The 72,089-nt window shown below is 37.0% G+C and overlaps 2 protein-coding genes and 1 pseudogene across 2 annotated transcripts; 2 read left to right on the forward strand and 1 right to left on the reverse strand.

The window, feature by feature from the left end:
- Positions 1-28,764: 28,764 nt before the first annotated feature.
- Positions 28,765-29,800, reverse strand: LOC148197298 (uncharacterized; annotated as a pseudogene).
- A 22,840-nt stretch (positions 29,801-52,640) lies between these two features.
- Positions 52,641-55,171, forward strand: LOC124820788 (V-type proton ATPase subunit G-like). The gene is made up of 4 exons (XM_047292550.2): positions 52,641-52,797; positions 53,785-53,873; positions 54,628-54,728; positions 54,816-55,171. Exons 2-4 carry the CDS (start codon positions 53,786-53,788, stop codon positions 54,957-54,959), a joined length of 333 nt encoding a protein of 110 aa, XP_047148506.1. The 5' UTR covers positions 52,641-52,797; position 53,785; the 3' UTR covers positions 54,960-55,171.
- A 1,885-nt stretch (positions 55,172-57,056) lies between these two features.
- On the forward strand, positions 57,057-58,994 carry LOC148197299 (uncharacterized). Its single transcript, XM_088093658.1, has 2 exons — positions 57,057-57,404; positions 57,915-58,994. The coding sequence occupies exons 1-2, from the start codon at positions 57,057-57,059 to the stop codon at positions 58,992-58,994; spliced, it is 1,428 nt and encodes a 475-aa protein (XP_087949784.1).
- Positions 58,995-72,089: the final 13,095 nt, after the last annotated feature.

Here is a 72,089-nt window from a genome sequence, read left to right on the forward strand (position 1 = left end):
CAGAAGTCTCCTGTCCTGAACCACCCTAAAGTGCTTCTCATGTTTCCTAGAGAGGAACCTGCTAGAGTGGGGTTGCTCTGGTTCCTTTTCCTTTCTCTTGGTTGCCATGGTTTTCAATCTCTTTCCTGAAGAGGATGTCATTCCTGCATTCAAACACAAATACAAAACCACAGAACATGATGTTAATCATTAGTAAAACATAGAACGCAACTCCTTGAGAAGCTAAACCACCGCTGAGGGCCAGAATTTCCCCTCAGCGCCACCATTGCCATAGTCCAAAACGCAAAAATTCAAGAAAACTCAGGTCTGGCAGAGTGCCGCTCAGCGGCAGTTTACCCCTGAGCGGTAACTCTGCAGAGTTTTGAAAAATCTCTCTTAAAGCTGTCCTAACTCCACCCAAATGCAATTTTCAGTTTTCCAGTTCATAATCATGTAGTTTAATCGGTTCAAACATCAAATATATCATCAAATCATGCATAGAAAGCAAAACCCCTAAATAATCATGCTTTGAGAATCACATTCAAAATCAAAAACCCTAGAATGAACAAAATGCATTTTACTTACTTGGGTGGAGATACTAGATGCAATGAGAATGTTTCCAATCTAAGATACTCTCTTCCAACCCCAAACTTGAATGGAACATTAGTGAGCAAGTGAGTGGAAGAGAAATTTTCAAGAGGAAAGAATGAAAAGATGTGGAAAACCTTGGAAAAGGTATGTGGGAGTGTTTGTGCAGAGAAGAGCCTGGAAAGAAAACCTAAAACGCAGCTTGGGGTATAAAAATACCCTAATGGGCTCGGGTTCCGCTGAGGGGAACTAAAGCCCATTCTGCGAGAGTACCGCTCAGCGGTAAGTTACCGCTCAGCGGCACTTTCGTGAAGTGCTCTTCTCCTTCTTTTCTTAACCTACGTGCCTCCTAGACATACCCCTCACTGGTTCCCTGCAATTCAATGTTCAGATTACTTATGCAAACCCTATTATGCAACTAAAACGAAACAAACAGAAATATTCAATCAACTGGGTTGCCTCCCAGGTAGCGCTTGTTTAATGTCACGAGCCTGACCCAAAATCCACCAACACCCTTCAGTAGATGTTACAAACTTACCAGCTCCCATCAGTAGGTGCAAAATTTTCTCACCAACACCCATCAGTAGGTGCTACAATTTAGCATCCTTCAGTAGATGCTACATCCAACTAGCATCCTTCAGTAGATGCTATGTTCCGCAAAATATTTACACAATAATGTTCAACAGATTTAAAAATTACAAACCAAAGTAAAATTTAAAAGTTCTAAAATCAACTGGGTTGCCTCCCAGCAAGCGCTCTTTTAACGTCATTAGCTTGACCCAGTAAAGCTCAAGTTCTTTCTTCATAGTTGATGTTGTTATCCCACCAACTCCTCAGCTGTTTCCTGTGAACTGTTTTGATTCTTCTAAGACGTGGAGATTCTATCTCTATCATCTCCTTCTCTTTAAAGCCCTTCACAACCCACAACTTGTTCTTGATTCTTACAGGTGCACCAAGTTGGGGTCTTCTTTTCTCCCAGTCACCAGGAATTTCTCCTCCTCTTCCAATCTTTTCTTCCTTGTGTACCTGAAACAACAAACAATGGTTACCTGCAACCTTGAGATTTTCATCTTTTACGGCTAGTCATGGGTGCATCTTGAAATGCAGCTTTATAACTAGCTTCTTCCTCCTATGTTTGTGTCTCATCTTGAAAGACGTCTACAACCACTCTCTCCTCCCTGTCCTGGAGCACCACTATACCTTCATTTACATCAATGATAGCTCTGGCCGTTTTCATAAACGGTCTTCCAAGTATGATAGGTATCTTTTCTATCTCCATCTTCATCACCACAAAGTCTGCCAAGAACTGAAGTTTGCCAACACAAACTATAATGTCCTCTGCAATCCCACATGGCTCCTTTGAAGATCCATCGGCCATTACTAGATTAACCTTTACAGGTTTCACATTAACATTGCCGATTTGCTCCAGTAAAGAGTAAGGTATCAAGTTAACACTTGAACCTAAATCAAGGAGAGCTTTCTTCACCTTTTTCTTCCCTATGGTACAAGGGATAGAAAAACTGCCTGGATCTGTTGCTTTAGGAGGGAATGACTCTTTTTTAACAGTTATACACTCCTTTGCCTCATCATCTCTACGTCTTTTCTTTGTAGAGATTTCTTCATTAGATTTAGTGTAAATAGTAATCTGTTGTAGAATTTGTTCCCAAGGTGCATCATTATCCACCATTTTGAATAATTCTGTGAAGTCTAGTTGTTTCCCTTGATGGATTGGAAAAGGAAAAGTACTTTTGCTCTCTATTTCTCTTCTCTCTTCTGTATCTAACTCAACTTTCTCATCATCAACACTCTCTACCACCTTGCACTCTTCTTTGGGGTTAATCTCAGTATTAGCCCCAAAATTTCTATTTGGCCTTTCTTCCACCTGTTTGGTGATCTGCCCCATCTGAATCTCCAAATTTTTGATAGCAGCTTCAGTGCTCTTTTGGGTAGACTCAGTTTTCTGTATGAAATTGTTGAGAGTTTCCTCCATCCTCATGGACCTTTCATTAAGCATAGATAATATTTGCCATAAGGTGGGTTGCTGCTGCTGCTTATTATATTGACCAGCTTGCCCAGTTTGCCCTTGACCAATACTTGGGTGTGGTTTCCACCCCTGATTGTAGCTTCCTTGACGATACTGATTGGTCATGTAGTTTACATCCTCTACGGCTTCAACTGGAAATGCACATTGACCATTGATATGGTCGCCTCCACACAATTCGCACAACTGGGTTTGTACCTGTTCAGTAGTTTTCAACTCTTTGGGTAATTGTGCAAGAGTTTTGGTCAGAGTCTCCAGCTGTTGAGTTAGAATTTTGTTTTGAGCTAGCAGGGCATCATGTGTCTGCAATTGGAGGACTCCTTTTTGCATAGGAGCTCCTCTCTCATTGTGTAGCTCATTATCACTAGTAGCCATGTTTTCTATAATCTCTGTTGCTTCCTCTGGAGTTTTCCATTTAATATTGCCTCCTGCTGAGGCATCCAACATCATCTTGGTTTGTGAACCAAGCCCTCCAAGGAAAGTTAAGACTACTTCCTGATCTTCAAAGCCATGCGTGGGTGTTTTTCTTAGCAAGCTTTTGTATCTGTCCCATGCATGCCCCAGTGATTCTTCCATACCCTGCTTAAATGAAGAAATCTCTTGCTTGCCTTTTGTCACCTTTGATTGTGGAAAGTACTTGTTTAAAAACTTTGTTACCACTGCTTCCCACTCTGTGAAACTTTCTTCTAGGAAGGAATTCAACCAAAGCATAACATTGCCTCCCAATGAGAAAGGAAACAAGCTAAGTTTGATAGCTTTGTCTGGCACCCCATTAATTTTGACTGTGTTGCAAATCTCATTAAAGGTAGTGAGGTGCTCATATGGGCTTTCATGAGATAACCCATTAAATTGGTTGCTTTTCACCAGTTGAATCAGTGCTGGTTTGACCTCCATATTAGCTGCATTGACTCTAGGTCTAGCTATATTGTTAAAGTGCTGAGGTCCAGCTATATTGGTGTAGTCAGCAAGAGTTCTTCTAACATTGTTGTTCTCCATATTTTCTGTGCTATGAACAGAACCTTGTGGTGATGATTGTAGTAGAGTTTCCGGAGGAGGGAAAAGTTCTCTAGATGTTCGGATTCTTCTCCTCCGTCTACTCTCGTCTAGACCTTCAAGCAGAGGTTATGTTCTTTTCTTTTTCTTTTTTTCTTTGCATATTCTTACTTTTTAGCTCTTAGCTCAATGCTTTTCCTTTTTCATGTTTTCCCAACAACCCCAAACTTGAACATTTAACAATACCACACAAGATCTTCTACTTAACTCAAGGTAAAGATTTCCAATCAAGGGTTTCAGTGTATGTTCAAGGTAAGGGTTCAAAGGATAGAACACAAAGTTTTCTCTTTTAGTGGGTGATAACAGTTGAAAAACTGTTATTTTCATGCTTAAAATTGACACAAAAAGCAACCTTTACACTTAGAAACTAGCTTGAAATCATGCTTTTATCCATATTTTAAGAAATAAGAGAGCTGGACAGGTTTATGCTTGATTTTAGTGTTTTTGTGCAGGTTTTAAGGTGAATTTAGTGAAAGAAGTGAAGAAGGAGAGAGATGGAATAAGAAAAGACATCAAAAAGTGCAAAAGGAGAAGCCGAAGTCACCGTTCAGCGGCAATTTACCGCTGAGCGGCACTCAGGAAGTCACGGGAGGTCCGCTGAGGGGCAAAATGGCCGCTGAGGGGAAGAAACGACTCACGCACTTACTGCTGAGCGGTACTTTACCGCTGAGCGGCACTTTTATGGGCTTGGACCTAATTTTCTGTAATTTACGAATAATATATAAGCTTTAGGGTTTCCTAGGGTTAGGTATCCTTGGCAGAAACGAAGCAAACACTCTCTCTTCCACCCCTTTGAAGGAGGATCTTGGATGCTCATGCTTCCTCTTCACCTTTCTAGGGTTTTATCTTTCATTCTTTCATTGTTATTCATCTAGGTTCACCATGAATATGGTGAACTAAACTTTGTATGTTTGTTGGGGAATCAATGTAATCTTTTGAAGCTCTCATATATGGAATTTGTTTTTACATCTTTTATTTAAGACCTATGCTTTCTTTCATCATTAGTTAGGGTTTTTCCTCTTTGCTTAATGCTTGCGTTGTTTAACTCATTCGATGCATGATTATTGGTTTTGTCGATACGGGCACGTACGGGGAAGTCTAGATCCGGGGAATCTCTCCCAATATTATATTGGTTGTCGTTAAGCTCCTGCACTTGATGAACTAATTATTAGGAATGCTAGGAATTGTATGAACTCGTAATTAGGGAGAAGCCTTCTTGAAAGGTACTTTAGAGAGTGGCATTAACAATGATGATTTGAATGTTGAATTCTTAAAATATATGAGAGTGGATAAGATGAAATTGACCCCCAACAACATATTCATACATATATTTCATTGAAAGTGTTTATCTTTTGCTTTTGCCATTGATCAAAACCTCATGCATACATGTTTATTTTCGTCTTTTGCATATAAAAATCCAAATATTTCGTCCTTAAGTCTTAGCTAATCAACAAACCACACAACTAAACTAGGCCGTGAGTCCTTTGGGAAGAACGATACTTGGTCTTACCAAGTTTATTACTTGAACGATTCGGTCATACTTGCCGATTGTAAAACAAGTTTGTGACATCATATTTTGGTGATCATAAATTTGTCCATCAAGTTTTTGGCGCCGTTGCCGGGGACTCGTGGTTTAACTAGTTAATTTGTGTGATTATTGATTATCTTTGACTTGAATTTTGAATTTCTGTTTTTATTTTCTGTTTTTATTTTTTTTGGTTATTATTTTATTTTATTGTATTTTATTTTTCTGTTTTTATTTTTCTGTTTTTATTTCCTATCTTCTTATCTTTTCAATTATATCCTTTGATTTCTTTTCTCTATCTTTTTGTGCTAACAATTGTTTTTAGGGTTTTGTGCCTAATGCTTGCAGGATGCAATTCGGTCAAGAATTTGACTATATGGGCACTCAATTCTTCCAAGGTCAACAAAGGAAAACAAGATATCTCATCTTTCAGGCAAGGAATAGAGGAATCACTAGGTCATGCATGGGACAGATACAAAAGCCTATTAAGAAAGACACCCACACATGGCTTTGATGATGTGCAAGTAGTCCTAACCTTCCTTGGAGGTCTTGGTCCACAAACCAAGATGATGCTTGACGCCTCAGCAGGAGGAAACATCAAATGGAAAACTCCAGAGGAAGCCACAGAAATAATTGAAAACATGACTACTAATAACAATAAGTGGAACAGTGAAAGAGGAGCTCCTATTCAACAAAAAGGAGTTCTCCAATTACAGACACATGATGCCTTGCTAGCTCAAAACAAAATTCTAACTCAACAGCTGGAGACTCTGACCAAAACTCTTGCACAATTACCCAAAGAGTTGAAAATTGCTGCACAGGTACAAACCCAGTTGTGCGAATTGTGTGGAGGCGACCATATCAATGGTCAATGTGCATTTCCAGTTGAAGCCGTAGAGGATGTAAACTACATGACCAATCAGTACCGTCAAGGGAGCTACAATCAAGGGTGGAAACCACACCCAAGTATTGGTCAAGGACAAAGTGGGCAAGCTGGACAATCAGGGCCATTTCACAAGCAACAACAGCAACAACCAACCTTATGGCAACAAATGTCTACACTTAATGAAAGATCAACAAGGTTGGAAGAAACTCTTCAGCAATTCATACAGAAAACTGAATCTTCTCAAAAGAGCACTGAAGCTGCTATTAAGAACTTGGAGATTCAAATGGGTCAGATTACCAAGCAATTGGAAGAAAGGCCTAAAAAAAATTTTGGGGCTAATACTGAGGTTAACCTCAGGGAAGAATGTGAAGTGCTAGTGAGTGTAAATGTTGAAAAAGTTGAGTTGGAAAAAGAAGAGAGAGAAGAGAGAGAAGAGAAAGAAGAAGAGAAAATTTGTGTGAAAATAAAGAAGTTGAGAAGAAAAAGAAAAGGGAAGAAAAAAATAAAAGAAAAGAAAAAGAGAAAATTTAGGGAGAGAAAAAGGAAGAAAAAGAAGATGAGAGGAAAGAAGAAGAAATCATATGAAAAATCACATCCTCATCTAAAGAAGAATCATAGGAAGGAAAAGAAATTCAAGTGCTTTATGGAAATCTTCAAGAAATTGGAGATTAAAGTTCCTATGATTGAGACATTGCAACAGGTTCCTGGTTTGATCAAATTTCTGAAGAAGTTCAGTAGAAAGAAGAAAAAGAAGAAGGAACTTGAGCTTGGGTCAAGCTAACGACGTTAAAAGAGCGCTTGCTGGGAGGCACCCCAGTGATTTAAGAACTTTTGATTTTATTTTGGCTTTGTAATTTTTAATTTGTGGACTTTATTTTTGTAACTATTTGGTTGGAGATAGCATCTACTGAAGGATGCTAGGTGGTTAAGTATCTACTGAAGGATACTATGTTTGTAACACCTACTGATGGGTGTTGGTAAGAAAATTTTGCACCTACTGATGGGTGAAGGTGAAATTTTAAACACCTACTGATGGGTGTTGGTGGATTTTGGGTCAGGCTCGTGACGTTAAACAAGCGCTACCTGGGAGGCAACCCAGTTGATTGATTGTTTTTGTTTATTTTAGTTAGGGTTTGCATAAGCGTTTTAAACATTGAATTGCAGGGAACAAATGAGGGGCATGTATGGGAGGCACGTAGGTTAAGAAAAGAAGGAGAAGAGCACATCACGAAAGTGCCGCTGAGCGGTACTCTCGCAGATGGGCTTTAGTTCCCCTTAGCGGGACCCAAGCCCATTAGGGTATTTTTAAACCCTAAGCTGCGCAATTTCTCATACTTTCAGGCTCTTCTCTGCACAAACACTCCCACATACCTTTTCTAAGGTTTTCCACATCTTTTCACTCTTTCCTCTTGAAAATTTCTCTTCCACTCACTTGCTCACTAGTGTTCCATTCAAGTTTGGGGTTGCAAGAGAGTATCTTAGATTGGAAACATTCTCATTGCATCTAGTATCTCCACCCAAGTAAGTAAAATGCATTTTGTTCATTCTAGGGTTCTTGAATTTGAATTTGATTGTCAAAGCATGAATATTTAGGGGTTTTGATTTCTATGCATGATTTGATGATATATTTGATGTTTGAACCGATTAAACTACATGATTATGAACTGGAAAACTGAAAATTGCATTTGGGTGGAGTTAGGACAGCTTTAAGAGAGATTTTTCAAAACTCTGCAGAGTTACCGCTCAGGGGTAAACTGCCGCTGAGCGGCACTCTGCCAGACCTGAGTTTTCTTGAATTTTTGCGTTTTGGACTATGGCAATGGTGGCGCTGAGGGGAAATTCTGGCCCTCAGCGGTGGTTTAGATTCTCAAGGAGTTGCGTTCTATGTTTTACTAATGATTAACATCATATTCTGTGATTTTGTATTTGTGTTTGAATGCAGGAATGACATCCTCTTCAGGAAAGAGATTGAAAACCATGGCAACCAAGAGAAAGGAAAAGGAACCAGAGCAACCCCACTCTAGCAGGTTCCTCTCTAGGAAACATGAGAAGCACTTTAGGGTGGTTCAGGACAGGAGACTTCTGATGGAAAGAAAAGTTGGAATGATACCTAACTTTGCTCCTCAATTTGGAGAGCAAGTGTTAGGGAATGACTGCACCTGCCAACATAGCTGTGGTAAAGGAATTTTACACCAATGCAAAGAAGATTTGTGATTATCCAGCTGAGAATTATTTGGGCTATGTCAGAGGCCATGCTATCAGGTATGATCCTGATTCTATCAATAACTTCCTGGACACTGTGTGGGCTGGTGAACAATGCCAGTTTTCTCTTTGCATGGAGGAAGGTGCTGATTATGAGGATGTGGAGAGAGTACTGTGTATACCTGGAGGACACTTCCAAAGGAATCGATCTGGCTCAGTGGTTAACATTAGGAGGACGGATTTGACTCCTCTTGCAAAGTATTGGATGGCGTTTTCTCATGCCAACATTCAGCCATGTTCACATGTGTCAGATATTACTCTCAGCAGGGCACTATTCATTTACTGTGCTATCAGAAACTTGAATGTTAATATTGGGCAGGTGATAGCTGATGAGATTAGTGTGTGCGCCAATACCTCAAACAACAAAGCACCACTAGGACATCCCTCTTTGATCACTCACCTTTGCAAGATAGCTGGGGTGGACACTTCTGCTCCACCATTTGAGAGGCCAAGAAAAGCTATTGATGAGGCTTATTACAGACAGTATTGTGGAGGTGAGGAAACAGCTCAGCCAGTTCCACCACGCCGTGCTCGTAGAGAGAGAGGGCCAGCACAGAGCCAGACATCTGCTGAGACACATGAAGCAGACCCATTCCAGATGAGGGACATGTATATGTCTCTTATAGGTGCTCAGTTGCAGTCCATTCACAGAGGGCAGGTGGCAACTGCTGAGATGATTGTGGGGATGTATGATACACCTCCAGCCCACAGGTGGACTATGGATGAATTCCATAATGTGGTAGCTTGGCCAGAGGAACCAGTGCATGGAGGAGGAGCTGGAGCAGCTGAACCTTCAGTTAGAGAGATGGAAGAAGATGAAGCTGATGATGATGATGCATTTGAAGATGATGAAGATGAGGAAGAAGAGGAAGATACAAAGGACAGCTCAGACTAATGAGGAGCTGAGATAGCATTTACTGATAAATGCTATCATATGATTATGCTTTTGTGGTTTAAGTTTTCTGAACTTATTTGTTTTTGTTTTTAGATTAGGGTTTGATGTACTCTATTGAACACCTGGTTTGTTATGACGGTTTGCTATTAACTGTGATTGTGTGATAAGTAATGCTGAATGATGTTGAGATGATGTGCACATTAAAATGCTTATACAAGAGATTCACAAGCTTTGTGAACAAATGCATGATATTATGATTGTGATTGTGAGATTAAGCAGGATGTGTATGTCAAATGTGGATGAGCTTATATGTGAGGTTTTGAGCTCCAGAGTTGTTATTGTTAAATGCTATTGCTTTGAAAGCATGAATGACTTTGCCCAGGTTTTCTATGATTGAATCAATTGCTTGTTTTGCATCATATGATCAAGGCCGTTTGTTGGAACCCTTTTTATTGGCCAAATTCATAAAGTTAGCCCTCTAAAAGAGAACACTTTGTGTTCTATCCTTTGAACCCTTAGCCTTGAACATACACTGAAACCCTTGATTGAAAATCTTTACTTGAGTTAAGTAGAATATCTTGTGTGGTATTGTTAAATGTTCAAGTTTGGGGTTGTTAGGAAAACATGAAAAAGGAAAAGCATTGAGCTAAGAGCTAAAAAGTAAGAATATGCAAAGAAAAAAGAAAAGAAAAGAAAAAGAAGCAAAGCTCAATGCAAATGCAAAGGCAAGTTGGAATGAATAAGAATAATTGTGTTGTTATGATTTTCTTAACTCAAGGATTTTGTGATCCAGAAAAACCAATTTTCTTGTTAGCCCAGCCACAGTATAAGCCATTGAAAAGTCCTTGTGATGATGCATGTTTGTGAATGATTTTGATTATGGTGAAATGAAAGGCAAAGTTGATTCATGTGACATTGTGATAGTAGAGTGAATGAGTGATTACCTTTTATACACTTGTGTGTTGAGTGAAACACTTTACCTAGTGAGGAAATATTCCATTAGCACATGAACATCCATGCTTAATTGATTGGTCATTCATGAAAAAGAGCATTTGTTAGGTATTAACTGACTTTGTGAAACACTAAAGCATGTGCACATCTTGATTGAACTCTTGGTCATAAGTTTGATTGAAGTTTTTACTTATCTAAAAAGAGGATTTTTGAATGAGTGAACCATCATATGAATTGGTTGAAGATTGAGTTATATCTTGTTTGCTTGAGGACAAGCAAAGTTCTAAGTTTGGGGTTGTGATAACAGTTGAAAAACTGTTATTTTCATGCTTAAAATTGACACAAAAAGCAACCTTTACATTAGAAACTAGCTTGAAATCATGCTTTTATCCATATTTTCAGAAATAAGAGAGCTGGACAGGTTTATGCTTGATTTCAGTGTTTTTATGCAGGTTTTAAGGTGAATTTAGTGAAAGAAGTGAAGAAGGAGACAGATGGAATCAAAAAAGACATCAAAAAGTGCGAAAGGAGAAGCCGAAGTCACCGCTCAGCGGCAGTTTACCGTTGAGCGGCACTCAGGAAGTCACGGGAGGTCCGCTGAGGGGCAAAATGGCCGCTGAGGGGAAGAAACGACTCACGCACTTACCGCTGAGCGGCACTTTTATGGGCTTGGACCTAATTTTCTGTAATTTACGAATAATATATAAGCTTTAGGGTTTCCTAGGGTTAGGTATCCTTGGCAGAAACGAAGCAAACACTCTCTCTTCCACCCCTTTGAAGGAGGATCTTGGATGCTCAGGCTTCCTCTTCACTTTTCTAGGGTTTTATCTTTCATTCTTTCATTGTTATTCATCTAGGTTCACCATGAATATGGTGAACTAAACTTTGTATGTTTGTTGGGGAATCAATGTAATCTTTTGAAGCTCTCATATATGAAATTTGTGTTTACATCTTATATTTAAGACCTATGCTTTCTTTCATCATTAGTTAGGGTTTTTCCTCTTTGCTCAATGCTTGCTTTGTTTAACTCATTCAATGCATGATTATTGATTTTGTCGATACGGGAACGTACGGGGAAGTCTAGATCCGGGAAATTTCTCCCAATAGTATATTGGTTGCCTTAAACTCCTGTGCTAAAAAAACTAATTATTAGGAATGCTAGGAATCGTATGAACTCGTAATTAGGGAGAAGCCTTCTTGAAAGGTAATTTAGAGAGTGGCATTAACAATGATGAAAAGAATGTTGAATTCCTAAAGTATATGAGAGTGAATAAGATGAATTTGATAAACCCCAACAACATACTCATTCATATATTCCATTGAAAGTGTTTGTATTTTTCTTTAGCCATTGATCAACCTCATGCATACATGTTTACTTTCGTCTTTTGCATAGTAAAATCCAATTATTTCGTGCTTAAGTCTTAGCTAATCAACGAATCACATAACTAAACTAGGCCGTGAGTCCTTTGGGAAAACGATACTTGGTCTTACCGAGTTTATTACTTGAAACGATTCGGTCACACTTGCCGATTGTTCAACAAGTTTGTGGCGCCGTATTTCGGTGTTCATAAATTTGTCATCATGCTTCCCAGCTTCCAACACGTTGAATCGCACCTTCTCGTCTCCTATCTCCATTGTCAATGGTCTTGCATGCACATCTATCTTGGTTCGTGCTATCATCATGAAAGGTCTTCCCAAGATAATAATTGTTGGACTGATTCCTTCATCATCCTTCATGTCCAAGATATAGAAATCTGTAGGAAAAATTAACTTGTCTACTCGGACAAGGACGTCCTCAAGAACACCTGCAAGGTTAACTGTGCTACGGTTGGCCAGTTAAAGGACCACACCAGTAGTCTTAAGAGGTCCCAAGGATAGAGAAGTAAACACTGATAAAGGCATTACATTTATGGAAGCCCCTAAATCTAGCATGGCATTGTTAAACTTTGAATTTCCAATAACACATGGAACAAAAAACATACCTGGATCCCTGCATTTTCGCGATATTTCAATATGCTTCTTAATCAAGCTTGACATATTTCTTCCCAAATTCACAACCTCATTATCCCTAAAATGCCTTCTATTTGAGCAAATTTCTTTCAAAAACTTGGCGTATTTAGGGATTTTCTGAACAACATCTAGCAAAGGAATGTTGATCTCCACCTTCTTGAAAGTATTTAAAATCTCTTGGTCTAATTCCTCCATTTTTTTTTCTCGGCTTCAATATATTTGGATATGGAGGAGGTGGAGAATAAGATGAAGAAGAATTTTTAGAAGAAGAGTTAGAGGATACTAACCTGGATTTATTAGCGGTAGTCTCAGGTGATGGTTCACTTGGTCCTCCATTGTCATCAATTTGTGCTCCTTCTTTCTCCTTATCTTCATCCTCTTGGGCTCCTTCAAGGCCTTCTACTTGCTTACCCGTTCTCAAAGTAATAACACTTACATTTTGCAAGTTGATCACTGTTAAACTGTTTTTTGTCACACAAAAACAGAACAAACTAAGTTTCCCCACTAATGAAGTATAGGGACAACCTAGGTATCAATCCAAAGACTCGGCTAAAATTAAGCCTAAAGTGTAGAATTAAATCTTGTATTTATTTACTATTTACTAACTACTAAAGCAAGGTGGGGAAAAGAAATATGAACAATGAAATTAAAGAGAAAAGAATGAAGGAATCAAATCTGTATAAAAGAAAAAAAATGAAGAAAGAAAATGTAATTTGAAATAAAAGAAAAGCAATGAGAATAGAACTCTAAACTACCTAAACAGAAACAGAAATGAAACTACTCTAAGAACTTAAATGCAACTAAGATGATCCTAAACTAATGAGCATTATTACTGTCTAATAACAAAATCTAAATATTATCACTGCAATAGGTAAATGATGCAAGAAAATAAGAAAATAAACCTAACTAAGAATGCTAAGAACAGTGGAACATATAACAAAACTTAAATGGAAGGAAAATAAAATCATAATCAAAACTAAGACTATTCTAACATCAAGTCAACAGAAATACTGAAAATGAAGAAGCAAACTAAATATATTGGATAGAAAGCAAACAACAGAGGCAAATGTGCAATAAATTGAATGAGAGAGTATCAATTCCTCTTCAGAAAGACATTCCGAGAAATTTAAGCCCTCCGTGGGTGCTTTTTAGTTCATATTTCAGAACTTAAAATGGAAATTCTCACTCAATTATTCAATCAATGCATACTTTCACAAGAACAGGAATACAACACTGAAATTGAAATCACACATACTGGAAAATAGAAAGAAACATAATAGAAACAGAAAACCGAATGAATCTTTATGCATTGGATTCAACTCTAACTCGAGAAGACTTCTCGGAAAAAAAATGCTCAATACAGAGTCATTTAATTCCAAAAGGAATTATAGAATGCAGAGATACAGAATCCAATTCATTTTCTCAGAACATAACAATGGCAGAAATCAAAATCACAGAACAAAATCAACACAAACGAGAATACGAATTTGAACTTTATTAATATGAAAAATGAAAATTACAAACACTTTGCCAAAAATCAAAGAATGAGGAACTCACGGATTGTCACGGTTCCATGAATCTCATCAGCGAAATCCAGAATCAAGAACAGTATCTTATTCTAAGAAAAGCGAATAAAACCCTAAACTCTAGAACGAAGAACTGTAAACTGAAAAGGTAAAAAGTGTGTGAAGAAGTGTTCTCTCTATTTACATGGAAAAGCCCTTTTTATAGGGTCAGAAAAATAAAGAAAACAAACAGAGAAAAGAAAGAGGAAAAGTAAAGAAAGAAACTTGATTTTGACGCTTCCCGCTTCTAATCGGACGGCCACTGTTCATCATTTTGTTTAAGCCCTCCGATCAACCTCTTCATTGATTCGAGCTTCCCCTTTCGGTCACGTGCCAGTTAGCTCTGGTCATCTCCCTTTTCTCGCTGGTCAGCTCCCTTTTCTCGCTGGTCAGCTCGTCCATCTTCACTGTCCAGCACATGCCCTAACTCTTTCTCCAGAGCGAATGTGCACGTAAGAGTGTGTTTCTCCAAATGAGTTACTACTCAAATGACCCCCAAACAGCTGCATCCACCAAAACTCACCGTTTCACTTAAGCCCACATTCATTTTCATTAAACCAGCGGCGGCCCAGTTCCAGCATGCGTTGGCCAAAAGCTTGTGCAGCAGCTTCCAAATTAAATTCCAATCAGCCCAATCAGCTTCAATAGCCCATTTGTCAACTAAGCCCAATTTCCATTTCAGCAGCTTATTTCTATTCAGCACCTCTCAATCAACTTCTATTATGGCCCAAATGTTAGCCCAATCTGAAAAAAAAATCAAACAACAATTAAGAAAAAGAAGAGAAATTATGCAATTAAAACAAAACATTTTTATTGATAGAATTTCAGAAGAATACTAATTTCCTAATTATTAACAAAAGCAAAAAATTATACCTAAAAACATCTTTTTAACTAAAATTTTATAAAACTAAAGAATTAAGAGAAAAACATAAAACTAATCTAATTCTAAGAAATTAAAAACTAAAGAAATCTAAGAAATGATTTTTAACAAAGAAAAATATGTAAATCTAGAGTGTTATCAATCACTGTTTGTGCAGGTAGTTTATTTGACTCCTTAGCCTCTAATTTTTCCACCCTCTGAGTCAAATCTACAATTGATTTCTGAATTTTGCTCAAGTATTGTTTTCATGAAATCTTGTAGTGACATTTCAGGTTGAGGTTGCTGCCTTTGTTGAGGTGGAACATAAGGTTGTTTATTCTGTTGATACCGAGTCATGATAATTCTGGTATGGTCTATTTCCTCCAATCATGTTTGCAGCAAAAACTTGAGATGGATTTTCCATAGTGGTTTCCACCAAGCTAGGACATTCATCAATATAATGGTTAGTTGAAAGGCAAATTCCACACTTCTTAGCAATTTGTGGAGTTGAGGTTTTAAACAAACTTGCAATCTCGTCAAGTTTACTTTCCAGCTTATTCAATCTTTCATCTATCCTTTTTCCATCAACTGCACCATTATCGATTTCATGCACTCCTTTCAACAAAGTCACTAAATTTTCTCTTGTGCCATACTATTAATTGTCTACTGCCTTCCATTCTATTAGATTTATACCATCTTTTGGTGACCTGTCTAAGAAAGATCCTCCGCTTGCAGCATCTGCCCATGACCTATCAGTAGGACTTAAGCCTTCATAAAAGCTTAGAATAAAATCTTCCATTTGGAGTTGAGGGATGAAGCACATAGTTTCTTGAATCTTTCCCAATACTCATTAAGATTTTCTCTATCTCTCTGTCTTATTTCTTGGATTTCTCTATGGATAGCAGATAATCTGGATGCAGGAAAATACTTTTCAAGAAAGAGTCTTTCAATAGTTTCCCAATTTGTAATCCTTGCAGAGAGATAATACCACCAATCTTGAGTTGCTCCTTGAAGAGTAAAAGGAAAAGCTCCCATTTTAAGGCTCTCTATTGTGATCCTGGGAGATCTAAAGTTTTCACACAACATGTGGAATTGTCTCAAGTGCTTGTGTGGATTCTCCCTTGATAACCCATTGAACTTTGGTAAGGCATTTAATAGGTCAGGTCTCAATTTCCACTCCTCATTAGGGTATTCAATGTTACTTCGGATAGCTGTATTGTGGGAGGTGGCTAACTGTCTGATGGTTCTTTGTGCCATATTGTTTGGGTTAGGATCAGGTAAAGGATTGGATGGTATATTTGAGACTGGAGATAATGAAGGTGGTATGGCTTCAAATGTAAGAAGTGTTCCCTTAGTAGAACACCCAAATTTCAAACTTTTTCGCAGCTTTCGCAAGTTCCTTTCAACTTCTGGGTTAACTTGATAAAATTCTCTCGGGTTAGCTCTGGTCATGCACTAGGCAGTTTGCTTGAAGTTGTTTCTATGTTCTTGACTTCTCTTTTTCTTTTATTCTTGCTTTAGAGAAAGATTTCAAATAAGATATAATAGAGAATTTGTTTAGGTCCACTCCCAGGAAAGAGAGGTGCGTTACAATGGACAACTTAAGTACCAAGTCTTTCCTAGCCAGAGTGTATTCAAACTAGCCTCAAGTATTTCTCAAGAGAAATTCTTAATTAAAAGAAGAACAAATATTTTTGCTAAAATAAGAATGACTAAAGACTACAAAATAACTCAAACTAAATTAAATGTATGTGCGTTAACTAAAAAAAACAAATAAAGATAAAAATAAAGGTAAAAATAAAAATAAAAAATAAGACTCAAAATATTCAAACTACTAACCGTATTCCTTGGCAACGGCGCTGATAGGCTGTCGTTGAAAGCTATCAAATTAATACTACTTTTCAAGGCAACTTCAGTATTGCCAAGTAGTATTTAAGAAAGTAGATAGGGTTAACGTAACCCTGAGTCGTCTCCCAACGAACACGGAATTGCTTTCGAATATCTGACTCTTATGAATGTTATGCAATGCTTATGAATAAAAGTAATGGTTTAAGAATGTTTAAAGAATGAATAAGAAACTTAAAAACAGTTATGATGAAATAGTCTAATTCCACTGCTTTTCCAAGATAGATTCATCATCGGTTATCCACAGATAATTGTTCAATTGATTATTATTCAAGTTTCAAATTAATTAAAGTACATTTTTAATTAATTTGAGGGCGATCATGCATTTAACCAAAGTAAATTCTCAATCAAATGCAAAACCTTTCTAGATTATTCACAATAAATTCAACCAAAGTACATTCTCAATCAAATTTTATTGTGTTTAATCATGTCTATTCTTAAATCACTAGAAGACCATGGTTGAGCGTCTTCAGATGGCCGCCCGGGACTGCTGAGCATCGTGTTTTATTTGGTCGAGTGGTTTGTTTACAAGTTCTGTCATCTACATTGAAGAAAAAATAACAACTCAATTTTGAAATGGTCAAAAAAATGTACGCAATATAAGGCCGGACGACCAACGCTTTTTTCTAAAATCCATATTAGGATGTGCCACGAGTTGTACGTGCTTTAGTGTCCTCCAACCTTAATTGAAGACATTATGCTGAAGGAAATATTTTCCTCTTTCAAACCTGCATTTTGAATCCATATATAATAATATATTATGGAATATAATATATGGTAATTTTTTTGATTATCTGATAAATCCAAAGTGGCCAAGTTTGCAGCTGTGACGTTTCTGCATGAGATATCCTCTAAAGAGTTTCCCTCCACTGATAGAAACTCCAACTCAAATAGTTGTCTTATGCTTCTCGGTATCTAGCCAATAATTTGTTTATAAGATAATGCCCGAAATATGTGGTTGCTTGTAATTTGTTATCCGAGACAAGATGAGACTGATGACAAATTTATGAATACCGAAAAACGGCGCCACAAACTTGTTTAACAACCGGCAAGTGTGACCGAATCGTATCAAGTAATAAACTCGGTAAGACCAAGTATCGTTCTCCCAAAGGACTCATGGCCTAGTTTAGCTATATGATTTGTTGATTATTTAAGACTTAAGAACAAATTGATTGTAGGTTTTAATGCAAGAGACAGTAATTAAATATGTATGCATGAATTTGATCAATGGAGAAAAACAGAATACAAACACTTCAATGAATTAAATGGATGAGTATGTTGTTGGGGTCATCAATTTCATCTTATCCACTCTCATATATTTTTAGGAACTCATCATTCTTTTCATCAATGCTAATGCCACTCTCTAAATCACCTTGCAAGAAGGCCTATCCTTAATTACGAGTTCATACAATTCCTAGCATTCCTAGTAATTAGTTCTAAAGTGCAGGAGCTTAAAGACAACCAATATGCTATTGGGAGAAATTCCCCGGATCTAGATTTCCCCGTACGTTCCCGTATCGACAAAATCAATAATCATGGCAATGAATGAGTTAAACAAAGCAAGCAATAAGCAAAGAGGAAAAACCTAACTAAAGATGAAAGAAAGCATATATCTTAATATAAGACGTTAAAACACAAATTCCATATATGAGAGTTTCACAAGACTACATTGATTCCCCAACAACAATACAAGGTTTAGTTCACCATATTCATGGTGAAACTAGATGAACAATAATGAAAGAATGAAAGATAGAACCCTAGAAAGAGGAGGAGGTAGCCTCAGCATCCAAGATCTTCCTTCAAGGGGTGGAAAAGAGAGTGTTTGCTTCGTCTCTGCCAAAGATCCAAACCCTAGGACGTCCTAAAGCTTATATACTATTCTAAAATATATAGAAAATTAGGCCCAAGCCCAAAATAGTGCCGCTTAGCGGTAATTGCTTGAGTTGTTTCCCTCCTCTCAGCGGCCTTTTCACCCCTCAGCGGAGCCAACGTGACTGCCTGAGTGCCGCTCAGCGGTAAACTGCCGCTGACCGGCAGTTGCGGCTTCTCCTTTTGCACTTTTTGATGTCTTTTCTGATTCCATCTCTATCCTTCTTCACTTCTTTCACCAAATTCACCTTAAAACCTGCATAAAACACTGAAATCAAGCATAAACCTGTCCAGCTCTCTTATTTCTAAAAATATACCCAAAAGCATGATTTCAAGCTAGTTTATAAGTGTTAAAGGTTGCTTTTAGTATCAATTTTAAGCATGAAAATAACAGTTTTGCAATTGTTATCAGATACTCTTGCAGTTTAAAGATGAGGAGTTCTTGCTTCTCTCTGTCTATGCATTTTGCTTCACCACTCATTTGAGTTGTTGAACGTCATAGTAATTCCTGAGGCAAGCAAAGAAAGCAGTAGAAGAACATAACATGTTTTTAGAAAATAAGCACTCATTTATATATTTTTTTTCTTTTCTTGAGATCAATCTGAGTAAATAAGAGTATTGGCCCAAATCGCGTCTCTCGATGCTGCCAGCAACAGTGTTATCCGAGCACGCGGCGGCGCTGCACTCGTCGGTCGACAAGACCAATGTCTGGGCGCGCGACCCCTTGAGGTCACTACCTACTGCTAGCAGCTGCGCCGCAAGCCACTTCTTCACCACCGCGAGCCCTTCTCCACCGCCGCGAGCTCTTGCACATCCGCCCGCATTCGATGCAGCTCGGCGCTCACTACGGCAACAACGAGCACCTCTGCGACCACCTTTAGCGATTTCTTGCGGATCTCGCACACTTTCTCGTCGCGCTCGACCCTGACCCTGGCAATCGTTACGGAGGGGTGATGAAACTCATCTTGCATGGTGGCGAGGATGGCACTAATGCCGACTCCAGTGATGATGTTGTAATAATCAGTGATTTGTGTGTGAGGATTGCTGGTTTGGGATCGAATGTGGTCCTCGAGGTGGACGAGGGTGGCGCCGGAAGCAATGGCGGTGGATGTGACATTGACGCCGACATGGTCTCCGTCAACGTCGATGGCGGTGGATCTGATACCGTGTGCTAACGAGCTCCTCATCAGTTTCCGAGAAAGAAGATTCGCAAAAATTCTGAACCAGGAGACTATGATAACGCTGGTCTAATGGTCATAGACCTTTATGTAATGGTCATGAAAATTTTCCCCAAACCGGATGAGCTGAGGGACGTGTTCTCGCCTCCACACTGCAAGCCTTCCCAGGTTTTTGAAACAATGTTGTGCGGTGAACCTCTTGAGTGTAAAAAGGAGAAGATAATTTTTTTATATTTTGTTTCTTTTTCGTCTCATATATCACCTGTGGGCTCCCGCATATATATTTTTTCCCTGCACTTTATCAAGAAAAGTTATTTAGAAGAGTGCACCCAAGGATGAATCTTGAATAACATATGCATGTTACGTGCTTCATCGGTCCTTGCACTTTGCTCCTGAATAAATCTTTTTTCTCAATAAACTTTGAATAATATGATATTGAATTAAATTATTCAATAATAATAAAATAAATTTAGGATGGTTATATATAAAACAATTATAAAAATATATCCATGTTTGAACATAGTTGAGTTCTCGCGAGTGACGATGGTGGTTGACGTTGGTGGTGAAATTCTTTGTCATCACCGATCGGGGCCAATAGAGAGGGCCTATCGTAATGATACTAAGACCAAGCGCTCGTCTGACTCCTAATGGCCAAAAAGGGGATGTCACTCGGCTCCACAGTGGGCGCCAAAATGTTTCGGTTGAATTTGTCCGAGGGTCGGTTGTCCTCCTTGCTCTGCTCTCTTTTGATCGTCCAATGCTCTCCGAAAACGTAATCCACTCTGATGGGTGGTTGACCTGCAGAAGACACTTTGACGCTCAAGTTAGATATGTTTCATGAAGAGGTCTATATTTTATTGTAATAGAGAAAGATATATGTACCTGGATACCAATTGTATATTTATAGGACTTGTGGCAGCCAAGTCCATTGATTAACCATTAGTGCAGTATTGTTTTGGGCAATATAACCTGCCAATTACTCATAAACACCGTATATTAGTCCTTAATATGACCATTAAACGTATTAATTAGCCATTAATGATAATTACTTTTCCTGATTAATGTGTCTGACAACAGGTCGGTTACTAGGTATAGTACACACATCATAAGAGATATATGAAAATCTAGTTAAAATTTAGCGATAAGATGGAGGGATTTCAAGACAAGGCTGACACGACTATATGTCTTTGGAGACAGGCAACATGAAAATCCCTATCAGCAATATACATTCACAGAGGAGGATTGGATGCAGTTTCGTGCATCTAGAGAGTTTGAGGAATGGAAGGTATGTTTCTGAACATCGTCTTTCATTGAGTTTTTATGATTTTACACTTATTTATATACATGGTTTCATAGGGTAAAAGGTTAGCCGCCCAAGAAAGACAAAGGCTAAACGATGTACCCCACTTGTTATCACGAGGTGGTTATGCAAAAGTGGAGAAGAAACTGAGAAAGTCTAGAGCGGATGCCTTGGGACTTGAGTCGCCGGACCTAGCACCTGCACCTGCTAGGTACGAGCTATGGAAGGCTGCTCGGACTAAATCTGATGGGAACATGACATCTTCCTCAGTTGCCTTGATCTCACAGAGAATTGTAAGATCAAATTATAAGCAGTTATGTGATTGTGTATCTATCACAGCATGTCTTCTAAGTAACTTTGTTTTTTTATGTGCATGAAGAGTTGGTTGAGCAGCAGACTCAGGGCACATTTGATGGCCAAGGTAGGGACGACATTCTAACAACGGCCATTGGAAGGCCCGAGCACCCAGGACGTGTACGTGGAGTTCCTGGGGCAATTGGTCTTCGTGACTACTTTGGCCCTACACAGAAAACCCCCTCATCAATGAGTTAGGAGACACTAAGGCAGATGGATCTTCAGTGGGAGGAAAGGCTCAATCAAAGCATGAGATCAATGGAGCAATGATTCATAGAGCAGCTACAAGAACAAAAAGAAATACAAAGAGCGCTTGAAGAAAAGCTGCATTCCATGACACAAGGCAATATGGGGGCCGCTGAAACTCCCACACCACCTCGTGTCAGCACTAGAGGATCATGCTCCGTTGTAGACCCTACTCAGTATAGCGGTCAATATGAGCTGTTGGTTGATGGGGATCCCCCACGCATTGTGGCTGTCAGACGAGTGCTTGAGGGAGGGCAAACTATTCATGGTGTTGCCATATTACCCCAGCACGTGCGTGTGACCATTGACGAGGTTCGGGATCCCCAGGCTCAGGTGCCTATACCCACTCCAGAAATTAACTTTGTGGGGGAGGCCATAGGATCATTTATTGCCTGGCCTAGAGCATTGATCATGTCACACATCACTACTCCACAGGTATAATGTCTTTTTCCTTAGTATTTCTATGTTTATTCTTCAAATAATTGTTGATAACTCTTTGACGTAAATTCTTATCTTCAGTTCACACGTCCTCAGAAGCAGCCAATTCATGATACAGTCATACATGAAGATGATGAGATGGCTGAAGAGGAGGATGATCCTCTATCAAAGCTAATGACAAAATTACCCAGATTGAAGAAAGCATCATTACAACTATACTGGGATTTGAGAGTATTTGGTCTTCCCCCACATGTGCCAGTTTATATCACATTCTCTGATACATTGGAGGTGATTAGGGGAGACAGGATGTTGAATATTTCCATCATTCAGCTGTGGTGCATGTAAGATAGTCAATTTGGTCTTTCATATTACTTTTATTTACATTGTTATAGTTTCTAACAACTTACATTTGTTGTTTTAGGTACATGGACACAATCGTTGTAGACCAAGGTCGGTCTTCCATGTACGAATTTGTTGAACCTCAGACCATTCAACCGTCTGGTAACACACTTCAAAATAGACAACAATATTTGCAAACATGGATGGATGAGTCAAAAAGAGACGTATACCTTGTGCCATACATTGAGGGGTAGGTGTTGTTATATGTGGTCAGTTCATTATTATAGTTGCCTTAATTAGTTGAATAACTATTTGTCCTCCGTGATAGGTCGCACTGGCAGCTGATGGTCATCATTCCCAAACAATGTAAAATTATATGGTTTTGTTCGTTGCATAGGAGGATGAAAAATGACTTGAGAACCATGCTTCAAGGGTAAGTGTTTCTCCAAAAATGACTTTGAATTTGATGTTCACCTTCAACTTTTATGATAAATATAGTCATATTAATTATACTTTGTGTTTTCAATCTGTACAGAGTTATTGGTAAATCTCGTGGTCAATTGGTTCAAATTTTGTATCCAAAGGTTGTAAGTCATTTATAGTTCTAATTCATTTTCTATGTTATTGAATTATCTAAATTCTTAACTATTTAGTTTGTCATTTTAGTGTAACCAGCAGCTAGATTCATGGGAATGTGGCTTCTATGTGATGTGTTGGATTAAGACCATCATTCAAGCTGTCATTACAGATGACTGGAATGAGGTAATGATGTATACCTTGAATACATTACAAATCAAATTCATCTTCAAACATATATATGAAACCATAATGAATCTTTCTTGAATTTTGCAGCGCTTCAAGAGCACATCTCCTATACCAGAGGACACAATTAGGCAGATAAGGCAGGAGTGGACCGCTTATCTTCTGCAAATATGGAGTTAGGAATAGTTTTATTTGTTGTTGAACATTGCATAGTTTTAGTTTAAGTTTTATCTTGATAGTTTTGGTAGTGGATTATATTTTACATTAAGTAGAACTATGTTTATATCAAACGCATATATATATTATTGCAAAATTGTTCTGGGACAAATATCTGCTTTTCAGGTGTGGTTTTATTGCAAAAATCAATTGTTTTTTTAAAAAAATACGCCCAGTAGACGTCGATTAATGCACTGTCGGACGTCTATAGACGTCATAGACGTTCGGCAGTGCACAAACGGACGTCCAACCCCAGCACAAACGGACGCACAAAAGAGTGTTACGAGTCTCAGGAAGACATCCTGTTAAGGTGAATCCCACCATGGGGTATTCTAGCTCATATTTCAGAACCTAATTTTGACTATTTTCACTCATTCATTCCACCAATATACAAAGCACCTCTGAACTAAATCAACCAGAAATCATGAAGCAGAATCAAAGAATGCTATTTCTACAAAAGTAAAATCATGTGCAATCAAAAGATTAACAAAAGTATAGACAGAATAAAAACACAAATTCAAATGAATCATGCATTGGACTCATCTCTGACTTGAGAAGACATCTCGAAAATGAATGCTCACTACGGAGTCATTTGATTCCAAAAAGAAATTTCAAAGATGCAGAGAATCAGAGTCCAATTCAATTTCTCAAACATAACAAGCACAGAAATCAAAAACAGTGAACAAAATCAAAACGCAAACGAGAATACGAATTTGAACTTTATTAATATGAAAAAGGAAAATTACAAACACTTTACCAGAAATCACCGTATGAGGAGCTCACGGATTGTCATGGTTCCATGAATCTCATCAGCGAAATCCAGAATCAAGAACAATATCCTATTCTAAGAAAAGCGAATAAAACCCTAACTCTAGAACGGAGAACTGCAAACTGAAAAGGTAAAAAGTGTGTGAAGAAGTGTTCTCTCTCTCCTATTTACATGCAGAAAAACCCCTTTATATAGGGTCAGAAAAACAAAGAAAACAAAAGAGGGAAAAGGGGACAACTTGCTCACTACTCTTCTTCTTGATCCAGCGGCCACTGTTCATCGTTTCGTTTAAGCCCTCCGATCAACCTCTTCATTGATTCAAGCTTCCCCTTTCGGTCACCTGCAAGTTAGCTCCGTTCAGCTCTCCTTCTATGGGCAGGATCGGACCAGGTATGGAGCTCTCTTCCTTTCTCTGCCCTAGCTCTCAAAGGGTTTGGTTTTCTCTTTCTCAAATGCTCGAGGGCTTCCTTTGTTTTTCCAAAATGACTCACAAATCTCAAACCCCCAATCAGCTGCAGCAACCAAAACTCACCGTTTCACTTAAGCCCACATCCATGCATTTTCATTAAACCAGCAGCGGCCCAATTCCAGTATAACAGCAGCACCCAATGTCCAGTGCTCTTATTCAAATCAACACTGTGTAGCCTATCAAAGGAAATTAGCCCAGTGCAGCGCTGAAGATGTGCACATAAGTTCCAATTCAATTTATTCAAGGCTGAGGCCCAATTCAGTGATCCAATTACTTTCTGCAATAAAAAAAATTCAACTAAGACTAAAAGGCTAAGCAACAAAACTAAGATATTTAAGCAATTACAAAAATTAAAAATCTAATTAAGCAAAAATAAAGAAAAGAATTTCTTTTGTCAAATGATTTTCTAAAACACTAATTTTCTAATTATTAACAAAAACTAAAAATTACCTTTAAAAACCTATTTTTAACTAGAATTTTATAAAACTAAAGAATTAAGAGAAAAACATAAAACTAGCCTAATTCTAAGAAATTAAAAACTAAAGAAATCTAAGAAATGATTTTTAACAAAGAAAAATATGTAAATCTAGAGTGTTATCACACCCCCACACTTAGACAACTGCCCTCTTGGGTAGGGACAAACTAAAAAGAAAAAGCAAAAGCAAAGACTCGATCTAAAAAGAAAAGACTAAAGACACACAACAAGGAACACTAGACTCTTATCACATTTAACTCAACTCTGCTAATTACACAACTACCAGCTATTTTTCTCTAATCAGAACTGCACAATCAGAATCAATAACTCCAAATCTAAATTTCAGTAACTCTAGCAAGCAATGAACAATTAAATTCAACCCAAAACAAGCAGAAAATTACAATTCAGAGAAGTAGCAGTCCAAGTTCAACCTCACAGGATAAAGTGTTTCCCTCAAATCACTCAAGTGTTTAGGTCAGCCTGTGTTTCACTCCACATAACATGATAGACCACAATTCATAACTTTGGAAAAATTCTAATTGACACACTGCTTCAATCAAGATAACTCTAAATCACTAGGACTTGCATGGCTTGTAATGTAATGGAGAATGGAAAAAACTAGATGGATGGGAAATAGAAGCTGGAATGGATTAGAGAATATGCAAGAAAGAAAGGAGAATCTTAAACTCACTGTAGGTATTTCCTTTTAGCTTGGCCATAATCCATTTTTTTTCTTTCTCTTTCTGATATTTTCTTTTTCCAGGTCTTTTTCTCAATCAATTTTCTCTTTTCCAAACTTCTTCTTCTCTTTTTCAGATCATATTTTTCTTTTCTTTTTTTTAGAGCTCTTCAATTTCACCTCTGGTCTTACTCTTTTATGCTTTCTGAGTTCTAAATTCTCCCTACTTCTCACAAGACTCTAAGGTTTTATGTGTATGATTGGGGAAAGGGTTTGTAATGGATGGAAAGCAAAGAAAAGGCTAAGGCTCAAATGAGGGTACAATGGAAAGAAATGTGAATGGGAAGAAGAAAGAAAGCCTAGATCATCTCTAAAGTTCTACCAAGATCAAGCACATCAAAGAGAATTAATACAAAATCAAAATTATGGCTATACATGCATGCAATCACACTAGAAAAAAAAAATTTTGGCCCAAAACTCTCCAGGGTTAAAGATTTGTCAAAAATGGACTTGCTACTCTCTACCATGCAAAACCTGCTTATTTAGACTGAACTAACTGCAAAAACTACTGCTAGAGCTACATCTACTTAAATCTAGAGCTAAAGACACTATTGGCAATCTATCTTAAAGAAATAAAGCTAAGAAGTTAAGTAAATCAGCAAAGAATTGAATGAAATGTGAAACAGAGTCAAGAAAGAACCTAAAAGTACCTAAACAATATTACCTAAGCTATAAACAATCTAAACAAAGCAACACAGAACAGAATGTAACCAAAAAGAATCTAAACTAAAGCTCTACAAAGTAAAACAACAAAAGAAGAAAGAAAAGACTATAAACCAAAGAAACAAAAGATACCTAAAACAATGAACTTAACAAAATCTAAACCAATTGAAACAGAGATGTAGAAAGAAGAAGAAACTTAAAACAATGCTTAAAATAAAAAGAACACAAAAAGCAATTCTAGCTAAAGACTAAAAACAGAACCTATGCAATGAAAAAAAATCTTAAAACAGCAAAACCTAATGAAATTTCTATTAATGAGCTGAAACAGAACCTAGAAAATGAAAAGAATCTAAAATAACTACTAAGAAAACAACAACAGAACAAGAAACTAAAAGAAGGAAGACAAAATAGAAATTAGGAAAAGAAAGGGACCTAGAAGAAGTTTTACAAACAGATTCAATAAAAGTAAAAGAACCTAAGCTAAAACAACTTGAACAAGAAAATGAATGAACTGTAAAAACCTAAAGAACTATTAACAACAGAGCTAAAAACTAAACTAAAACAGATCAGTAACAAAAATAGGTATTTACAGACTAAAACAAGAATGGGAAACTACTCTAAGTATTTAAAACTAAACCAATGCATACCTAAACTAAAGGAAAAACAGTTCAGAAGAAAAAAAAATTACCCCTATTTTATTACTAAAACTAATACTAAACAGGGTTATTTACATCATAACAAAAAAAAATTTAACCTATACCTTCCCACCCCCACACTTAAGAGGCACATTGCCCTCAATGTGTGAATGAGTAAGGCTTTCTAACAAACACCAACAAAAAAAAGTATGTACAGATCAAACAAAATCAGAATTATAAAAAAAAATTGAATTTAGAAAACACAAGTTTGAACAGGAAATGTACAGAACAAAAATGAAAAGATTAAAGCTAAAACTATAAGACTAAAAGAAAAAGAAAACATGTTCAAATAGGTCATAGATCAAAATTAATTTTTTTAATTTTTATGAAAAACAATATATTATCTATCGTACTATTTACTATGCTACTTAAAACTATGCACATTACTAACAAATACCTATAACTATTATTTAAGAGTAAGGAAAAGAAAATTCTTATGGGTTTTTCACCATGCTCTGCCCAGGTGTGCATTGCTTCCATGGCTGCATTGAAATCCTTTTTCTCAGTCATTTGTTGCAGCATTCTCAGCTCTCCATTCAGTGTTTGCAGCTGGTGGTTGCTTGGAATTGGTGTTGGGCGTGTAAGCTTGCCACTATTAGCAGCCCTCCTTCCTTGCACAGTCAGGACTGCATCTTTGCTATTAGTGTCTGCATCTTTATTTTGGAATTGGTGTTGGGCGTGTAAGCTTGCCACTATTAGCAGCCCTCCTTCCTTGCACAGTCAGGACTGCATCTTTGCTATTAGTGTCTGCATCTTTATTACAATCAATGTCTGCCATAGGTATATCATCTGCCACATCATAATCAGCACACATGAGTGAATCATCAAATAATACAGAGTTGTCAAAAGTGAAATCAGATCACCCAGCAAATCATCAACATTTAATGCATTAAAATCTGAACACCCATCAGTGGGTGTGTTTCTATGATTCACAACAAAATTCTCATCCACCAATTCAGAATTGCTAGGCATGACAGTAAGAATATCAGGTAAGAGTTTCTGAGACTCAACATGCACATGATCATTAATTTTAATTTGCATCTCACGCAAACAAATAGGAAGTTCAAGTTCAGAATAAACCTGTTCTAGCTCCTCAGCAACTGCCTTATTAAATCTATCATAGAAATTGATGTTAGTGCAAGGATCATGAACAGTCACAGGTATGTCAATGTGTTTTATTTCAAGTTCTGAATCACAAATGTGAGAATGTATAGGCATGACAGGGACACTATTCAATGCAGGTTCTATGAGTTCAACTTTAAACATATCAAAAACGTTAAAATCAGGTTGAACCTCGTCTATATCAATTGGAAGATTCAGTTTAAAGAAAACCTGAAGTCTTGATTCACCAGTTACCCTTTCAGGATCATTCCCATCCAGCTTGTAGATAATGAACTCTTCCTTGGCACCTGCAAAACAGTTAGAAGCAGAACATATAGCAGAACTAATTTCTTCACAAATTTCACAACCACCCCCAAGGCATGTACAACCAGTGAGTTTTTCATTGCCTAATTCCAAAGAAGTTAAGAACTCAACAAGCTCAAGTTCAAGTTCTAATCCTAAATTAGTACAAGCATTTTCAAAATAAGCCATATCAACTTTCACATCATAAAAAACTGCATATCTATTATCATGAGCATCTGATTCATCATCAAAAAGTGCATTTAAATAGGTGGAATCATCAAAAACACTAGATGCAGGTATATGAACTCTATCAATGGAAAATGCTGAATTTATGATATTAGAATGATCAAAGCAAGGAGTAAAATCAACAACTTCTACAGGTACATCATGCATATGATCAAGCACATTGAAATCAATTTCAAGCTCACACACATCAGCATCAAAATCCATTTCACAGTACTGAAGCACTAAAACATGGTCAGTAGCTTCCCTCATTTTTTTCAAATACTCTTTGGACTTTCTGAAATCAGTTTGTACTTCCAGCACAGTAGATTCAGCTTTTAAATCAGCAGTACAATCAATTTCATTGAAACAAGAATGAGGTTCAGTACTATCACCATCATAATACACATTTTCACTTAATTGAGCACTAGCAGTGGTAAAATCAGATATAGGAACATCAACAAAACTATTACAATCATGAATCACAGCCAACTCCCTAAAACCATCAACTAGCTTTTCAAAATCATCACCAGTGTAATTATGGTCATAAGGTTCACAAACACATTCAGAAAAATCATCACATGCATTCATACAATCATCACTCATCAGAGAATTGGAATTATCATCATCAAAATTTAAAGTAGAATGTAAATCAATGAAAGAAGGATTAGAGTATACAGTTACAGAGGTGGTTGGACACTTAATCTCTTGAAACTCTACGGCAGCAGCTACCATCAGTGGTGCTTCATTGGTTGATGCCTCTTTCTCTTCTTCAGCTCTCCCTGTCAACTTGTTGACAATAGCTACTAACTCAACCACTTGATTGGTTAGTCCTTGAAATTCAGCTGCTAGAGTTCCCTGCTGCCACTGATCACAGAATTGTGGCTGCCATGGTTGTTCTGAATGAATTTCCTCTTGTTTTGGTGCAACACACTGGTCCCAATATGAATGTGGCATCTCTTGTTGAACATGCCAGGGTGACTGCTCTCCATAAGGTTGAAAATAGGATGGTCGTTGTTGCTGGAAAGCTTGATTAATTGGTTGCATAAAAACCTCAGGAATAGGCTCATAAAACATGTCAAATCTTGGTGGTTGAGCATTATAAGGAAATGAGATATTACCATATGCAGAGGAGTGATCCATGCTTACCAATTGCTCACCAGAATAAAACCAATCAGACCAATAAAGCCTCTATCACAGAATTCAACAAAAGAATTGAAAGAAAAGAAAATCTATACAAGCTATATTCACAATTTCTACTTTGCAGAACAGATCTTAATATACAAAAATGAAAACAGAACAAACAGATCCTAAACTAAAAAGGAACAGATATGAACACAAAACAGAAATAAAATCAAAAAAACAAACCTAAACAAGACTAACCTAACACTCTAAGACTTAACTCGCCGAGTCCCCGGCAACGGCGCCATTTGTTAAACTCGCTTTCAGTTGCATCAAAGCCAACAAACTCAGTTTCCCCACTAATGTAGTAAAGGGATAACCAAGGATCAATCCAAGGACTCAACTATGATTAAGTTTCAGAGTGTAAAGTTAATTCTTGTAATTATTTACTATTTAACTATAAAAACAAGGTGGGGAAATAGAAAATGAAACAATGAAATAAAAAATAAGAAAATTTGTTTAAGGAAAGAAAGAATATGAACTAAAATGAAAAATAAAAGAAAATAGAAATCTAAACTACCTAAGACAGAAATAGAAATTAAACTAATATGAGAATTACATGCAACTAAAATGACTTAAAACTAAAACTGGAAACAAGCAACTCAAATTGGAAATTTAAAAGCTATATGAACGAAATTGAATTTGAACTATAGAATCTTAATGCTGAAACAAAACAATACCAAATCAGAAAATTTAACATGCACAATTCAACCAATTCAAAACCTAGGGAATCAACATAGAATCAAGTCGATTAATATCAAAACAATAAAAAATCTCAAAGCAGAATTTAATTCACAGGTAAATGCACATTAGAGTGAATAAAAGAGTGTTACGAGTCTCAGGAAGACATCCTGTTAAGGTGAATCCCACCATGGGGTATTCTAGCTCATATTTCAGAACCTAATTTTGACTATTTCCACTCATTCATTCCACCAATATACAAAGCACCTCTGAACTAAATCAACCAGAAATCATGAAGCAGAATCAAAGAATGCTATTTCTACAAAAGTAAAATCATGTGCAATCAAAAGATTAACAATAGTATAGACAGAATAAAAACACAAATTCAAATGAATCATGCATTGGACTCATCTCTGACTCGAGAAGACATCTCGAAAATGAATGCTCACTACGGAGTCAGAGTCCAATTCAATTTCTCAAACATAACAAGCACAGAAATCAAAAACAGTGAACAAAATCAAAACGCAAACGAGAATACGAATTTGAACTTTATTAATATGAAAAAGGAAAATTACAAACACTTTACCAGAAATCACCGTATGAGGAGCTCACGGATTGTCATGGTTCCATGAATCTCATCAGCGAAATCCAGAATCAAGAACAATATCCTATTCTAAGAAAAGCGAATAAAACCCTAACTCTAGAACGGAGAATTGTAAACTGAAAAGGTAAAAAGTGTGTGAAGAAGTGTTCTCTCTCTCCTATTTACATGCAGAAAAACCCCTTTATATAGGGTCAGAAAAACAAAGAAAACAAAAGAGGGAAAAGGGGACAACTTGCTCACTACTCTTTTTCTTGATCCAGCGGCCACTGTTCATCGTTTCGTTTAAGCCCTCCGATCAACCTCTTCATTGATTCAAGCTTCCCCTTTCGGTCACGTGCAAGTTAGCTCCGTTCAGCTCTCCTTCTATGGGCAGGATCGGACCAGCTATGGAGCTCTCCTTCCTTTCTCTGCCCTAGCTCTCAAAGGGTTTGGTTTTCTCTTTCTCAAATGCTCGAGGGCTTCCTTTGTTTTTCCAAAATGACTCACAAATCTCAGACCCCCAATCAGCTGCAGCAACAAAAACTCACCGTTTCACTTAAGCCCACATCCATGCATTTTCATTAAACCAGCAGCGGCCCAGTTCCAGTATAAAAGCAGCACCCAATGTCCAGTGCTCTTATTCAAATCAACATTGTGTAGCCTATCAAAGGAAATTAGCCCAGTGCAGCGCTGAAGATGTGCACATAAGTTCCAATTCAATTTATTCAAGGCTGAGGCCCAATTTAGTGGTCTAATTACTTTCTGCAATAAAAAAAATTCAATTAAGACTAAAAGGCTAAGCAACAAAACTAAGATATTTAAGCAATTACAAAAATTAAAAGTCTAATTAAGCAAAAATAAAGAAAAGAATTTCTTTTGTCAAATGATTTTCTAAAACACTAATTTTCTAATTATTAACAAAAACTAAAAATTACCTTTAAAAACCTATTTTTAACTAGAATTTTATAAAACTAAAGAATTAAGAGAAAAACATAAAACTAGCCTAATTCTAAGAAATTAAAAACTAAAGAAATCTAAGAAATGATTTTTAACAAAGAAAAATATGTAAATCTAGAGTGTTATCAGACAGCTCTCCTCTTCTCTTTCTCGGGTTTTTCTATCTCTTTTATTCTTTCATTTCATTATTCATCTAGTTCTGCCATGACGATGGAGGGCTAAACCTTATTGTTGTTGAGAAAGATGTAACCTTCTTAAATTCTCATGTATTGAATTTGTTCTTCAAGATCTTTTAAAGATACATGCTTTCTTTCATTAATTGTTAGATATATTCTTCTTTACTCAAATGCTTGTGATGTTTTATTCATGTTTGGCATAAATCTTATGATTTGTAAGTATTAGGAGATTTCGTACTCCTAGGGTTGGACGATTTGGGGATGTGACAGCTCTCCTCTTCTCTCCCTAGGATTGTTATTGAGAGATGTCTTACAAATCACGATCTGGGGAATTCTCCCAACAATATATTGCAAACCTAGATATAGGAGTATGATAGTTGGTTGCCTTTAAGCTTCTGTTCACTATAATGCATGATTAATTGCTAGGGAGACAAGACATTGTAAACTAGTGATTATGATTAGGCTTTCTTCACCGAGACATCGGGTTTAAGGTAATTTAGAGAGTGCCATTAACATTAATGAAAAGAAAGACAAATTCATAAATGCATGAGAGTAAATTAGGTGAAATCTAAACCCAACAACAATATCATCAACTTCATCCATTTTTTCTTGTGTTTAACCTCAATTGATCAAATTGCATTCATGTTTATTTTATTGCATTTACATTCAAAAACCCCAAAATATTTTCTTTAGAGTCTTAATTAGTTGAGTAATCACATAACTGTTTAGTGTCGTGAGTCTCTTGGGAAACGATTCGGTTACACTTGTCGAGGGTTAACAAGTTTTTGACTCCGTTTTCGGGGATTGAAAATTTGTTCATCAAGCTTTTGACGCCGTTGTCGGGGACTCGTGGTATAACTATTCTATTTGTGTGATTCTTAACCGATTAGACTTTATCTTTAATTTTTATCTTTTTATTTCTTTTCATCTTTATATCTTTTCATCTTTCTATCTTCTTATTTTTTTGATCTTTCTATGTGTGCAAGTGACGCTGAGGGGCCATGTTTTTCCCTCAACGATGATAAGCAGTGTCAATAGAAGAAGTTTTGTGTTCTACTAACGCTCAATGAGATTTCTTGTGGTTTTGTGAATTGTACTTTATGCAGGGACGACCTTCTCATCAGGAAAGAGGATCAAGACTGTGGGAAACAAGAGGAAGGAACCGGAGCTAGAGCAGCTGAAGCTCCAGCTGTGGAGGAAGATGATGAGGACGATGATTTTGAAGATGTTGAAGAAGGAGAGGAGAAGGACTCAGATGACAGCATGGGTTGATGAGGAGATGAGATAGCGTCTACTGATGGATGCTATTTGCACTAAAGCATGATTTTTCTATCTTTTGTTTCGTATTAATGAACTATATTTGCTTCTGTTGGTAGTATAGGGTTTAATGTACATGGTTGGAAACTTTATATCTCATGATGGTTTGATATTGATTTGCATGTGATGGGTATTACTTGATGATGCTTTGATTAATGATGTTGAGATTGTGCTATACATGCTTATATACAGGTGGTTGTTCACAAGCTATTTGTACAGATGCATGATTTTTTGATGTGATTATGATGCTAAGCAGGATGTATGTCTAGAATATTTGGAATATTGAGTAAGCCTATATGTGAGGGTTTGAGCTCTAGAGTATTTCTTGTGAATGATTTCTATCTACTTGAAAGCATGAATGATTTTGCCTAAATTTTTATGATTGAATGAATTGCATGTTTATGTCACATGATCAAGGCCATTTTTTATTAGCCCTTTCTTAGCCAATGCATAAATTTTTGCCCAAGACAAAAGAGCACAATGTGTCTACCCTTTTTGAACCTAAGCCTTAAACAAAAAATCCTTTTTGAAAATCTTTACCTTTAGTTAAGTTGAGAATTATTGCATGGTATTGATAAAGGTTCAAGTTTAGGGTTGTTGGGAAAGTTGAAAAGAAAAGCATTGAGCTAAAGTGTTGAGTAAACACTACAAGAAATGTAGTAATTACCGAAGGATAAATACCAAAGGCCTTTTGGTCGTCGATAATATCGATTTACCGAAGGCTTTATCGAAGGGCATGTGAGGTGGTAATTACCGAAGGACTGTGACCATCAATAATGGCTGAGTGATTTTACCGAAGGCTTACGACCGTCGGTATAAGCATCGACTTAATGAAATGCGAATTTAGGATTTCCCTCTCCCATTTGTTTTCATGCAAGTCTTCCTTTGTCCCTTTACCCAAACTTTCTTTCTTCAAACACTACTCCCTTTCTTCATTCCCCAATCCATTTGAGTCCGAAAAAATTGTTTCTCGTTTGCTCCTAATCAGCATTGGCTTCCTTCTTCGGTTGGTGGTGGTGAGGTAAGGCTTGGAGCTGGTTTGGTGTTGTCGCTACGAGAGGCTGGGTGGTGTGTTTCTCTCATCTTCATTAGGGTTTTCGTTGACGGCTATTCTATTGTAGAGGCTTACTTGCTGCCTTTTGTGCCCCTGTTGAGGAGGCTATGTTGGAGGGAGGGTGTGGACAATCCCTACGGTGGAGGTTTCGTGTTGCGTTACTTCCCCTACCGTCAAGGTAAGTAGGTTTCTTGTTGAACCTAAATGTGTTGTGCCCCTATTCTTCGTAAGAGGGTGTTTAATGATTAATATTTGTTGGTGTTACGTTTTGCTAATGTAATTTGTCCATTATTCTACAAGGTTTTAGGGTTTTGATAAGGGGCTGAGTCACAGAACGTGTGGAAGGTTCCAACACAGTGGGTTAAAGCTGGTTGCAAAAGGCCTGCACTCAAGTGTCCAACAGTTATCATATACAGGTAGGTAAAGTTCATCCTGTTGTGTTTGCCATGCTCATTGTGTTGTGTTAATTGCCTTATGAACTGAGAGCCAATTATAATTGAATTTGGATTGTAAAGTTTGCAATTTGAGCAATTTGAGCATGTATGAATTGTCTATTTTGATGATAGCCTTGATGGGAAATAAATTGTGCAATTTGAGCATAGAAACTTATGTTGATGTTGTTTTAGTTTGTTGTTGATTGATCTATCTAAAAGACTATAGCCTTGATGGGAATCAGCCTTTTTCCCTAAACCTAAACTTAAAATAACTCACAAAACTGAATAACAGTACACAATGAGCATATAGTAGGAGAGGTTACTTGTTAAGTAACCCTACCGTTCAACCTTTCCAAAATAACTTTCTGTCAAAGTTATTTACTGTTTCCCCGTGAAATTGGCTTCCATAATACTCCCACATCGGAAATAAGGAAAGAGTGAGTAGAGGAATTGCCCATTATTGCAATATAGATGTCGTGATTACACCAGCTCAATGATAGAAGTGAATGTTAATGAGCCTATTTGGAAGTAGAAGCCCACCCTATAAATATGGTATCCTCAATTAAATTCATACACACAAATCTTGCCTTCTATTTCTCTCTTTCTTCTCTCTTGTGTGCTCTTTGTTGCATATTGATCTTATATATAACTCTAGACATTTTTTCCCACTCTTCCACCCCAAATGGCTTTTTTGAAGAAGACTATCACAACACCCATCCAAAAAGCTTGCACTTTTTTCAACCACCAGCTGCCAAGGAATCAAATTAAGTCTCAACTCGATCTCTCTTCAACCTTTTCATAATATACATAATTCTTTCCTTACTTTCTATCTTCTGCTATAATTCTCATTCTCATTCTTCTTTGTTTGTGTCATTTATAGCTTTATTTTTTCAGTTTCAGTTTGGTCTTAGTCATGTGCATTTGTTGATGTAGTGTTAGCTTTGTTAATTATTACTAATGTGTTCAACTATGCTTAGTTCGGTTTGTGTGAGTTTAAGGTGCTAGAAAAGCTATATATCTACCAACAAAGGCAATGAGAACTTGTTCTAGCCTTGGTGATACAAGCTGAAGCACTAGTTTTCAACTCTGATTTCATTTTTGTTTTAACGTTGTTGTAGAATTTTTATTCTGGTTTCAAAATGTTAAATCTATTTCAGTTATTTTCCTTTGATTTTGAAGCTTTGTACAACATTTTTTAGTGTTGTTGAAGGTTGCTTAAGGTGTAGCCAACCATAATAAGCAATGGAATGCAATATGCATAGCTTGGTTGCTCAAAATCCTTACCATTTCACTGTTTCAGAATTTAATTGTAGCTTTTCACCTTGCTCAACTTCTTTGAATTGTTTATTCTGAGTTTGGTCATGGTAAACCTTTTAATTGTAGCTTAGTTTAGTACATTTACACTTTCTTGAGTCAATTAAATTGTTGTCAACCTTTGCTTCTCTGGAAATCTGATTTTGGTGTTATAATGGTGTAATTTACTGCATAAATTGGCTATGGCAAGGGTGATTTTCAAATTTTGCTATTTTTATGGTATTGGAAAGCTTGAACAAGCTTAAATTGGTGTTCTAAAGTTGATACTACTATTCAATTGGTCATATTTTAGCTTATATGCAGATTTGGACTTTACACCCTCACTTTTTGAGTTAAAATGGAAGTGGAGTGGTGATTTTGAAATGGAAGTTGTTTATAACTCATTTCAGAGTTTAAACACAATGAAAATAATCAAATAAAGTTGGTTGAACTGTCAGTGTAGTGTTTATCATGTTTTGTGATTGTGTGTTTTGTTAAACTGCAATGTTTATGATGTTGGTATTTAAAGATTATTATATGTTGGAAATGTTGGCTTTTGGAGGAAGACCTAGTATAGCAGACCTATAATTTGAGCCTTAGGTTCATCTTTTTGCATGAACTTTATTTGTTTCTTTGTTTGAAAATGGTTTTTAATTTCTACCTCTGGGTTCCTCTCTTGTGTTGGTTGGTTCCATTCCCTTTGTTGAGCCGGGATTGTCTGTAATAGCCCTCCTTAATAAACTTTCAAAAACAGAGTGTGTGTGAGACCCAATCACAATGCTCCAAACCTGAACAAGCTCTCTCCCTCTCTATCCATCATCCAAGCACATATAAAATAAGTCTTATTGTTTGACCAAAAACACATAATACTAGTAGCCTAAGAAACTCCAATGACAGTGTTCTAACAAGTTTACAACGGTAAAATCTAGCTAATAAAAAAATGCCACTACCAAAAGTACCTAAAACTCAAAATATGCCAACCAAGAACCTAAAACTACTAAGTAGAATACGCTAAAAGTGCTAACAATGAAAATTGTTTTCAAATACTTATTGAAACATTCAAATAACTATATAAACACGTTTTAAAAGATAAAAGAAAGATAAATATGAAGTCTACTAAAGAGGTAAGAAATTTGCAATTCACCTAAGGTAGGCGAACAATAAGTAATGTTAATATCCTAACAAGTCTAAAGTAGTGAAATTAAGGTAGGAAACTACTCTAATTAGAACAACTACCTTAAACTCAATGTTCGAGTACTTAGAACCTAAAAAAGTGTACTAAAACCTCAAAAGGTCTACTAAAAATGCACAAGAATGGTCAAATTTTGCAAACTGCACTAAACTAGCCTAAGAAACTTCAAACAAACTGTCCTAACAAGTTTAGAATGGTAAAACAATGATAATTAGAAACTCACACTACAAAAACAACTTAAAACTCAAAATATGACACCCTAGAACATAAAAATAGTTAGTATAATACACTAAAAGTGGTCATAATGCAAACTATATTAAAGTAGTAACCAAAACAGTAAAACAACTATCTACACAAGTTTTAAAACATAAAAGAAAGATAGAAATGTGGGCACAATTCGAAAATACAAAGAAATAGAAGATTTGACTATTTATGGACCTAAAATTACACTACACCACGGTAAATTTGGTAAGAATGATGATGTGCAATTTGTAAAAGACGCCTAAAAGCGTCTACACAAGTTGTTACCTCCTAGAAATGACTAAGAATGGACTCAAGAATTGATACCTAACACATTTTGTTGAAATCACTGCTAAAACCTCAAAAGGTCTACTAGAAATGCACTAGAATGGTCAAATTTTGATGACTGCACTAAACTAGCCTAAGAAACTTTAAACAAACTGTCCTAACAAGTTTAGAATGGTAAAACAATGCTAATTAGAAACTCACACTACAAAAACAACTTAGAACTCAAAATATGACACCCTAGAACATAAAACTAGTTAGTATAATACACTAAAAGTGGTCATAATGCAAACTGTATTAAAGTAGTAAGCAAAACAGTAAAACAACTATCTACACAAGTTTTAAAACATAAAAGAAAGATAGAAATAAGGGCACAATTCGAAAATACAAAGAAATAGAAGATTTGACTATTTATGGACCTAAAATTACACTACACCATGGTAAATTTGGTAAGAATGATGATGTGCAATCTGTAAAACACGCCTAAAAGTGTCTACACAAGTTGTTACCTCCTAGAAATGACTAATAATGGACTCAAGAATTGATTCCTAACACACTTTCTTGAAATCACTACTAAAACCTCAAAAGGTCTACTAGAAATGCACTAGAATGGTCAAATTTTGATGACTGCACTAAACTAGCCTAAGAAACTTCAAACAAACTGTCCTAAAAAGTTTAGGATGGTAAAACAATGCTAATCAGAAATTCACACTACAAAAACAACTTAGAACTCAAAATATGACACCTTAGAACCTAAAACTAGTTAGTAGAATACACTAAAAGTGGTCATAATGCAAACTGTATTAAAGTAGTAAGCAAAACAGTAAAACAACTATCTACACAAGTTTTAAAACATAAAAGAAAGATAGAAATAAGGGCACAATTCGAAAATACAAAGAAATAGAAGATTTGACTATTTATGGACCTAAAATTACACTACACCATGGTAAATTTGGTAAGAATGATGATGTGCAATCTGTAAAAGACGCCTAAAAGTGTCTCCACAAGTTGTTACCTCCTAGAAATGGCTAATAATGGACTCAAGAATTGATTCCTAAAACACTTTCTTGAAATCACTACTAAAACCTCAAAAGGTCTACTAGAAATGCACTATAATGGTCAAATTTTGATGACTGCACTAAACTAGCCTAAGAAACTTCAAACAAACTGTCCTAAAAAGTTTAGCATGGTAAAACAATGCTAATTAGAAATTCACACTACAAAAACAAATTAGAACTCAAAATATGACACCCTAGAACATAAAACTAGTTAGTATAATACACTAAAAGTGGTCATAATGCAAACTGTATTAAATTAGTAAGCAAAACAGTAAAACAACTATCTACACAAGTTTTAAAACATAAAAGAAAGATAGAAATAAGGGCACAATTCGAAAATACAAAGAAATAGAAGATTTGACTATTCATGGACCTAAAATTACACTACACCATGGTAAATTTGGTAAGAATGATGATGTGCAATCTGTAAAACACGCCTAAAAGTGTCTACACAAGTTGTTACCTCCTAGAAATGACTAATAATGGACTCAAGAATTGATTCCTAACACACTTTCTTGACATCACTACTAAAACCTCAAAAGGTCTACTAGAAATGCACTAGAATGGTCAAATTTTGATGACTGCACTAAACTAGCCTAAGAAACTTCAAACAAACTGTCCTAAAAAGTTTAGGATGGTAAAACAATGCTAATTAGAAATTCACACTACAAAAACAACTTAGAACTCAAAATATGACACCCTAGAACCTAAAATATGACACCCTAGAACCTAAAACTAGTTAGTAGAATACACTAAAAGTTGTCATAATGCATAGTGTATTAAAGTAGTAACCAAATCAGTAAAACAACTATCTACACAAGTTTTAAAACATAAAAGAAAGATAGAAATGAGGGCATAATTGGAAAATACAAAGTGTACAAAATCAAACAACACTAAAAATGAAAACTGCACCAGAAAAATGACTTTAAAAGTGTGCTTTTAAACCCAAAAATGATTGGCAGTGTTTGTAAAGCTCAAGTGATGATTCAAGCAACTTTATATCATCAATTTAAAGGTGTTTAAACATTGAAACAACAACGAATCACAATACACTCGAAAATCACTAATTCACTTCCAAATTTAAGCAAAATTAATGGTTTAGGAAGTGATTTTGCATGTAGGCTCAAATTTGACCAAATGAACAGTGCACACAGGTTTGAAATGGTAAAATAAACTTGTTCAAACATTCACAATGCACAGAAACAAGCAGATGCTTCAAATCACACCTGCTATAGCCAATTATGCAGCATTTTTAAACCAAAATTAGCACTAGAAGTTTGAGTTTTTAGTACCTAAAAAGTGTACTTATAAGGTGAGAAATTGTCATTTCACCTAATGTAGACTCATTCTAAGGTATGTAAACATCCTAACAAGTCTAACTTAGTGAAATCAGGGTAGGAAAGTAGTGAAAAGCAAAGAATAACCTAAAACTAAAAGTTTTAGTATTTAGCACCTAAAAAGTGTGTTCAAAGGGTGAAAAATTGCAAATAGAACTAATGTAGACTAAATTTAAGTAATGTGAACATCCTAACATGTCTAAAGTAGTGAAATGAACCTAGGAAACTATTCAAAAGCAAAGAATTAGGTACAAGTCGAATTTTGAGTAGTTGGAAGCTATAAAAGTGTGCTTAAAAGGTAAGAATTTGCAACCAGACCTAATGTACACTTATTTTAAATAATGTGAACATCCTACCATGTCTAAACTAGTGGAATGAAGCTAGGAAACTTGTCAAAAGCAAAGAATTACCTGAAACTCAAAGTTTGAGTATTTAGAACCTAAAAAGTTTGAGTATTTTAACTAATGTGATTGTCAGTAGATACTTTTATAGCTATTTGATTGCCTAAATTATGTTAATATGTATTATATATCCATGCTTTTATAGATATTTGATTGCCTAAATTATGTTGATCTGTATATTGTATGTTCATGTATATTGTCTTTCATTTATTAGACTACAACTTGATTAAGTTAAGTAGTCATTTAAGATCCTATGGTACTACACACATTCTCAATGCAATGAGAAGGGTAAAAATACTATAAACACTTAGAACCTACAAAATATTTGGAAGTACTCTAGACAAGAGAACTTCCGTAGTAATAAGTTGTCTCCTCCAACTTTAATACACAACCCCTTACGATGTCTAAGGCATTTCAATACTGAGGACTTCTCTTTGCATGCCCTTATTGAATGCCTATGACAATAGTGTTCAAATTGCCTTCCATGTTCGACTTGAGTAGTAATAGGTTTATTACTTATGTCACATCGAGTGTTGCTGTTTTGGCTAAGTTTTTATTTGTTCGGCTTGTCACAGAACATGGTCCATTTTCCCAACCATCGTGGATGGATGTACGATCGTTGTTATAGTGGAAGAAGAGGTTTGAAGGAATCTTTTGTCATCGGAGTTGAAGAGTTTGTGGAGACGGTCCGACGATATCAATATTATGCCCTTGATGGAGGGATTTGATGTCCATGCATCAAGTGCGAATGTACAAGGATTTTGAAAGATGAAGTCGTCAAACTTCACCTTTACCAAAAAGGGTTCATGCCTAATTACACGGTTTGGACATTTCATGGTGAAGAAATTCCTTCGACCTCCACTGCAGCTGAAAAACGGCTTGCATCAGGTTTGAATACTATTGTACATACATCTGAGATAGATCAATTTGCCTATATGCAAGAGATGGTCGACAATGCTCTTCGTCACCATGCTGAACAAGAAGCAGACGATAGTCATGATGAAGAGCCTCCAAATGAAACGGCTCAGAGGTTTTACAATTTACTTACAGAGGCAAATCTACCTGTATTTGAAGGTTCATCTGAGTCAAAATTGTCAGTGTGCATGAGACTCATGGCTGGCAAATCTAATTGGAACGTTCTCATTCAAGAAGTGGACTTCTATACAAAATTGATGTTAGATTTGACACCACCAAACAATTTTATGCCGAAGAATTATTACCAAGCCAAAAAATGTGTTTCAAAGTTGGGATTGGAAGTCAAGAAGATTGATTGTTGTGTTAATGGATGTATGTTATTTTATGACAATGACAGTAGCAAAAATGATGCATTGTTGGTTGAATGCAAGTTTTGTGGCTCACCTCGATATCATACGATGCATGTTGGACGGAGGCAAAAAAAACCAATTCCCTTAAAGTCCATGTTCTACTTGCCTATAATTCCAAGATTACAAAGAATGTTTACTTCAATGCAAACATCAGAACACATGACATGGCATGATGGTAACAAAACTGAAGGATTTTTGTGTCATCCTTCTTATGGTGAAGCTTGGAAGCACTTCAATCGTAAACATCCATCCTTTGCTAGTGAACCACGTAACGTCAGACTTGGTCTATGCTCTGATGGGTTTACCCCGTACATTCAGGCGTCTGCATCACCATATTCATGCTGGCCCGTGATAGTTACCCCATACAATCTACCACCTGAGATGTGTATGACAAAGCCTTACATGTTTTTATCGTGTATAATACCAGGTCCATCTAATCTCAAATCATTGATTGATGTTTATTTGGAGCCTTTGATTGATGATTTGAAGAAGTTATAGAATGGTGTTTGGAGGTATGACGTTTCAAGGAAGCAAAATTTCCTTATGAGGGCAGCCTTGATGTACTATTAATGACTTCCCAGCGTATGGCATGTTATCTGGTTGGAGCACGCATGGTCGATTAGCTTGTCCATATTGCATGGAATATACAAAGTCATTCTAATTGAGTTATGGTCGAAAAAGTAATTGGTTTGACTGCCATCGACGGTTCTTGCCCATTTATCACCCCTTTAGAAGAAACAAAAAGGCATTTCGCAAAGGGCAAGTTGAAACGGATATGCCCCCGCCGAAGTTGATTGGATCACACGTTTTGAGAAGAGTGAAAGACTATCCAAAAGTCACTGAATCTGGTCAGAATAGGATAGAAAGGTTTGGAGAATGGCATAATTGGACTAAAAGAAGCATATTCTGGGAACTTCCCTATTGGAAAGACAACTTGCTAAGACACAACCTCGATGTCATGCACACCGAAAAAAATTTCTTTGACAATGTCTTCAACACAGTTATGAATGTTATAGGTAAGACAAAAGATAATGAGAAAGCAAGAAAAGATTTACCTTTGTATTGTGGACGAAAAGACTTAGAGTTGAAGGCGCAAGGTAACGGCCGATTATTTAAACCAAAAGCAAATTACACCATGTCAAAAGACGAGGCAAGAATAGTGTGTGGATGGATCAAGGAGCTTAGAATGCCAGATGGATATGCTTCTAACTTGTCCAGATGTGACAATGTTCAGAACGGTACTATTCAAGGGTTGAAGAGTCATGATTGTCATGTATTCATGGAGACTTTCATCCCTCTTGCATTCACTTGTTTGCCAATGCACGTGTTAAATCCACTGATAGAAATCAGTAACTTCTTTAAATATTTGTGTTGCACGACACTAAAGGAGAATTCCCTTAAAAAGATGGATGAAAATATCCCAATTATTCCCTGCAAATTAGAAAGAATATTCCCTCCTGCATTCTTTGATTCAATGGAGCATATTCCAATTCATCTTGCATATGAAGCTTGGCTTGGGGGACCTGTGCAATACAGGTGGATGTATCCATTTGAAAGGTTTATGGGAGAATCCAAACGTTTAGTTAAAAATAAAGCAAGAGTAGAAGGCTCAATTTGTGCAGCTTACTTGCACAGAGAGACAACGTATTTTTGTTCACATTATTTCAAAAACTTCATGTTGTCCCCCACTCGTGTCAGAAATGATATGCAATGGCAAGTTGAACCACGTGAAGGTGCATTATCAGTTTTCTGACAATCAGGCCGTCACGCAGGGAAAGAATTCACTCATTGGTTAACTAATGCTGAGTTAAACTCTGCTCATGTCCATGTCTTAATCAATTGTAGTGAAGTAAAGTCGTACCTTGAGTATGTCATCATCCATCTCTTATCTTTCCAACGGTACAATTGTTATACACTAATGAATTTCATTTGTACCAGCTCATTTGTTGTGGCTGAGCAAGTCGCAGAAGGAAATACTTCTGCTAGAATACACTTAGAGTTTCCCCATTGGTTTAGAAATCAGGTCCGTACTTTTTCCTACATTTACAGCAAGGTTAATTTGACTCTTGCTTTTATAATTTTGTTAGTATCTTTGTAGGTTTTTAATCAGGCATTAACTCCCACGGTTCAAGAGTTAAGACATCTCTCGAATTGGCCAATGAGATGTGTCAAAGAATGGCATACTTACTTCACCAATGGTTACAAATTACATACACATGAATGGTCTAAAGGAAAGAAAACATCAAATTGTGGTGTGTATGTGAAGGGCCTAACAGAGGGTTGTTATGATGATTTCTACGACATCATTCATAAAGTATATGAGCTAGAGTACAACAACACTACTTCTCGAAACAGAGTAGTACTTTTTTTTATTGTGAATGGTTTGATCCTTCTAGAGCTGGTACTAGAGTCGATCCACGCTTTAATATTGTCGAACTCAACCAAAGATTAAGATATGGACCGTTTGATCCTTTCATTCTACCAACTAATGTCAGACAGGTTTATAATGTGCCATATCCACCATTCCGCAATATTGACAAGCGTGGTTGGGCCGTAGCAATACAAACCAAGCCTAGAGGTCGCATTGACTCAAATGAGGTTGAGGAAGATGTTGCCTACCAACTTGACCAAATGTCACAACCACAAGAAATTATTGAAGTTGAATGTATAACCGCATTGGTCGACCTTGATGGTGATGGAGATGAATTAGAAGCATCAATACAAGGTGATGAAGAACAAGAAGAAGAGGAAGAAGAAGAAGAAGAAGAAGATGATGATGATGATGACGATGAAGAAGAAGATGATGATGATAATGACGATGATAAAGAAGAAGATGAAGATGAAGTTCATGATGATGACGATTGAATGTTGGACATCTATTGTAGCAAATTGAACTATCATTTGAATAGAGTTATCTAAAATACCATCTTAAAAGTTGTATGCAATTATTTATACATTGACTTTAAAAACCATTGATCCTTCGTTATTCATTTCTATTTTTTCGCTTTATTTGTAACCATTTCAATGCAGTAATGACAGGACAAGGTTCAGAACGTCTTGATAAAGGAAAGGGGGTAGCAAGGCCTAGAAAGAGGCAACGGCAGGCACCAAAGTATGTACTTAGGGTGCCTGCTAGACTACCTACCACTACTGCCCGCAATACATCATCTGTGGGGCCTCCTCCTACCCCTACAATACAGCCTCCTACCCCTGCAGTAGACCCTACTCCTACCTCTGCAATACACCCTTATTCTACCCCTACAGTACACCCTTCTACTACTCCTGCAGCAGACCCTCTTCCTCCTCCTGTGATTATAACCCCCACTCCTCCCCCTGTGGTTATTACCCCCACTCCTCTCCCTGACCCTACTTCTATACCTTCCTCATCTTGTATACCGCCTTCTGAGACTGTCACACCATCTACCGATCCAGATTCAAGTGGTGATGGTGAAGGTCTTTACCCGCCTCTCCATGATCGACCATGGATTGAGCCGTATGGTAAAGGGTAAGTTTTTAATCTCTTGATATAATTTGATGTTTAAACCCTATTGTAATTCAAATGACTTTTATTATGCAAGTTTATTCCATCTAGGGTTGCTTCCCAGGCCATCACACGTTCAATTAAGCAACATTTTTTAAGTCCATGACCTACTTGGGGAGGAATACCTGATGACGATAAAAAGCCATTCTGGGAGCGCTTTCAGGTGAACAATCCATTAAACTAATTGTCCCTCTTATTTTAGTATGTTCGTTAATCAATGTTTTTTCTATTTAATGTTACAGATGAAGGTGCAGTGGAAACCTGAAAATGAAACACAGATACAAAGAAATTTCCACATGAAAGCATCTCATCGGCTGTTAGAGATGTTTAGGGATGCTTGCAATGCAAGAGAGCGCCCTTACTTGCTGGGTGAACAAATTTGGAACTCTTTACTGGCTCATTGGAATACAGTAGAGTTTCACAATAAGTGTGTCAAAGCCCAGAGGAACAGAGCATCTGAAAAGGGTGGCACCCTGCATATTGGTGGGTCGATAACCATTCATGAGCATGCCATTCGTATGGTATAATTTCATTACATAACTTTTTCTTTCATATATAAGTCATGTATTTTCTATTTCATATGTACACTTCTAATTCTAAATTATGTTACAAGCACAAGCTTTGGGATGGGCGGTCCATGTTGATGAGGTCTTTGCACAGACTTATGTAAGGAAGGGCACTAATCAATTCGTTGATGAAAGATCTCGGAAGACTCATGTAAGCAAATAACACTATTAGTATTACTAATTTTTCATTTATATTATTCTATCATTCCCTAACATTGCTTTTAACGTTTCAACAGGAAGAATTTTCTACGAGACTTTCACAGGTTAGATCTGAACATGAGTCAGCTCCTACACCGGATGATGGTAGTAATGTAGAAGATGATATCCGTAGGACACAATGCTGGGTCGACATCGTTGGTGGGAAGAGAAAGGGACGAGTGTACGGTGCAGGACAACTTGCTGCAAACTATACAACATCGAGAGGAGGTACTCTGAAGCACCAACCTTCTTCTTCCACTACTACCCCTGACGAGGTCGTTCTCCGCCTCACGCAGGCACTGGAGCAACGTGACCAAAAAATCACTGATTTGAGAGCAGAGTTTACAAACTTTAAGGCGTTGTTCATGAGAGTGTTGCCTGATACATCACAGGATGAATTCAATATCCCTCCGACCCAGCCACGACCCTCCTCGTCACCTGCTGTCCCTCAGCAGCCCACATCAGTCCAACCCTCATCAGTCCAACCCACACCAGTCCAACCATCTATAGAGGAGCAGGATGATGAAGATCATTCTGATGATAACTATGTACATTATTAGTTTCATTTTGTTATTAGTTGTTATAGAAACATTTGGATATTACAACATTTGGAGTTTACATCATTTGGATGTTAGATCAATTGGATGATTTGGATGTTAGAACATCATTATGTTACATTGTTTTATGTTTTAAATATAAATACATGTTCTATGGATTAATGGATGTTCTATGCATTTTGATCAATGATTGCATTATTGAGATGCACATTATGCAGGTCTATATGTGCTTCAAAACTGTGATGCAGGTCTGTTTGTGTTGTGAACAGTTTCGTTTCATAAGAAATACAATTGTGCCTTAGATCTGCCTCCAACTTACCGAAGGCTTTTGCCCTTCGGTAACTACCCACGTTAGGTTATTACCGAAGGCTTCCGCCCTTCGGTAATTACCGAAGGCTTTTGGCCCTTGGTAATTACCGAAGGGTGGAAGCCCTCGGTAAATGTTAGCGACAAGGGATTTACCGAGGGCTCTTTGGCCGTCGATAAGCCGTTTGTAAATTACCTTTTACCGACGATTTTGGGCTGTTTCTGAGGGCTTTTAGCCTTCGGTAATGCCCTTCTTTTTTGTAGTGAAAGCATGAAAAGAAAAAGATAGAATGAAAAGATAAGCTCAATGCAAAAAGGGATAAGTTGGGCATAAATGAGATTGGTTGTATAAAGAGAGTTTGAATTTAAATGATAAATGCATGTATGACTCTCTTAACTCAAGGATTTTGTGATCTAGAAAAACCAATTCTTCTTGTTAGCCCAACCATGTTACAAGCCATGAAAAGCCCTTGTGATGACATTTGCGTGCAAGTATGATTGATTGTGGTAAATGAAAGGCTATTTTGTTCTATGTGACATTTGGATAGTAGAGGGAAGGAGTGACCTCTTGAAACACTTGAGTGATTGAGTGAAACACATTATCTAGTGAGGAAGGATTCCATGAATTCATGATTACATCTTTGCATAGTTAATTGATCATTCATGAGAATAGCATCTATTGGGTATTATGTGAATGTGTGAACACCATGATGAGTTAATTGAATTAAAGCATGTGCACATCTTGACTAAATTTTGTTGATGAGCTTATTTGAGTAATTACTTATCTTGAAAGAATGAGTTTTGGAATGTGATTGAACCATTGTGATGATTTGTGGAAGACTAAGTTTCATCTTGTTTGCTTGAGGACAAGCAAAGTTCTAAGTTTGGGGTTGTGATAACGGTTCAAAAACCGTTATTTTTATACTTAATTTTGATACTTAATGCACCCTTTTTTACTTAAAAGCTTGCTTGGACTCATGATTTTGCTTTAGTTTTGTGAATAAAAGAGTTGAGGATATGCTTTATGATTTTATCATTAAATTCCCTTGATTTTGTAGGTTTTTGGAATGATTTGAAAGAAGGGTTGAAGTATCAAGGAGTTGCAGTGCAAAAAAGTCAACCAGAATGCAGAAAGTCGACCAAAAATGTAAAACAGTCAACTAGAAAGTCAACTAGTCAACCAGAATGCTGAAAAAGTCCACCAGAGCGAGTTTTGGGCCAGTTTTCTGCGATTTTATGATCTATTTTGGGCGTGGACTCGTTTTCTATTATTTTTATGTCCTATTTAAAGACCCAGATGTCTTAGGATTTGTATCTTTTGATGGCTTAAGCATAGAAACACACTTTTCACCCCTTGGGGGTAGATTTGGGGATGGTGACGACTCTCCTCTTCTCTTTCTCGGGTTTTTCTATCTCTTTCATTATTTCATTCCATTATTCATCTAGTTTTGCCATGACGATGGAGGGCTAAACCTTATTGTTGTTGGGAAAGATGTAACCTTCTTAAATTCTCATGTATTGAATTTGTTCTTCAAGATCTTTTAAAGATACATGCTTTCTTTCATTAATTGTTAGAGATATTCTTCTTTGCTCAAATGCTTGTGATGTTTTATTCATGTTTGGCATAAATCTTATGATTTGTAAGTATAAGGAGATTTCGTACTCCTAGGGTTGCACGATTTGGGGATGTGACAGCTCTCCTCTTCTCTCCCTAGGATTGTTATTGAGAGATGTCATTAACATTAATGAAAAGAAAGACAAATTCATAAATGCATGAGAGTAAATTAGGTGAAATCTAAACCCAACAACAATATCATCAACTTCATCCATTCTTTCTTGTGTTTAACCTCAATTGGTCAAATTGCATTCATGTTTATTTTATTGCATTTACATTCAAAAACCCCAAAATATTTTCTTTAGAGTCTTAATTAGTTGAGTAATCACATAACTGTTTAGTGCCGTGAGTCTCTTGGGAAACGATACTTGGTCTTACCATTTTTTATTACTTGATACGATTCGGTTACACTTGCCGAGGGTTAACAAGTTTTTGACTCCGTTTTCGGGGATTGAAAATTTTTTCATCACAAGCGCAAACATATTATACAATGTGAGGCAAAATTAGTTCAATCATAATCACATCACAACATCTCATGGATACATTGTAGATTCATCAATCACCAACCCCGCACAATTAAGCCACTAGTAAAAATGTCTTCCAAACAGCAAAACAGAATTGAAACATTACTAAGAAATGCAAACACAACCTATAAAAATGGAAACCCAATCCAAAAGAATGCAACCCAATCCAGAAAAACGCAACCCAGTCTAGAAACGAAAACACAAAACGAAGTAACACTGAAATTGGAAACCAAAAATGCAACAACAACCTAAAAACGTAACAACAAGTGGGAAACAAAATTGAGGGAAAACGAAATTCAAAATGAAGAAAGGAAGTGCAGAGATAGAAACAAAAATAGAGAATGCAATTAAAATGAAATTCGAATTCAATACAATGAAGAAGAAATAGGAAAACGAAAATGGAAGATGAAACCTAAACTTGGAGAGCTTTCCTCTATCCAAGAAGAAGAAAAACGTAAGATGAGAGAGTGTGGGAGAGTGAGTGGGTCTGCCCTCTTGATAACGGTTGAAATACCGTTATTTTTATACTAAATTTTGATAATAAATAAACCCTTTTTTACTTAGAAACTTGCTTTAACTCATGTTTTTGCTTTAGTTTTGTTAATAAGAGAGTTGAAGGTGAATTTAATGGTTTTTTGCTAGATTCCCTTGATTTTGTAGGCTATTGGAATGATTTCAAAGAAGAGTTAAAGTACCGAATGGTTGGAATGCAGAAAAGTCAACCAGAATGCAGAAAAGTTAACCAGAGTGCAGAAAAGTCAACCATAGTGCAGAAAAGTCAACCAATCAACCAAAGTGCATAAAAGTCAACTAGAGTGTAGAAAAAGTAGCGTTGAGCGCCATTTTTGTGCCGTTGAGTGCCAGTTGGCTGTCGTACCTGTCGCTGAGCGCCATTTTGGGGCGCTGAGCGCTGACGAAGTGGGCTTGGGCCTGTTTTCTGTATTTTTAATGAACTATTTAAGGTTTTAGTCGACCTATGGTTCATATCTTTGGACAGAAAGAGGCGAAATCACACTTTCTTTACCCCTTGGAGGAGGATTTTGGATGCTTAAGCTCTATTCTTCAACTTCTAGGGTTCTATCTTTCATTATTTTTCATCTAGTTTCACCATGTCTATGGTGAACTAAACCTTCATTGTTGTTGGGGAACCAATGTAATCCTTTGAAACTCTCATGTATTGAATTGGTTCTTTAATCTATATGCTTTCTTTCATTAATTGTTAGGGTTTTTCTTCTATACTCTATGCATGTTTTGTTTAACCCATTCAATTGCATGATCATTGATGTTATTTGTATGGACACATATAAGTAAATCTAGAACTCAAGAAATTCTCCAAAGAGCAATATTGCCTAGACATAGGGATAGGAGGATTGGTTGCCTTTAAGCTTCTGTGCGAATGTAATGCATGAATAATTGCTAGGGAGACAAGACATTGTAAACTAGTGATTAGGAGTAGGCTTTCTTCCCCGAGCATTGGGTTTAAGGTAAATTAGAAAGTCGCATTAACATTAATGAAGAAAGATGAATTCTTGAATACATGAGAGTGAATAGGATGAATCGGAAACCCCAACAACATAATCATTCATATTATACATCAACCGTTTTTGCATTTTTCAAGTCCATTGATCAAAACTTTGCATTCATGTCTATTTTTCATAGTTCAACAACAATATTTTCGGTTACAAGTCTAAGATAATCAACAAATCACATAACTGTTTAGGCCGTGAGTCCTTTGGGAAACGATACTTGGTCTTACTTGATACGGTTCGGTATACTTGCCGAGGGTTAACACCCCCACTTTGACACTATAAAACCTAGGTCAGATTTCACAAATGGGCCTTTTAAAAAATAACCCAAAAAACGGTCCAAAAGGTAAATCTGCCCAATAATCCACTAAAACAAAATTACAATTTAATTCTAAACTAAAATGCCGACGTCGGAAGTGAAGAATGACGTGGCAACTCTCTTGATGTCCCAAAATAATATTCCAAAAATTTCATGCAGTTAATAATGAAAATAATTAGCTTAAGATAATTCAAATTAATTAAAATAAGAATTTTTGGTCAAATTAAGCACAATTAACAAAACTTGAGAAATAATGGACATTCCAGCACAATTTTCTAATTAAATCTAGTACAATAAGTTAAGTGAAGTCGAGAAAATATTGACTCATCACATATCACAACTTTATTTGTACCTACAAACCACAAAATTATGATTAGACTACGACGTTAGGAACACTCAAAACAAAGAGTCTTATAGAAGACTTAGACAACACATGTAAAACACAATTGGCTCGCATGCAAGGAAAACAAAATAGATAAAAAAAAACAAGAGAAACTAACTTCCTATTATGCAAAATCTAATCGGATAGACTTGAAGATCTCACTTTAAAGATCGCTCAGACAGTTTCATCTTCAAACAGATGATCAAGGAGTGAAACTCATAAAAAAGGTAAAAAACTCTAAAAAAATGATTTTTAGAAGATTGTATGTTTTAAAATTATGAAACTCGTTCATATCAAAATTATTTATATTAAAACATTTTAATTTTAAAATAGTCGAATATATATATATATATATATATATATATATATATATATATATATATATATATATATATATAAAATAATTTTGTATATAGATATAGATAAACTGCGTTAAATGTTTAAGTAGAGAATTTAATCCATAACCAGCTGAAATTACAATTTGTAATAGTATTGTGAGTGGTGGAAAATTCATTAGAATTTTACTTTTAAAGAGTCGAAGGAATTTTTTTTTATAATCTTTTTCTTTTGATTAATTTTTAAAAGTGTTGACTTCTGGTATTTTTTTATAAGCTTTTTCTTTTCATTAAGTTTGAAAGAGAAATTGGAAAACTTCAATAGAATTACACTTTTCAGAGATGAAATTCCGATTTTTCAATATCAATAGTATTATTTCAAGTTGCAAATAAAAAACTGAGTTCCCAATTTAAATAGTAAATATATTTATTCTGGTAAATTATATTGAGACACTGATCTCGGGAAATTTTTTTTGAAAGGTTAAGTAAAGGAATAATTTGTGTGCCAAAACAATATTATATATATATATATATATATATATATATATATATATATATATATATAATTGACTGAGTGCGGTAAAAGTGAAAAAATGAGTAGTGGGAAAAATAGGCGTCCAGAGATTATTGGGTTAAGAAGCAGAACAGTTGGCAATAGCTAGGACAGTTTTTGTTTGAACCACAAATAAATTTCTGGCGATCTCTGCGTCTTTCCTACTTCTCCTGAATCTATTAACAAACACCTTTCAGTCACAGGTACGCTCCTCTCTTCTTCCCTTTCAGATCTACGCGATTCTATTGCTTCCCCTCTCCAATTCCACGCCGTTTCTTGTGCCTCTTTTCTCTTTCTTCTCTCTTCGTTATGCATAAATATAAATTAAATACAAACGCTGAACTGCACCTTAACTAGATTTGGATCTTTGCTTCTTAAATTATTGTATCAACGGAATTTCTGGTTAGCTTTTCTAGGTTTTTGATCTAAAACCAACTACAAATAATAATAACGATTTGGAGAAGTTTTTCAGGGGAAGTGACTAATCTTACTGACTAAATAAGAAAATTAATGCTTAATGAATTGATATTCCAACACATCTATGCCTGTATGTGTTTTCACGTTCGTGGTACTTAGTTACACTTGAAAGTGAAATTTTCACTTCAGAGAAGTTAGATCCAAATTATACCGTGTAAAATTTGTGATTCTGTAATTGGATGATCCTGCTTGCCGTTAATTTCATTTTTAAGTTCACTGCCCCGTATTTGGTTGCATTTTTTTTGCAAGATCGTGAATCGCGCCCGAATCTTTACCTCAACTACAGTTTAAAATTGAATCATGTGAAACTGCAATTTAAAATACTTTACACATTAAAAACCTAATTTTAATGGTTGCAGACGTAGTTTGAAGGTGTTTTTGTCTTTGCAAATCAAGCTAATTACGGTCTATGTATTGCTGCATGCTTCCTTCTGTATGATGTTGCTATAATTAATTCGTCTAATGATTTTTCTCGCCCTTTGTTTGGAAGGAGAAGAGTATTTGTTTGGTTTTTGTAACATCTTTAGTTCAAAATTTCAAGTTTGATGATAGAATCAGTTGTGTCTTGTTACTGTTGCACTCCTTTCACTTTTCCGAATTCCTAGGTAGAATGAAGGCGGTTCTTTTGCCTAATTATTGATGTGTTGTCGGAGGAGTTGCTTCGTGTTAACCAATTCACCATTTGTAAATAGTTTCTGTCTGTGTCATGACAGAATGGCATCCAACAGGGGTCAAGGTGGAATTCAACAGTTGTTGGCTGCAGAACAAGAGGCCCAACGGATTGTGAATGCTGCAAAAGCTGGTATTTTCTATCTTCGTTATCTTTCATGTCTTCCCATCTTTTTCCTGATTTCGTCTAATATTTGGTCTGGTTACGTGTTTTCCTTAAAAAAATTATGTCTGATTCAATTATGTGTCCAGAGAGACCTGTTTTACTCTCTATTCATTTTATACAGGTCTTTTCTCTTTTACCTGGAAGGATGGATTCTTGGTTTATTGATGGGACGAATTCTTGCTTCTTCATAAATGTTATAAAACAAAGAGTTTTTACTATATAATGACTTTTACATGGTTAACTAATTAGAAATCACTTTAGATTTTACTTTCCAAATAGTTCATGCTTGGTCGGAATAAAGATTTTTATACTAATTAGAAAAATCACGCCAAATTTTACTTTTAAATAATCGTAAGTGTAACTTTGAAGTAGTTATAGTGAAGGTAGCAAACTTATATAGTGGTAGTATGCAATTGTACGACAACATGAAAATATTTACACCTACACTTCATTGTAATGAAGTTCTAAAATATTAATGGACATACCATGCTAATAATCTTTTGATTGGATGATTGTGCAAAATAGATTTACATGGTTAAGGCATTCTCATTATATTCTAGAACAAATTCTCTTTGAAATTTTTGCTATGACATGATAGTGCCAAACCGCCAACTTTCAGCCACCCCTATAGTTTTTCGTATTATTGTTAATTATGTATTTTATCACAAATATCTCTTTTTTGTAACCTTATCAATACTGTCCTCTGCATGTCTACTCTTAGAAAAACTGGCCAGGTTGAAACAAGCCAAAGAAGAGGCTGAAAAAGAGATTGCAGAGTACCGAGCTCAACTGGAGCGTGAGTTTCAAAAGAAAGTTTCAGACGTAAGTCTATATGATTATATTTGATGGTCTTAGACTAGTCCATTACAATATTCTAATTTGTGATGTTACATTACATTAATAATACAGAGTACTGGTGATTCTGGAGCTAATGTCAAGCGGCTTGAGCAAGAAACTGAAGCAAAAATTCAGAACCTGAAAACGGAGGCTGCAAAAATTTCGGATGATGTTGTCGCCATGCTTCGTACGTATGTTACAAGTGTGAAAAATTAGGACCCTTTGATATACATTGGTGCCGAGGACCCCTAAATTATGATTATTATTATGCTGAGTTTATTCTTTACTCTAGATATTGTGGTGAGGATAAGATTCTTGTTTTGGTTATAATGCTTAGTACCTTGCTGCGCTGTGTTGAAAGAAATAACTTGAAAAATTTGTTAAAATAAACAGTTCAGGATTAAAAGACGTGTATATTTTTGTGTTGCCGTTTTAACGAGTGCATGAGGACCAATTCCTCCCCTGTTTATAAATGTCGAGTCAAATTGTATGGCAAAATTCCAATATTCAAATGCAGTACAAGCAATATAGTGGCACGTCTATCAAAGGTTGGGCCTTTGCAAAAGGTACATTAATGGGTAAGAGGATGCTTGTTTATAGTTTTGTGACTTTTTGTTGTCAATGACAGTCCTACTGCCGAATTTAAGCTACATAAGAGATCGATCCATAAACTGCATTTCTTTTTACAGTGGTAGATGGATGATGGGATAGACTATTGTCAATTTTTGGGATATTTAGTTGGAAAATACAAGGTTGAAGGTAACCTTTTCTATACAATACGCACATGATCCTGTTTTTATGGAAGAGACGTTTTAAATATGGTGGTCACTAAAAAGATTTTAAGATGTTTTGAATTGAAATTGCGACTCTGAATTTTTTTAAGGGTAGATTCAGATAAGTGGTGTGGCTTGAAGTAGATGACAATTATATGCAAACTTTCTGAACCGTAGGATGCTTAAATTTCCCTTTGTGTACTTGGGAATTTTTTTTGGAGCAAATTCAAGGAAGAAAAGTAAATGGGTTCCCTTGTTGAAAAGTTTTCTTAGAAGCTGGCTTTAGGGAAACACAAGTTGTTTGTTTCAACGGTGTGTTTAATCAAATTAGTTTTTGCTTCTTCCATTATTTTTCAAGTCTTTCTACAATATGCCTTAATGGATTAACACTGAAATCATTAATATACATTGAGAAATTTTTGTGGGAATTGGAGAGGATAATCATAATATTGCATGGGTGGTGTTGCAATAGGAATCATGATAGATTAAGAATTAATGGTATTTATACTTTTAATGTAGCATTAATCGTTAATGGAGATGTGCTATTTTCAAGGGTTGATGTGTTAGTGTTTAAGTATGGTGACTAAAGAGTTGGGTTGTTGGTGGTGGAGACATGAGGAAGGTGTGTGAAAGAAAACACTTCCAGGTAATTTTAGAATATGGTGTGAGATGTAGGAGATGATGAAAACAAGATTTTTGAAGATATGACTTGGTGACGATTGCTTTACTAGAGGGATGATAGATTACCTTTGAATACTAAACAACAATAGTTATTCATTTAAAATATGGGTGGGTGAGAAAATGCGTTTGGGAGAAGTAGTTTTATAGATAAAACTAAAATTAATTTTTTATAGGTATCGTTAATTCTAAGCCCATGCCCAAAAACTATAAATATAAGTCAAAGGTAAAAGGCAGGTGGAGGCAATTACTGTGCATTTATTACTGTTATTGTCGTATTAGATAACCAGACGATTCAATTACTGACTTTGGCATCGGAGTATCTTTAACAAGTACACCCCGGTCGGACTAGCGGACAAGAGACCCAAGGAGCAAGACCGGATGGTGAAGAAGGACAAATTGTGAAGGTATTTAGTGACTCACCCTTACAATCGAAACATTTTGGCGCCCACCGTGGGGCCCAAGTTACTTGATAAACCCAATGGTGACCACGAGAAACATGAGTTATTGACGACCCAGTTGAGATGATCTGGATGCTACAACAAAAAATGGAGGAGATGCAGCAACGCCACGAAGCGGAACTTGTAGCCGTGAGGGCCGAATGCTAGACTCGGATTGCCCAAGAGAAGGGATCGGGACAAGTGAGAAGGAGGAAGAGGAGCACGCTAGGGAGCGTGGCAAAGCCACTCTGGAAGACAAAACCAAACGTAACAACATGTCGGACGAAACATGGAAACCAACGGAGCCGGAAGTCGAAGTGAGTAAGGCTAAATCCGTTCATGCCGAGAGTGTCGTCGTGAACAAACAGCTAGTAGTGAAGACTGAGAGCTCATCCATCTTGCTTCCTTTTGTTTAGATGATCATGGATATCCACATATCAGAACAGTTCGTTCCGCCCCAGTTCAAGATATACAACGGGACGATAGACCCAGAGGCCCACATCAAGACCTTTACCAACACAATGGCTTTCCGCACAGGCAACGACGCCATCTGGTGCCGAGTGTTTTCCCTTTCACTAGAAGGGGAGGCGCTGGAATGGTTCAATTCACTTCCTCCAAACTCCATAGAGAATTTCGTGAGATTGCAACGCATGTTCAATCGTCAGTTTGCAAGTAGTAGTACTCAGGACTTGACCATCTTCGAGTTGGTCAACCTGAGGCAAGGGAAGGAGGAAACTTTAAAAGCCTTCATGGATCACTACCAGAAGACCGTATGACGGGTAAAGGGTTTGAGCCTGGAACTCACCCTCCAGTACGTTCTGCCCGCCTTCAAGCCCGAACCTTTCAAGAATAGTGTTTGCCGACGAGCTCCTAAAACCATGAAGGAGCTTTGAGAGAGGGCGGCCGATGAAATAAGGGTAGAAGATATGAAGTAGTCGTATAAAAAGGAGATCCAGGAGAGTAAGGGAGATAGGACCGACAGGAAAAAGTCGGACGGTCAATCTAGAAAGCCCGGAGGGTTCAAGCAGAGAGAACCACCTCGGGGACCACGATTCCAGTAGTACACCCCCCTTAACGCTCCTCGGGCAAGAATATTACAGGAGGCCTTGAGCACTGGCTTAATCTAGGAATCGAAGAGACGACCCATGCCGCCTAGGGTAGACGACAACAAACACTGTTCTTACCACAAGAACATGGGTCACACTACGGAGGAGTGCGTGACCCTAAAGGACAAGATTGAAGAGTTGATATGAACTGAACAACTAAAGTAATATGTAAAGGTTGACCGCCTCGAGGCACCACTACAACAACCGCGAGGTCCTCGGCGAGTGAGCTCGCGGTGGCCGGAGAGGCATGAAAGATCGAGGCATGGTCGGACGGACCATTCTTGGTCTGATAGACGACATAGCCATAGCCGCAGTAGAAGCCATGACCTTCCCTTACGAGGGCACATTAACACTATATTCAGAGGATTCGCAGGTGGGGGTTCATCCTCGTTCGCTCGAAAGCAACATGTGCGAGCTTTGCGGTCCGTCCACTCGGTGGACAAGCCACGGAGAACCATGCCACACATCACCTTCACGGACGACGATTTCCATGCACCGGATCTCGACCAGGACGATCCGATGGTAATTACGGCAGAGATCGGCTGGTATAGTGTCAACAAAGTATTGGTCGACCAGGGGAGCTCGGTGAACATCCTCTACTGGAAAGCTTTCCAAAAGATGGATATCTTAGACGACTTAATTGTCCCATACAACGAGCAGATAGTAGGTTTCGCGGGCGAAATAGTGGATACTCGAGGCTACGTCGATCTACGCACTCGTTTGGGAACCAGTCGGGACAGCGAGGAAAAGAGGGTTAGATACCTGTTGGTGGAAGCTAACACCTCCTACAATGTGCTCTTGGGCCGACCGTGTCTGAATGCCTTCGGAGCGATCGTGTCAACCCCATACCTTACCCTAAAGTACCCGTTTGTCAAGGGCATGATTTGTACAGTCCGAGCAGATCAGAGGACGGCGAGAGAATGTTACGTGACTGGCCTAAAGCTCCACAACCGGATGGTCAGAAGAAGAACGAGTGGGTTGGAAGTGGCCATGGCAGACCTTGATCCACGAACAAACACCGAAGACCGACTGGAGCCGCGGGGGGAGACACAACCGGTCTTAGTAGGGAAAAACGCCTCCCAGACCACGACTACGACCCGTTTGCTGGAACCAGGGCTGGAAAGAGAGATCAGGTCCGTCCTTTGGCGAAACAGAGACTTGTTTCCATGGACGACCACCGATATGCTGGGAATCCATCCCTCAGTCATGTCACACAAATTAGCATTGTTTAAGGAAGCACGACCGATAGCTTAGAAGAAGCGGCGAATGGGGGAAGTTGAGGGAGGCGGAATTCATTAGGGAGGTGAGGTATACCACATGGCTCGCCAATGTGGTTATGGTAAAAAAAGCCAGTGGAAAGTGGCGCATGTGCACCGACTATATTGACTTGAACAAAGCCTGTCCCAAGGATTCCCACCCTTTGCCTAGCATTGATGTGTTAGTTGACGGAGCCTCGGGCCACAAAATGTTGAGTTTTCTGGACATATACTCCGGCTACAACCAAATCCCTATGTATGCACCCGACCGGGAGAAGACGACGTTCATCACCGATAAGGCAATTTTTGCTACGAAGTCATACCCTTCGGTTTAAAGAATGTCGGTGCCACGTATCAACGCTTGATGGACAAGATCTTCTCCGAGAAGATCGGCCTATGCATGAAGGTGTATGTGGATGACATGGTCGTTCGCTCAACGGACAGACAACACCATGTGAGAGACCTGGAAGAGGTCTTCAAACAGGTCAGGAAGTATGTGATGAGATTGAATCCCACGAAGTGCACTTTCGGAGTGGCGACCGGAAAGTTCCTTGGATTTATGCTTATCGCCAGGGGAATCGAGGCAAACCCGGACAAGTGTGCAGTCGTCTTAGAAATGCAAAGCCCGACCACCATGAAGAAATCCAAAGGCTGGTCGGACGACTCATCGCGTTGTCACGGTTCATCCCCAGGCTGGCCGAACGGGTGTGTCCGGTGCTGAAAAGGATGAAGAAAGGGTCAAGTGACATATGAGATGCTAAATGCGAGACAACCTTCCAAGATATCAAGGCAATTTTGATGAACCCACCAGTCATGAACCGACCATCATCGGGGGAGGATTTACAGATTTATCTGGGGGTCTCGGAAACAGCGGTCAACTCCACCCTACTCCAAGAAAAACCCGAGCCTAAGCTTGTATACTTCGTGAGCCGGACCCTACAGGATACAGAAACACGGTACCAACAAGTGGAAAAGGTGGTCCTAGCCTTGCGGAATGCATCTAGAAGACTTCGACCATATTTCGAAAGTCACTAGATCGTGGTCCGAACGAACTTTCCTATCTCCAAGATCTTAAGGGAGCCTGACTTGGCAGGCCGAATGGTAGGCTGGGCGGTGGAACTGTCAGAGTTTGAATTATGGTACGAACCTAGGGGGTCGGTGAAGGGCCAACACTTGCATGATTTTGCAGTAGAGCTGCCCCCAACGGTCAATGATGAGTGAAATCTGTACGTGGATGGAGCGTCCTAGCGATCCGTAAGTGGAGCTGGGGTGGTCCTGGAAGGACCGAACGGTTTCTTGCTGGAGCATTCTTTGGTCTTCAAGTTCAAAAATTCCAATAATCAAGCAAAGTACGAAGCTCTGGTGGCCGGATTGGAGCTGACGAGGGATATGGGGGCACGAAAAGTCTTGCGCCGGACGAATTCTCAACTTGTTGTAGGCCAAATGAACGGAGAATTCCAGGTGAAGGAGGAACATCCCCTTCGGTATTTCCAAAAAGCAACATCCTTGACAAAAGAATTTGAAAAGGTCGAAATCTTACACATCCCCCGCGAAGACAACACCCGAGCGGACATGCTGTCGAAGCTAAGCTTCGGGAAAGAGAAAGGGTAGTTAACTACAATCATTCGCCATATGCTACTACAACCGTCAATAGAGTGTCTGACCATGGCAAGGGATCAAGTCGGGGATTAAAGAACGGAAATCCGAGCATTAATGAGCCAGCAGGACGCGGGCCAATCACTGCGACCGATCGATGCCAAGAAGATTGCCCACTACTTAGTGGTGGGGGACGACGTGTACCGGAGAGAGTCCTCCACCTCCCTCCTCAAATGCCTTACTAAGGAGGAGGCACGATACGTCATGGACAAACCCCATAATGGCATCTACGGATTCCATACCAGTCGTCGAGCTTTGAAAGCCCAGGTGCTGCGAGCCGGATACTACTGGTCGTCCATGGAGGAAGACACCAAGAAATTTGTTCAGAAATACATCAGCTGTCAGGCCCACGCCAATACCACACACGCGGCTCCGCACGTTCTGCAGACAATGGTGTCGCCATGGTTGTTCGCTTAGTGGGGAATGGACATTGTCGGCCCGCTCCCCACAAGCCGGGCACAAAAGAAGTTTCTCCTTGTCGCGATCGATTACTTTACCAAGTGGGTGGAGGCTGAAGCCTTGGAAACCATAACGTCATCGCAAGTACAAAAGTTTTGTTGGAAACTGATCTGTCGATTCGGTCTTCCTCGCCCGATCGTCACGGACAATGGACGACAGTTCATTGATATGAAGCTGGGCGAGTTTTACAAAATCTTGGGAATCAGACATTTGACCAGTTATGTGGAGCACCCTCAGACGAACGGTTAAGTGGAAGCCATGAACAAGACGATAGTAACCGAGCTGAAGAAACGACTGGGTGATAAGAAGGGGGCATGGGTTGAAGAGCTCCCAAAAGTCTTGTGGGCATATAGATGCACCCCACACGGAACAACTTGAGAAACACCCTTTAACTTACCGTATGATACGGATGCCATGCTGCCGGTCGAGCTTGGAGAACCCTCTCTACGGCGGTAGATAGGGGATATCCATTTAATGATGAAGAATTAAGGGTGGAGCTTGATACCTTGGAGGAACGCAGAGACCGGGTAGCCCTAAAAGTCGAAGCATGTAAGCGGATGGTGGAGAGAAAGTACAACTCTAAAGTTTGTCCTAGAAGCTTCCAAGAAGGTGACCTGGTATGGAGGAAAACTAGTGAAGCCCATTGGACGACCTCACACGGTAAGCTCGGTGCTAAATGGGAGGGGCCTTTTCGAATCTCAGAGGCTTTGGGTAATGGGGCGTATCGGCTCATGCAACCGGACGGATGGAAAATCCCAAATACTTGGAATGCTACTCATCTAAAATTTTATTTTAGTTAAATGATTAATTATTGTACTCTTTTTTTCAATGATTAATACAATATTCAGGGCCCTTATCCCCGATCGAATTTTTGCAATAACGCCAATGAAGAACGAATGAAAGAATAAAATCCAAGTTGATGAATAGAGTTCCAAAAAGGAACTGTAGTAAGCTTGGCCGAGCGGTGAACGACGAGTTCCCAACTTAATCCCTGATGCTCGGTACAAAAAAATCCAAGTTGATGAATGGAGTTCCAAAAAGGAACTACTATCAGCTTGGTCGAGCGGTGAACGGCGAGTTCCCAACTCAATCCCTGCCGCTCGGTACGAAAAAATCCAAGTTGATGAACGGAGTTCCAAAAAGGAACTGTTGTCAGCTTGGTCGAGCGGTGAACGACGAATTCCCAACTCGATCCCTGCCGCTCGGTGCGAAGAAATCGAAGCTGATGAAAGGAGTTCCAAAAAGGAGCTGCTGTCAGCTTGGCCGAACGGTGAACAACAAGTTCACATTTTAAGCCTTGCATCTCGAAAATAAAAACTAAGTTGATGAACGAAGTTACAAACAGAACTACTATCAACTTAGTCGAGTGGAGAATGACGAGTTCCCACGAAAACCACTACCGCTCGGTGTGAAAAAATTAAATTCATAAAACAGTTCATTGGATGAAGCAAAACGTTGGTTGGGATTCTAGTCTTGATAGCATTCAACATAAATACATCTTCTGTTGACATTTTGTCCCCGTTCAATCTTTCAGGCAGCAATAGCCAAGTCAATGAATTGTATTAAGAGGCCGATACGAAAACACCTACCAAACCTAAGTGTTTTAACGTTCGGCCGTAATGCAATCAACATTCACAATTCACAGATCGTTTACTAAAATAAATCTTCATTTCATTGCAATCGAAAACCGAAAAAAGTAGGCTCTAAAATAATTATCAAGAAGATTCCATTGAATCTTCATCATCAGAATCTTCAGTATGATCTTCATCAAGAGTAGGTAGACTTCCAACAATTTTCTCATCAATGAAAAACTATCCATTCATAGTCTTTTTAAGCCCAACAGATGACAGACTTGGTATACCAATTTCTTTTGACCTTTTGCACACAATTGTTCTTTCTTCTTCAGATACATCTACTCCTTGGAGTTCCAGCACCTTGCTGATAAATACTCCATATGGCATTTTGCGTGCATAATCATCTCCTACAGCGATCATGTGGTGTTTTAGTACCGCAACCCAGTTGGTTGAGATTCTAGTCTTGATAGCATTCAACATAAACACATCTTCTGTTGACATTTTGTCCCCGTTCAATCTTTCAGGCAGCAATAGCCAAGTCAGGACATAAGCAATCATTTTCTCCTCCTTGTTTAAGCCATCATGTAGGTACTGCTTATCCACCCTGTACCTTCCTGGATATCTTAAGCAGTTTATATATATAGCTCTCTTTGTTAGCCATCTGTTTGACTCAGAATCACGGATATGAGAATCCAAACCTTCAGCTTTCAGTCCAGCAATATCTAACCAAACATTATCGTCAATAGTAATGTTAACACCTTTGACCCTTGAGTGAATAACCCCATTTACAACCCTCAAGTTTGTGAAGAAAACCTCAACCAAATCTGGATAGCAATGTCCTTTCATCTGCACAAAATCAGTAAGCCCTTGATATGCAATCCATTCTTGAAAAAGGAACCCTTCTTTCTTAAACAATTGCAGGTCCAAATACATTTGAGGAACTACATTTTTGAAATGTGTCCAGTATAAAAACTTTCCTCGCATGTTTGGATCACTTATCCATCTAGATGGGCTTATGTTTCTTGTAACTCGGGCAACCTTCTCTTTTCCTCTTGATGATGAGGATGGAGAAGCCATTTCTGAATAGAATTCTAGGAACGTCTTTCACAATCTCGACTTCTTAACTTCAAAACTTCTTAGCTTAAAAAATACAAAGGAGACATCGAATTATAGAGGGCATCGACGTACTAATTGTCAGCCAGAAGACAAAGAGTTAGAAAAAGATGTCAAATTTTAGGGATATTTGACGTTTTCTTCTTCATCCTCCCACCCTCCTATTTTTCTTTTTTTCTTTATAAAACCGCTCATAAGCTCCCATTACCATTATATTTCAATATAATATTTACATTTTAAGATAACCTCCCATTAGAAATGCAACGTTACCGATATTCGAGGTTTTCTTCTTCAGCCTCCCGCCATTTTTCTGTCCTTTTGTCGGTGAAATTTAAAGAGAGTAAAATTTTATTTGTTTAAAATATTAATTTAATTTCATATGGAAAATAATAATAATAATAATATTTTATGAGAATTCAATTGAGTTATAGATCACAATAATTAAAATCCTAATAAATATTATTATATTATTTAAAGTAATTTGAAATGAATGTTTTAGGCTAAAGATAGGTATTATTATACTAAAAGACTTTGATTGATTTTTAAATTATAATACCTTAAGTTTGAGAAAAAATTAAGTTGACTGATAAACTAAAGGTGTTAAGATAGAATATTGTGGACAAAAATGAAGATAGGTCAATTAGAAAAAAATGTTGTCAAATTATAATTATCCAAAAATATTTAAACAAGTTAACAACAGAGATGCATCACACCAGGTCAAATATCGAGAAGAGACAGTGTGTATGAGGAATAGTCAGACAGATCTAGACCAAAAATTAAGCAGAATGAGTTGGGTCGAAGATTAAGGCAGATTAGACTTGACGGTGGAGACTGGTTGACCCAAAATGAATGTTCGGAGATTAAGACTAAAGGTCCAGACAAACTAACTTAAGTTGAAGGTCGGGATGGACTGACTCGAGCAAAAGGTAGGATAGAGGACTATTTCCTGATTAATAATTAGTATAGGAAATAAAATAAATTGTATTTTTCTTATCAAAGATTAACATCTTTGTGGCGAATCTTTCTTTTAGGGTTTCTTAGGTGCCTTAAACATTTATACCTACATATAGGGACACCAAATACATATGTAGACATTTTGAAAGTCATAAATTTGCATTTGCAATGTTGAGAGAGGATTCTTTTGGTTCTTGGTTCTTTGATTCTTATCAAAGATTAACATCTTTGTGACAAATATTTCTTTTACGGTTTCTTAGGTGCCTTAAACATTTATTCCTATACTGTGGCGTTTCCATCTTTGTCTTATGAATCACAAGTAAAATTTAAAAAAGTCGAGACGAACGGGCAAGGTCATGAAAAAGATTTGTCAGAATTCTAGGAACAACAAAAATTTTCTTAAGGACCAACTATATGTTTAACAACTCTTATTGGCTACATTGAGATAAATTATTTTGTATAATTTAATTATTATAATTAGTTATTAGTATAAATGATTATGATTTAAAAAGTCGACGATGATCAAATATCAAACGAACTCTTAGAACAACTTTTATTGGCCACATTGAGATAAATTATTTTGAATAATTTAATAATTATAATTAGGTATTAGTATAAATGATTATGATATAAAAAAAATACTATCAATAACATTATTAGGAAAATACTATGAATAACATTATTTGGATGTCTTAATTTATAATGCTGTGAATCGATTCTTTATTACTTAGAATCGATTATATTAACTTAGCAAAATTGAGAGTGGAATTATATGAATATAGAGGGGCACATCAAACTTTTTAACTTCAAGCCCTCCAAATCTCACCTTCTTTGCGGGTGATTCAAAAGTAGATAATTTTTGGGGGGCGGGACGTCAATTTGTTCTTATATGAATCAAACTCAAATTTGTTGTTTTTTTTTCTGAGTGATGTTTGAACGTCGAATTCGGAGGGGCTTCGATGTCCAGACAAGATAGACAATAAGCATAATTACACGATGTATGTCATCGGTTCATCTATAAATATTGCATCCATCATGTAATCCCTTGCTTTCTGTTTCCGTATTGAACATATTAGGATTCATGTTTGTCGCAACCGGGATCGTGACGGGACAGCGAGCCGAAAACAAAAGAGTTTGAGAAAAAGATTTTGGGAGTCGCCACCATAATTTATTATGGAAAATCTATGGAAAGCCAAAAAAATAAGACATGGTCTGCCAAAACTAGATTTTAAGTTTGGGAATCGGTTACGCGTGAGAAAGGTGTTAGCACCCAAAGGTAGTACCTTTAATTAAATGTATAAAGTTGACGTGGTTTTCCAAAATGTTAATTTTCCCTAAACAAAATAATAAAATAAAAAAAACTATTAAGAAACAAAAAAATATTTTTTGTTTTATGAACCCGATAAGGATTAACCTTGCTCCTATGTATATTCATTTATGATGGACAATCAGGGATCCGTAGTTCTTTATCTAGAAAAAGGTTTGTGGGTTTGTTTGAAAATTATTATAGATTGATTTAGATTTTTGAAAAGCGAACCCGACAAATATTTGGTTTAACAAGATTGACTTTTTTTGGTTTTAAAGATCTTGTATTTTTTTATTTAAGAATGATGGGAAAAAGAAAGAAACCGGCCATAGGCCAACGCATACATGTAAAAAAGATTATGATTTTTTAAAAAAAACATTATTTGTGTGTAGGAAAAATAATACCTTTAGTAAAAACTTCAGAGTATAATAAAAAGAGAAAAAAGAATGGTGTAGAGGTGACATACCTTTTTAACTTTCAGTACCTTCCTATTTCTTCTTTGGTGATTTCCGTTGACAAAACCCTTATGGGCGAGAACCTATTTTTCTCTATACTCTCTTTCTCACTTTATTATTTCTGCATGTTTCTCCTTTTCTCCTTTTTTTTTCGTCTCCCCTTTTTTTTATCACATGGTGCATAGTTATACATACACATTGTAATATTTTGGTAATTTTGCCCTTAATTGTGAATTAATTGACAATGAAGAAAATAGGAAAAGAAAGTGTATTGGTTTCCAGAAAAAAATTACATAATATTCAAAACATTGATTATCATTATGGTCAGAAAATTTGTCCGTTTTTAAACTCATATTTTTTTAAAAGCAACCGACACAGCAAATTATATTAATATACTATTTTAATTACTGTTTATAATTATTAGCATAATATTGATTCAAATTATTACCATATTAAACTAAAAATTCAAAAATATTGTGTCTGGTATTATAGTTATTATTTTATCCATTTTACCCATCACTAATTATTATTCTCTTATTTTTTTTTAATTTATTTACTTACCCGGACGAAATTGGGTGTTGACAACTGCCCCTCTTTATTTAGATTTTGCTAGATAACATGAACTTTAGAGTTTTTGTGTTATCATAGTAAAAGTTAGATAAAGATAAAGACACTAATTTCGTTCGGGTCCAAAGAAATGGAAAGAGATTACCTCGAAGCGTACCTGGTAGAGAATGTAGAAACCTTGTGGATTTTGCTGAAGAGCTCTGACACCTGTGGAGGGTGTGTCATACCCTATGAACATCGTTGGAGAGGTGTATGAACCTCGTGAATTTGATGGTGAGGCACACAAACCTCGTAATACTTGATAGAGAGGCGCACGAACCTCGTAAAATTTGATGGTGAGGCGCATGAACCTCGTACAATTTGATGGAGAGGCGCACAAACCTCATAAAATTTGATAGAGAGGAGCACGAACCTCGTAATTTGTTTTTCTTTTTTGAGTGCTAGGATGAAAACTGGGCTTTGGTGCCAGAATGAAAATTGGATTTCTTTTCTTTGGTGCTAGAATGAAAACTAGGCTTGCGTGCCAGGATGAAAACTAGGCTTGGGTGTCAGGATGCAAACTGGGCTTTTTTTTGTTTTGAATTCTTTGGTGCCAGAATGAAAATTGGGCTTTGGTGCCAGGATGAAAACTGGGCTTGGGTGCCAGGATGAAAACTGGGCTTTGGTGCTACGATGAAAACTAAGCTTTTTTTTGTGCTAGAATAAAAACTAGGCTTGGGTGGCAGGATGAAAACTTGGCTTGGGTGCCAGGATGAAAACTGGGCTTAGGTGCCAAGATGAAAATTGAGCTTTTTTTTTCTTTTTGGTGCCAGAATGAAAACTAGGCTTGGGTGCTAGGATGAAAACTGGGCTTGGGTGCTAGGATGAAAACTGGGCTTTTTTTTTTTTTTTTTTTAATTCTTTGGTGCCAGAATGAAGACTGGGCTTTGGTACCAGGATGAAAACTAGGCTTTAGTGCAAGGATGAAAACTTGGCTTTTATTATGTTTTTTTTTTGTGCCAAAATGAAAACTGGGCTTTGGTGTCAAGATGAAACTGAGCTTTGGTGATAGTCATGAGTAGGCGCATGACCTCCCCATATGGGTATTGCTGATGTTGCATGCACTCCCTTTTCTTTCTCTTTTTCTGGATTAAACAAAACATTTTGGAATAGTGGCCGAAGATGTAATTTTCCCATTCTTCAGCTCAATCTCGATTCTTTCGGTCTATGATGTTGATACCAACGAAATTGAGAGTCACACTTTCGATCATATGCTCATGAAAAGGTGATTGTAGTATGCATACAAACATTGCAACCATCTCCTTGTTGTATAGAGGTGGCTCCATCTGTGCTGCCAATTCTCTCTATAGTTGTGCATACTCCTTAAAAGACTCCTTCTCTTTCTATGTCTGTGTGCATGGTGGCCTTAGTCGAAACATCATGTGCAACAACTATGTGAGGAGACTTGGATATTTCATTCACCTTTGTCTCTATCGTGTGGATAGGCCCTTGAGCTCTAGTACGCTATTGGTTATGGGAAATGCCAAAGAAGTATGCTCTGCCTCTAAGTGATCTCCAATGGGCGGCGTGTAAACTGGAGGCAAACCATACATTGGAAACATGAATTGTGTGCCCACAACGTTATGTGCTAGAGGATGAGCCTTATCCTTGGCCTTTATAAACGAAGTCTCTCTTGCAACCCTCATGGCTTTCAAAGCTTCCAAGATTTGACCGATTTGATCATTTAGTTGGCTAATATTGGCCTTTACAGCTTCACGTTCCTCTTCCAAGACTTCCATAGCTTCAGAATTTGCTCGAGTCCTATAAGGATGTCGTGGAAGTCCCGCGTTATTTTTTTACTTTTTTATGCTTTTTAGCTTTTAGTACTTCCCTGCATTCTACACCATGGTAATGCATGCTTGATGTATGGGTGGGAATTCGCGTGAGATCCTCATTCACCTTTTTCTTGTTTTGAAAATTCTGAACTTTTTCACTTATGTACTTTTTGAAATGATTTCCATCGAATTCATGAACTCTCGTTGGAGTTGGCGATGCATGGTGTGTTATGTTTTTTCTTCTCTTTTCTTTGAACCCGTATGATGATGCATGCATGATGCTAAATGTATGAATGCATGGACCTATAATGAAAAACCTTGTTTCGACCAAAACCTAATAGAAGACTTGGCTAACTAGAAAGAGGAAACCTAGATGTATGCTAAGCTTTTTGTATTTTTTGAATGAAAGAGATTTGATACCCACATAAAAAAGGTTCCAAATAAAGCTTCTCATTGACGAAGATATATACATGATAGTTATTTATGCATATAAATGGTTATGACTTTTTCATGATGCAATACTATGCAAGTAGTTTTTTTTTTTTGAAAAAAAGTAATGTTCTTCCTTTGATTGATTTTTTTTTTGTAATATTATTTTATTTTTGGGGAGTCAATTTGAAAACAATGGATGCCAATTTGTAATATTATTCAAAACAATGCTTGGCATTTTCTTTTGACATTGATATGTGCATGCTTGAATTCACAGAAAAGTTGAAAGTGGTAAGGGTTTAAAACATTTAAAGGACATTGGGATAACCAAGTTGGTGTGTAATATGTGAACACATCAAAATGAGTATGGAGATATGGATCCATGAATGTCAAAGCTGCTCCAGTTTTAGGCATGGGTTTTGTTCAAGATAAGGAATGGGTATGGAAAGGATTTATCGAAAAAAGATTGCCCCAATTGGTTTCATTTTCTTTTGCATTCTTTTGGTTAGTTAGGGAGTTCCCAAATAGCACAAGCGAGAATAACTTTGGCAAGACCAATATGCTATAGTTTGTGGGTAGTATGAGTGTTTGTTAGAGCCAAACTCTTTTTCTTTTGGGGAAGGCTGGAGGATGAGTGTTTTCAAGCAATGCGCACACACATATCACAACAGAAAATACTATCAATTACTTAAAATGTTTGATCATAAAATCATATGATAATGAAATTACTCAAAATGTAATGATTTCCTTTTCAATGTTTTTTTTTGCGAAATGAAAATGATAAATTGAGAAATATTTTTTTTTATATTTTCCTCTTATCACATTCGTTTGTTTTTTTTTTCAAGAAATTGAATTTGAAGAAAACTATCAACTGGGCCTAATGGGCTTAAAAAATGTTCTTGTTATAGTGAATGAAAATTAAGTTTGTCATTTTCATTTTCTCCTTGTGTTTTGAAATTTTGGTTTTTTTTTTTCAAAAACAATTCTTTCTTAAATAACATGATGTCAACCTCACCTGTTTAAAAACATTTTTTTTTTATTTTTAAGACTCAAAATAGGTTACATTAAATTATGATCGCCTTATTTTCGAAAATCTTAACTTAGATAAGTTTGCTCCTTTTTTTTTTCTTTTTATTCATTTTCAATTTTTTTATTTTTTTATTTTTTTGCTAAAAAGATTGTTTGCGATCACTTTGAGGTAGTGCCCCTTATAAACTAATTTTTTTTATGGATAAAATGGATGATGGAAAATGATGAAGAAGAAAACTATTTTCGTGATTTTATGTTATAAATGCTTCAAAAAAATGAAAGTTTTATTAATTCATTTGACTAAAAAGTGTTTATTTCACCTTATTAATTTATTCATTAAAGCATGACATTTTTTGTTTTTTTTAATAACGTGACACATCCACTATTATGTAAAATTAAAAATAAGGTAGAATGATAAAAATATTGCTAATGCATATGATGCATGTGCCAAAAAATAATTAAAAGACAACATGCTTTTTTTTTATGCTTTTATGGTAGGTCACATGTCTTAAAAGGTCTAAGCATTGTATATGCAATCTCACTGGGATGGCTTCCTAAACCTAAAATAAAGGCCACTAGAGCTATGGTCTTTTTCACAACGTTTTCCACAACAATTGAGACGCAACTAGGTGTGAAATTGCATGTGAAGAGAACAGACACTAGCTAGGGTTCCACGATAGCCAAACTGGAAGTAGTCCAGACGTGACACTGCTACGCAACCCCTCTAATCCTATGTTACACTCAGACCCGGGTATAGGGTCCCACTCATGATATATACAGTAATAATTATTCCAAAAGTAATAAATAACATAAATAAATTACCAAAATGAATAAAGACCAATCATATACATAAATAAAGGGAAAAATACAATAAAAAAATAAAATAAAGAGAAACCACATCAATTTGTGCATTTAATTAACAAGGCTTGATTCTCTAGCGTCCCCAGTGGAGTCGTCATCTCTTGCAACTAGGATCGTGACGGGACGGCGAGCCGAAAACAAACGAGTTTGGGAAAGAGATTTTGGGAGTTGCCACCATAATTTATTATGGAAAAACTACAGAAAACCAAAAAAATAAGACATGGTATGTGAAAACTAGATTTTAAGTTCGGGAATCAGTTACGCGTGAGGAAGGTGTTAACACCCTATAGTGCCTGCCCAAAGGAAGTACCTTTAATTAAATGTATAAAGTTGACGTGGTTTTCCAAAATGTTAATTTTCCCTAAAAAAATAATAAAATAAAAAAACTATTAAGAAACAAAAAAATATTTTTTTTTATGAACCCAACAAGGATTGACCTTGCTCCTACATATATCCATTTATGATGGACAATCATGGATCGCGTAGTTCTTTATCTAGAAAAAGGTTTGTGAGTTTGTTTGAAAATTATTATAGATTGATTTAGATTTTTGAAAAGTGAACCCGACAAATATTTGGTTTAACAAGATTGACTTTTTTTGGTTTTAAAGATCTTGTATTTTTTTATCTAAGAATGACGGGAAAAAGAAAGAAACCGGTCATAGGCCGACGCATACTTATAAAAAAAATTATGATTTTTAAAGAAAAATATTATTTGTGTGTAGGAAAAATAATACCTTTAGTAAAAACTTCAGAGTACAATAAAAAGAGAAAAAAGAATGGTGTAGAGGTGATATACCTTTTTAGCTTTTAGTACTCTCCTATTTCTTCTTTGGTGATTGCCATTGACAGAACCCTTATGGGTGAGAACCTATTTTT

The sequence above is a fragment of the Vigna umbellata genome, chromosome 6 (genome assembly GCF_029865625.1).
Source record: "Vigna umbellata cultivar VRB3 chromosome 6, Vumbellata_1.0, whole genome shotgun sequence".
Taxonomy (NCBI): Eukaryota; Viridiplantae; Streptophyta; class Magnoliopsida; order Fabales; family Fabaceae; genus Vigna; species Vigna umbellata.

Bases quoted from the DNA above. Each gene is read 5' to 3' on its own strand.
- LOC124820788 (XM_047292550.2), top strand. From the start codon at position 53,786: ATGGCATCCAACAGGGGTCAAGGTGGAATTCAACAGTTGTTGGCTGCA. The intron at 53,874-54,627 runs GTATTTTCTATC...GTCTACTCTTAG, and splicing joins TGTGAATGCTGCAAAAGCTG to AAAAACTGGCCAGGTTGAAA. The intron at 54,729-54,815 runs GTAAGTCTATAT...TTAATAATACAG, and splicing joins TTCAAAAGAAAGTTTCAGAC to AGTACTGGTGATTCTGGAGC.
- LOC148197299 (XM_088093658.1), top strand. From the start codon at position 57,057: ATGGATATCCACATATCAGAACAGTTCGTTCCGCCCCAGTTCAAGATA. The intron at 57,405-57,914 runs GTATGACGGGTA...TAATATGTAAAG, and splicing joins TGGATCACTACCAGAAGACC to GTTGACCGCCTCGAGGCACC.